The sequence below is a fragment of the Nicotiana sylvestris genome, chromosome 1 (assembly GCF_000393655.2).
Source record: "Nicotiana sylvestris chromosome 1, ASM39365v2, whole genome shotgun sequence".
In the NCBI taxonomy this organism is placed as follows: Eukaryota; Viridiplantae; Streptophyta; class Magnoliopsida; order Solanales; family Solanaceae; genus Nicotiana; species Nicotiana sylvestris.
This window is the reverse complement of record NC_091057.1, coordinates 44,786,927-44,859,015: the sequence shown is the minus strand read 5'-3', so window position 1 is coordinate 44,859,015 and position 72,089 is coordinate 44,786,927. Positions and strand designations below refer to the sequence as shown.

At 38.5% G+C, this 72,089-nt stretch overlaps 1 protein-coding gene across 5 annotated transcripts; it reads left to right on the top strand.

Moving 5' to 3' along the window:
* The first annotated feature begins 52,336 nt into the window (after positions 1-52,336).
* Positions 52,337-63,560, top strand: LOC104233581 (ubiquitin-like-specific protease ESD4). Of its 5 annotated transcripts, XM_009787014.2 has the most exons (10): positions 52,337-53,126; positions 53,241-53,525; positions 53,800-53,882; positions 53,976-54,069; positions 54,165-54,263; positions 55,505-55,597; positions 55,676-55,795; positions 56,854-56,957; positions 62,140-62,212; positions 63,141-63,560. In XM_009787014.2, exons 1-10 carry the CDS (start codon positions 52,665-52,667, stop codon positions 63,201-63,203), a joined length of 1,476 nt encoding a protein of 491 aa, XP_009785316.1. In that variant the 5' UTR covers positions 52,337-52,664; the 3' UTR covers positions 63,204-63,560. The 5 variants fall into 5 exon arrangements, 3 of the variants coding, with proteins under 3 accessions (XP_009785316.1, XP_009785297.1, XP_009785312.1); XM_009786995.2 differs by having other exon boundaries at positions 52,337-53,525; XM_009787010.2 differs by lacking the exon at positions 62,140-62,212 and having other exon boundaries at positions 52,337-53,525.
* The last annotated feature ends 8,529 nt before the right edge of the window (positions 63,561-72,089 follow it).

Genomic DNA, 72,089 nt, shown 5'->3' with positions numbered 1-72,089 from the left:
CAGCCAAGGTAAGGGAATCAATCAGATTGAGTAGAAAAGTAGGGATCGAAGGTCTAAAGGAAAGTGTTCAAATTAGACCAAGAAACGGGGAAATCAGAATCAATCAAAGAGAAAGTCATGTATCAATATTTTGCATATAAATAAAGTAAGACACAGACGGTCAAGAGTCGACATACAAACCTAGCAAACATGAGAGTCAAATAATACCGATTCAATGAGAAAGAGGCAAGTTTCGAATAGTCAAGATGAACACAAGCACGTAGAATCAATGTAAGTTTTTTTTAGGCTAAGAAACTGAGTAGAAATAAATCAAGGCAAGATAGTCACGAAGAATCACAGAAACTCAAAAACAAGAACCGGCCAGTCATGCTGATATACAAAACCAAACAAAGAACCCCCTAAAATTAGGGCTTTCAACATAGGCGAGTTAAAGAGAAGATAGAAACCCAGAATCAGAAGAATCACACAAAGGGAACAAGAGATTTCAAAAAGAACTTTTGCACTTAACGAACAGTCTCAGACCCAAAACCATAAGATTTTCAACAATAGAAGGGTTTTAAAAAGAGGATAAATAGACAGATCGGACAAAACTCAGGCAAACAATCATTCATTTAATAAAAAGTTAAAAGAAATTAGGGGTTTTAACATGCAAACTCAGGCAGAAGGATAAACGAGCAAACACAGCAAAACATATCAGAAATTAAACAAAGGTTTCGAAATAACTTAACAGAACCTTAATCAGAAGGATAAGGAGTTTTGAAAGCGGAGTTTTAAAAGAAACATCGAGAAAAGTGCTTAAAAGTTTAGAGCAGACATAGATCTGCAGCAGATCTAAGAGAAATCGAGAGAACCTTAAAGGTTAGGGTTTCAGAAGAATCCCAAGTGGTGAGAAAGGCTTTAAAAACCATCGATCTAAGCAGGAGAGTCAAGAGTCAGACTCGAATAGCCATGGCTGGCCAAAGAAAGGTCAAAGAAGACCGGAGAACAGCTATAAAATGAAATCAACCAAGGTCTGGACCAAGCTCTTTCAAGATCTAGCCTTGAAACCATAACAATCGAACACGTAGAAGCCGTGGGAGGTGGATACAGGCCTCAGATGACCTTGGAGGCCATGGATTTGGGAGGTTTTAGGGTTATAGTTGAGGGCGGCGGCTAGGATTTGAGAGAGGATTGAGAGAGAAGGGGATTCAAAGGCGGTGGAATGTGAATAATAAAAGGGTTTGGGGGGTCTTTTGGGTTTAATTAGGAAAGGAGGGACGAGAGTCGTTGATCTATGTGATCAACGGCTGGGATTAAAGAGGTTAGGTGGGGATCCGGGTATGGGTTGGTTTAATTGGGTAAGAGGGTCGGGTATGAATGGAAACGGGCCGGGGTAATTGGGTTTGAATTGGGTCTAATTGGGGTCAGAATTTGGCTATAATTGAAACGAAATTGGGCTAACATTTAAATAGCCAATTTTCCCTATTCGATTTATAAAAAGTAATAAATTAATTTCTAAAAATATATTAAAGGTACAAAAATGATTTATAACACATAGTTAACTATTTAAAAATACCATACCTAATTTTTATGAATAAAAACATAATTAATCCTAAAAGAGGCTAAAATTGCAATTATATGCAATTTAGCTTTAAAATACCAAATAAATTTGTAAAAGTATGTAAAAATTATCCTAGATATATTTTAGCATAAATATGAGAATCCAATAAATGAATCAGCAAAATGATAATTTTGGGAATAATTTTTTGATTTTTTATGGATAAAATAGGGCAATAAATTAATTTAAAAATCTTTAAAAATTAAGGAAAAATAATAAAATATTTGTACATACTTATATATGTATACATATGTTATTTTGAATGTATTTTGCATATAAAAATATACAGGGAAAAATGGGTACCAACAGTTGCCCCTCTTTACCCGGGAAGTATGAAAGAGTTGTCAGGTAAAGATATGATGGCCAATTTTGATCGAGCGAACGGTTCGAAAAGGTTTAGGCCATGTGATGGCTTCTGAACCACCTACATATCCCTGGTTTTACAGGAATCTGACCATATGTAGTTCAGGATCCGTCGGCGGAGTATGCCGATAGAGACTTTTCAAGAACGGACGCAATATTCAGGACGGGGTGAGTGGGCGGCTTGTGAGAATGGTTAAGGCTTGATATGGCTGCGAGAACTAGGGCGGGCTTGCTCCTGTCGAGATGGTCGTTGCTTGCCAGTGTACCTACAATTAGAAACAATACAAGCGTATATTGTGCATAAATTTAAACATGATGCAAATTCCCGTCGAACCATCAATGTTGTCTTCGGACGGTTAGGATGACGTCCTTTAGACCATGACGTCCTGGGCTATGAAGCGTACAATAAAGGATTCGCAGGCCATGAAATGATTCTCTTGGTCTATGAGGATGGTGCCTCCGAACCATGATACCTGAATAATGATATGCAAAAGATTAAAAGGAATCCTCAGGCCATGACATGGTGTTCTCGGGCTATAAAGATGGTGCCTCCGAACGATGACGCCTTTGGACAATTTGGCGATCTTTCAGCCTATGAGAATGTAGTATGAGGCGATCTTTCAGCCCATGCAGATGAAGTATGAGGCGATCTTTCAGCCCATGCAGATGTAGTATGTGGCGATCTTTCAGCCATGCAGATGTAGATAAGGTGGTGATCTTTCAGCCATACAAATGTAAACAAGGTGGTGATCTTTCAGCCATGCAAATGTAGATGTGGCGATCTTTCAGCCATGCAATGCAGTATGTGGCGATCTTTCAGCTATGTAGAATGTAAATAAGGTGGCGATCTTTCAGTCATGCAAATGTAGATAAGGTGGAGATCTTTCAGCCATCCAAATGTAAATAAGGTGGTGATCTTTTAGCCATGCAATGCATAGGTGGCGATCTTTTAGCCATACAAATGTGGAGGTGGCGATCTTTCAGTCATGCAATGCAGTAGGTGGCGATCTTTCAGCTATGCAGAATGTAAATAATGTGGCGATCTTTTAGCCATGCAAATGTAGATAAGGTGGCGATCTTTCAGCCATGCAAATATAAATAAGGTGGCGATCTTTCAGCCATGCAATGCAGAGGTGGCAATCTTTCAGCCATGCATATGTGGATATGGTGATCTTTCAGCCATGTAATGCAGTAGGTGGCGATCTTTCAGCCATGCAAATGTAGATGAAGTGGCAATCTTTCAGCTATGCAGATGCAGATAGAGGTTACGTTTAAACTCGAAAGGCAGAATGGAAGCCTTATGCAATGCAGAAATGCAGATGGAGACAGTGTTTAGTCTCGGAAAGCAGAATGGTAGCCTTATGCAATGTAAAAATGCAGAGGGAGACAACGTTTAGTCTCGGAAGGCAGAATGGTAGCCTTATGCAATGTAGAAATGCAGATGGAGACAACGTTTAGTCTTGAAAGGCAGAATGGTAGCCTTATGCAATGCAGAAATGCAGAGAGAGACAGTGTTTAGTCTCGGAAGGCAGAATGGTAGCCTTATGCAAGAAACAAAAATAGTAATAGAGCTTTCTTAGCTTATAGCAGATTGCGATATTGTGACTGCTGGGGACATTGTGCCATACGGAATATCACCGGTGTGTGCGGATAGCAAATGTTGGTAAGTGCGATAGTTCCAAGAATTGTATTCCTGAACAGTGTTTGTCTCGTGAGTGTATAGCATGTAATTTCGGTACCTGTATTCAAAGAAAAATCGTGAGTTTTGTAGGGGCGAGGTTAGTTTGTATCCCCACTGGCTTTGTTTGACCTGTTCGGCTTTGATCCGGTGATACTGTATGTATCATTGGGGTAGCGTTGCTAAACAAAGTAATTTCAGTAGTAAACATGAATGATTTCGTAAAATTATGACATAATAATAATAATAATAATAATAATAATAATTTTTTTTAGATGAACCGATAACTGTGACATGGTTCAGAACATTGCAACCTCTCTTGCTACAGAATTTTGAGGGTCCACCTCAAAATTCTGCCCCAGTTTAATGGGTTGATGCTTCTAACTGTTGCCTGCGATGATCGGCTGAAATTACTTTGGAATTTTGAGGTCCTCCTCAAAATTCTGCCCTAGTTTCCAATTGCGGGGAAAATGAAAATTTTATCAAATTGTGACCGAACTCATAGGGCTACCTACATATCCCCTCTTAAACAGGAATCAGGTCAGGCGTAGTTCAAATTACATCATATAAGGAAAGCATAAAGATCATACATAGTAACGCTTGACTGCATCTGAATTGATCGGCTTTGGTAAGACTTCTCCGTCCATTTCTGCAAGTATGAGGGCTCCTCCTATCAGAACCCGGTGAACAATGTATGGACCTTGCCAGTTGGGAGAGATCTTCCCTTTGGCTTCTTCCTGATGTGGAAAAAAAATTCTTTAATACCAGCTGCCCTAGTGTGAACTGTCTCGGCTTGACTCTTTTGTTGAAAGTTCTGGACATTCTGTTCTGATAAAGTTGACCATGGAAACTGCATTCACTCACTTTCCATCTATAAGAGCTAGCTGCTTGTAACGACTCTTCACCCATTCTGCATCGTCGAGCTCAGCTTCCTATATGATCCTTAAGGAAGGAATTTCCACTTCGGCGGGAATGACGGCTTCTGTACCATAAACCAGCATATAGGGGGTTGCCCCAGTTGATGTGCGGACTGTGGTGCGATACCCCAAATAAAGCAAATGATAGCTTCTCATGCCACTGCTTATGCTTCTCTATCATTTTCCTTAGTATCTTCTTGATATTCTTATTGGCGGCTTCTACGGCTCCATTCATCTGAGGTCTGTAGGTTGTAGAATTCTTGTGTCTGATCTTGAAAGTTTCACACATAGCTTTCATCAAGTCACTGTTGAGGTTGGAGCCATTATCAGTAATGATTGATTCTGGAATCCTAAATCGACAAATGATGCGGTTACGGACAAAGTCTGCCACGACTTTCTTAGTTACTGCTCTGAAAGATGCTGCTTCGACCCATTTGGTGAAATAGTTGATTACTACTAGGATAAACCTGTGTCCGTTGGAAGCAGCAGGCTCGATTGGTCCAATGACATCCATTCCCCCAAGCGGCGAACCGCCACGGCGAGCTTGTTGCATTAAGCTCATTTGGAGGTACCTTTATTATGTCTGCATGTATCTGGCAGCGATGGCATTTCCGGACATACTGGATGCAGTCTGTCTCCATAGTCATCCAAAAGTAACCAGCTTAGAGTATCTTCTTTGCTAAGACAAAACCATTCATATATGGACCATAGGTCTGAGTGTGAATTTCTTCTAGTAGCCTAGATGCTTCCTTTGCCTTGACACACCTTAATAGTCCCAAATCAGGAGTCCTCCTATACAGGATTCCTTCGCTGTGAAAGAAATTATTGGACAACCTCCGAAGTGTGCGTGTCTGAGTAGGATTTGCAAGTTCTGGGTATTCGCCTTTTGCCTAATATTCTTTGATATCATGAAACCAAGGTTTTCCATCTGTTTCTTCTTCAACATGGGCGCAATAAGCTGGTTGATCATGGATCTTTACTGGAATGGGATCAATGAAGTTTTTGTCTGGATGTTGTATCATGTATGATAGGGTAGCCAATGCATCGGCAAACTCATTCTGGACTCTGGGAACATGTTGGAACTCCATCTTCGTGAACCTCTTTCTCAATTCCTGTACATGATGCAAATACGGGAGTATCTTAGAGTTCTTGGTCGCCCATTCTTCTCGAACCTGATGTCTGAATCTCCGATCACTAGCAACTCTTGAATGTTCATGTCAATGGCCATCTTGAGCCCTAAGATGTAGGCTTCGTACTGGGCCATGTTGTTGGTGCACGGGAACCTGAGTTTGGCAGACACCGGATAATGCTGACCGGTTTCTGATACTAGGACTTCTCCTATGCCAACTCTTTTGAAATTTGCTGCTCCATCGAAAAACATTCTCCAACCGTCATAGGATTCTGCAATGTCTTCTCCTATGAATGATACCTCTTCGTCAAGAAAATACATTTTTAGGGGTTCGTATTCTCCATCCACGTGATTCTCAGCAAGGTGATCCGCTAGTGCCTGTCCCTTTATTGCCTTCTGGGTTACGTAGACAATGTCAAATTCACTCAACAAGATTTGCCACTTAGCTTTCCAATGGGCATGGGCTTCTGAAAGATATACTTCAGAGGATCCATCCTTGATATGAGATATGCAGTATAAGCATAGAAGTAGTGCCTCAACTTCTAAGCTACCTAAGTTAAAGCACAGCAGGTGCACTCCAACAGAGAATACTGGCCTCGTACGGGGTGAACTTCTTACTGAGGTAATAAATAGCCTGCTCTTTCCTCCCCGTTTCGTCATGTTGCCCCAGAACACAACCGAAAGCTCCAAGCAATACTGCAAGGTAGAGTAATAAGGGTCTACTTGGCTCTGGCGGGGCTAAGACGGGTGGTGTTGACAGGTATTCCTGAATTCTGTCGAAAGCTTTTTGACAGTCATTAATCCATTCGGTAGCGGCGTCCTTCTTCAACATCTTAAAGATTGGCTCACAGATAACTGTAGATTGTGCTATGAACCGGTTGATGTAGTTAAGCCTCCCCAAGAAACTCATCACATCCTTCTTGTTCTTTGGCAGTGGCAATTCTTGAATAGCTTTGACTTTTGATGGATCAAGTTCTATTTCTCAGCGACTCACAATAAACCCAAGTAATTTTCTAGCAGGAACACCGAATGCACACTTTGCAGGATTCAATTTCAGGTTGTACCTTCGCAGTCTATTGAAGAACTTCCTCAAATCTTCCATGTGATCAATGGCCTTCTTGGACTTAATGATAACATCATCTACGTACACCTCTATCTCCTTGTGTATTATATCGTGGAAAATGGTGGTCATGGCCCTCATGTAGGTGGCCCCAGCATTCTTCAGGCCGAACGACATCATCTTGTAACTGTACATTCCCCACGGCGTAATGAAAGCCATTTTCTCAGCATTGTCTTCATCCATCCAAATCTGATGATAATCGGCAAAACAATCCACAAATGACTGCAACTTATGCTTAGCGCAATTGTCGATCAGGATGTGTATATTTGGCGAAGGGAAGTCATCTTTCGGACTGGCCCGATTGAGATCTCGATAGTCGACATAGACTCGAACCTTCCCGTCCTTCTTTGGTACTGGCACGATATTGGCTAACCACGTCGGGTATTCTACTACCCTGAGAACCTTAGCTTTGACCTGCTTAGTGACTTCTTCCTTGATTTTCAGACTCATATCAAGCTTGAACTTTCTGAGCTTTTGCTTTACCGGCGGACATGTTGGATCAGTTGCCAGTTTGTGAGCCACAATAGACGTACTCAGGCCAGCCATGTCCTTATATGACCAGGCAAATATGTCCTCATACTCTCTTAGGAATTCTGTGTATTCCTTCTTTTCTGATGGCGATAAATGGACACTGATCCGCGTTTCTTTGACATTTTCTGCATCTCCCAGGTGAACAACCTCGTTATCGTCCAGGTTGGACTTGGTTTAAAATTCTCAACTTCTTTAACAATCTCCTCTGGTATGTCATCTTCCTCTGAATCTATCTCCGTTTGTTGTGTTGTCTCATTGCATGTCACAGTCATTGGTTCATCAAGATAAGTAATAGTAATGATGTATAAGTAAAGTAATGAGAGAAAAATAATAATGAGCATCGAATCATAAGAAAAGTTAAAATGCTTGGATAAATTGCATAATTGTTTTGGAACATTAGAGCTCTTATTGTCGGAATTAAAATGCAAAAGAAAATCATTTAATAAATAAAAACAGTGCATGATGCTTGTTTTAGCCTTGCTACCTCGAGGCTCATCGAGCTCTGGTTGTCCTGATAGTCCAGTTATTGAGGCGTGCTCCTCTTCTTACAGCCTGTATGGAAGGGCCTTCCTCCCCCTCCTCCTCGAGAACAACACAACAGTCCATGTCATTGTCTTCTAGGAACAAGTTCTTCACTGTTGCGAGTGCTTCCTCTTCATCTGACCCATAAATAATATCGGTCGATTGGAAAGTCTACTCCAAATGTGGTATTGGCTGCTCTAGCAGATAGTAAGGACCGCGCCATGATGGCGACTAGTTGTTGAATTCTTCCCAGGTGTACTCATATCCCAAACTGAAAGTGGTGCCATGTTTCTTGAGTTTTATGGGCTTGGTGATTCCTTGGAGGTTCTTGCCGAGCCTTTTGCTAGGCTCGTACCCATTCCAATTCAGTATGCTCTCGATCTTGTTATTCCACCATTTGTTTTTGTCAACATCATTTACACATTCGATGTGATGGTAAGTCTCTCCTCCTAGCTTCTTTCTCCCCTCGATTGATGGAATGGTCTGGCTACTGTATATAGGGTTGCTACCATCGCCGTGAATGATCATTTCCTAGTGGTTCCACTTGAACTTTACTACCTAATGCAGTGTTGATGCTACGGCTCCAGCAGCATGGATCCATGGCCGTCCCAATAGCAGATTGTAAGATGTTGGCACGTCTATCACTTAGAAATCGACATCGAACTAAGTTGGCCCCATTTACAAACATAGACTAATCTCCCCAATGGTGGACCTTTGGGAACCGTCGAAGGCTTTCACGTTGATGGCTCCATCCTTTATTTCATGCAATCCCTTGCCCAATTTCTTGAGTGGTACTAGTGGACAAATGTTGAGACTGCAACCCCCATCAATCAAGATCCTGGTGATGAAGTAGTCTTCGCATTGCACAGTGATATGCAGTGCTTTGTTGTGTCCCAACCCTTCAGGCGGTAGCTCATCCTTATGAAAAGTAATTTTGTGACTTTCCAATACCTTTCCTACCATGTTGGCCATTTCCCCACCAGTGATGTTGTTTGGCATGTATGCTTCACTCAACACCTTCAATAGAGCGTTCTTGTGTGCCTCAGAATTTTGTAGCAAAGCAAGGATGGAAATTTGTGCTGGTGTTTTGTTCAACTGGTCGATGATCATGTATTCCTTGGCCTGTTTCTCCAAAGATCGTCTGGACCTGTCTTAATGATGGGTGACCAATTGGAGGCATGCTTGCTTGACTCAGCTAGGTGTTCTGGGGTATAGACCCTACCAGTTCTCGTCATACCCTGTGCGACGACAGTTTCCTCGAATCTAACCTTGTCTTTTCTCCTTGCCTCGGCTATATAGTCCTATCGTATAGCCTTTGTATGGTATGGCGTCATGGTCGACATCGCCACTGGGATCGGCGTGTCTATCTTTACTCCGAACGGAGCATGTGCCTTAGGTGGTAGAACTGCAACTTCAAACGGTGGGAGTGTATTTGCTGGAGACACAAATTCGACCTCAATTGGTGCTGGTGTCTTTGCAGATGACGTTGCTTCAAACTCAAGTGGCATGGACATATTTACCTCGGCATCCCTAGAGGGCTGAATCTGGACCACGATCGGATTAAGAGTAACTATTGGTTTCTTTGGGTCATCACCTTCTGCGATCAAACCGATTGATCCCTCGGGATCCCAATCATTATCTACCTCAATCATGTGAACGCCTCCACCCTTATGGTCTAGCAGAGGGTTATTACGGACATTTGGAGTAGGTTCCTTTGCCACAATAATCTTATTGTCAATTAAAGTCTGGATCTTGTCTTTCAGAGAACGACATTCGTCGATGGTGTGTCCCTTCATGTCGGAATAGTATGCATAGGATTTGTTTGGGTTAACCCACTGAGAAGGGTTCTCAAGGGTTGTAGGGGGGATGGGGGTGATGTAACCAGCAACATTGAGTCTTTCGTACAATTGGTCAATGGGTTTAGCAATAGCTGTGTATTGTTTCGGAGGTCTACAGTCAAAATTTGGTCGAGGTCTAGGGAAGTTTTGGCGTGCATGGCGGGATTGATAGTGGGATGGTTGAGCATTGTAGGCTTGGTAAACATGTGCGGGTTGGGAATATCTAGGTGAAGTATGCTGATATGTGGGAGGTGGAGGTGATTTGATAAGCGGGTGGCGGAGTTTGGTAAGAGGGTGAGGGTGTTTGGTAGTTCAGGGTAGGCTGATATGTTAGTGGAGGCACTGGGTAGATTCGATATTTGATGGGAGATTTGGTTCTTTGTGCAACCATTACGGCTCCTACGTCCTTTTTCTTGGACACGCCACCAGAATGCAAAGCCTTATTTGTAGCTTGCAAGGCCTTGAAGTTCATAAACCATACTGCTCTTGATACCTTCTTCGATCCTTTCACCCAGCTTGATAATGTCAGAAAATTTATGGCTCTCAATCAATATTAGTCATTCATAATACTGCGGGTCTTGAGCCCGAACAAAGAATTTGTTCATCTGTTCCTTCTCTAAGGAAGGTCTGACCTTAGCAGCTTTGGACCTCCAACGAGTAGCATGCTCGCGAAATGTTTCTGTGGGTTTCTTCTTTAGATTCTGAATGTAAAACACATCCAGTGCATTCTCTGTGTTGAACCTGAACCTGTCCATGAAGTCAAACGCCATGCCTACCCAGTTACGAAATTTCTTCGGATCTTGGATAATGTACCAAGACAAAGCATCTCCCTTCAAACTCCTTATGAATAGCTTCATGCGGATTCTCTCGTCTTTCCCTACTCCAACCAGCTTGTCACAGTAAGTTCTCAAATAGACCCTTGGATCCCCTGTACCATCAAACATTTTGAACTTTGGAGGTTTGTACCCCTCGGGCAGTTCGACATCGGGTTGTATGCAAAGATCTTCATAGTTCAGCCCTTCAATTCCCTTACTTCCTTCAACGCCTTGAACTCGGCTAGTCAATTTCTTAAGTTCTTCATCCAGGTTCCTGATGAGCGAGTCTTTATCATCAGACTCAGGTGTGCTTGAGATGGGTTGGGTGGAGTGTGGCATAGTCTCCACATAGATGGGGGTGTTATGGTGGGTGCGGAAGTGGTCATTTGTGGAGTTTTGGAGTTCTGGGATGAGCAGCGGGGTGTTGTTTGAGGTATGGTAGGTGTTGCAGTGATGGTGAGGAGCGGGATGGTTTTGTTTCTTTGGGATATTTTGTGGAGGTGTAGGGTTCTAAGAATTTGGGAAATTGATATCTGGAGTGGTGAGGGAAAATGACAGATTTGCCAGATTCCGAACCTGATCAAGTTCTTCCTGGAATTTCAGCAGCTTTGTTCGAGTTGGGATGCATTTTCTTTGGAAACCTGAATACCGTGACCATGAGTGACCTCTACCCGTTCAGTTGAGTTCTCTTTTCTAACATTATTCAAATCTTCCATCTTCCCTTTGTTCTTGTTTTTGACAGGACTAAGAGGAGGAGTGGGTGGAGGGCCTCTGGATCTCTTGGAATAAGATGATGTTTCCAGAGTGCTCGAACTAACCTATGGGGAGGGGAATAATAAAACAAAAGTAAAAACAAAAATTTAACAAGTTAGTGAGGATTATAAAAGGCGTTGTGATATTTAAACACATAGTGCAGAATGTAAAATGTGTCCTAATTGGGAACCTCTTTGAGCCCGAGGTAAGTCTAGCGACAAATTAATTTGGAAAACTTAGAATGCTAAATGCCTCATTTTGTTGATAGAAAATAAGACGAATCCCAAATCGACACTAAATAAACAGGAAATAAATGTCACTACTGGCTATCGGCCTTATTATATTTTATAAGGCAAAAAGAAGACTCTTATATATTTGGTCCCAGAAGGACCTTCCCCAGATTCAGCATCCTTGGTTCCGTCAAACTGATTTCCTAATTTACGAAGTCCTAGCAATAGGTAGGCTCTGGCTAGATGTCCGCCCTCGTTCCCTTCAGCATTTTGGCAATCCTCGATTCTTTTGAGGAATTTCCTTTCTAGCTCCACTATGCCCTGCTCCAAGTATTCCAATTGCTTGTTGGCACTGACAGCCATGTCTTTCCGCTCCTCAATCAGCTTTTGGTTGGCTTCTTGTATCTCACTGTGCTCGCTTTTGCATTCCCGGATCCTCTTGAGCAATTGATTGTATTTGACCTGTGCCTCGGCCCTTTCATCTATGATCTTGTGGCCCCTAGCAAACCCTGGCTAGCCCAGACCATCGTGATTATCTTCCAACCAGCCTGAATAGTAGGGAGCACAACCGGCGTGGTATCTGTTTGGCTCGATGGTATCTCTCCCCATGACAATCTTGCAGTGCCACATATGCTGAGCTTGGCACTTATAAGGACTATCATCAGCCTGGAAGTCAGCTCGAAAATGACTCATCTTGTCGATCTTAGGTATAACCTGCTTCCTACCAGTTTGCCTCATAACCCGGAGAAGGACGTAAGGGTATGTTCCTCTCAGACCGATCAATATCAGAAATGTTGCATCCCTGGATCGGGCGATGAATTCTTCAGTCGGAAACCACTCGAACATCCATTGGACCCGTTCCTCAGTCAGATTATCAAATAGCTCAACCATCCTTTAGCATCCTCCGGTTGAGCGAACATATTGGGGATGTAATTCATTTGCTTTGGATGATAGAAAGCGATGTGATCATCCCAGTCCCTTCGCCGAATCTCTTGTCGGTATTCGCCCCTTTGGAGGTGCTCCATGAGCCAGAGTTGAAGTAATAAATTGCAACCTTCGAAGTGTTTTGCTCCTCGTTGACACTTCTCCAAGGCTCGATATATGTCTGCAAGGATCATGGGCACGATGCTGAATGGATTCCCACCAATCCCTTCTATTAGGGTCTTAGTTACCATAGCCAGCCTAGTGTGGATTATTGCTTTCTTCATCAGAAACACGATCAGCCCCAGGAAACAAAACATGAAAACGAAGACCCTTCGATGTATGTGCCCCAAAGATGTAATGGCAAACTCGTCAGGGTAGGTACGGTAGGATTTGCTGTGACCGTACCTCTCATACAAATAATCAAAGGGATTATAGGATTCTTTTAGACATGTTAGTTCTGGATTCTTCTTCAAACCCATCATTTTGAGGAAGCCCCTGCCTTTGCGATTCTCAAGCATCAACAAACCCAGAGTTTCCCATGCTATATCGGCCTATCCTCCTATTCTAGTATGGGTGTCATTTCAATGCCCCCGAAGTGGAATACAGACCTATCATAATCCCATAACAGAGTAGTAGCTTCTATGATATTGTTGTTGGGTTGGATTTCCAGGAGAGAAGGTAGGTTTCCCAAATATTTCCGGACAAGAGTTTGATCGCTAGAGTGAAGATCCTCCCACCAACTTAGCAATTTTGGGTGGATGTTGGTGACTATGTTGAATCTGGGGACTTCGTGCCTCATATTTCTGCAAGACAAATAAGGTTAGGCCCTTACCCCCACCAGACTCGACTATTTAATATCAACAATCGGCATAAAGCTTTTAGCTCTCCAAATAAATGCACAGAACGTGGTAATGTCCGTTTGGGTTTAGGGAAACCCAGTGGACTTTGGACAGGGCTATCTTAAAGAGCCATTATGCGGACAACATAACTGACTCGTCTAGGTTTGACCATGATGCACAGTTTAAACAGAGTAAGGTTTCTATGGGGTTTTAGTTTGGTACCCTTGACGGACAATTCAAGGGGGAAAGGCACAAAACCGTCGACTACACCGTTGATCGACTGGGTTTACCGCAAATATGCCTTTTTGGATTTAGGGGGTGATAATATCGGAAGAGCGCAACCACTCATTATAAGCGTTGCTATGAGATTTGTTTGGCACGAGTGGAATATGATGTTGAACATGATTACGCAATAATTAAAAACATGTTGTCACGTATTTGCATGTTTAAGAAAGTAGTAAATACAACAGTTTGATAATTTAAAGCAGTAGTAAAGGAAAGTAGTAAAGGAAAACAAAAAGACAAGTCAGTTTTTTCAGTTGAAAAGGGAATTGAATGCTTAAAGGAATTAAACAAGTAATTGCACACCAAGAGGTATAATCACAGTAATAGTATGAAATGGTAAAAGCCTAAAAATCCCCAGCGGAGTCGCCATGCTGTCGTGCCCCCCTTTTTTCTCGCGAAATCGGGTTTAGGACATTTGGTGTGGGACAACTCGTTCCTTTTGGGAACTGGGTTTTGCAATTGAAGAGTCGCCACCTAATGATTAAGGTGCATTAGGACACCACTAGAAATTCAATTCTAATTTTGTTTGAACAACCAGAGATTGGGTAAGGGCTTGAAATTATCCCAAGGGGAAGGTGTTAGGCACCCCTCAGGATCCACTAGCTTGGTTCCCGGCTAGACAGTTATTGTGAATTTGGGGTGCAATTAACATATAAGAAGATAAGGCTCAAAAAAGGAGGGGATTTCAATACACAATGGTCGGAAAGGAAACCAAGTTTGAAAGAGCAATTACAAGAGTTGATTTTAAATAAGGAGTTACAAGGCCTAAAAAAGAAGGGAGAAATAAAGAAAGGGGGTCCTAGGTTTGATAAAAATATGAATCACATCAATGCGATACCCGGTAATCACTCCTCAAAAGAGGGGTTACACGTGGTATTAGCACACCGGTCATCATATTCATATCTACCCTTTCCCACCCCGTTTAAGGTACTAAAGCGCGGATTGATCTCCAACACTATTGCATGCTATTACTCGTCCCGTTCTTATCAGTCCCGGAGGAACTTAGGACTACAAATCCTAAAGGGGAGGGATATTAGGCTGACTTGAAGTTTCAAAGGTAAAAATCTAAGGCGACATACAAAACATATAAAAGACTGCACATTAAAGGAGAAACACATAAACACATAAGGTTCAAGTATACCTCCTCAAACAAAACACATAACTAGCATGACTTGCACATACTTTTTGGGTCTGATTAAAGCACATAAAGACGAGGGAAGTTGATTATTGAGGCAGATTAGTTTATTACATAACTCAGATAAGAAGTCCGAATCGGGCCTGCCCGCTGGTTGTAGCATTTAACAAAAAACGGATTCAATTTTACAGTTATTACTCTAAGGTTTGCCTAAGTGTTTAGACGAGGTCCTATAGGCATGATATCTACTTAATTTAGAATGAGGCGAAACAATACTAAATCAAAACAAATTTTTTGAGATCCTATAGGCATGTTTGCTAAACTTCGTTAAATAAAGACAGAAAGTTGTTTAAAACTAGTTCAGAATCGAACTAATTTTAAATCGAACTAGTTTCAGATTCTATAAGCGGTGGTATCTAATATTGCTGATTTTAATCCCTATAGCCATGATATCTAACATTGAATGTGAATAGAAACGAACCAGGATTTTACTTGGGAATCCCTATAGGCATGATTTCTATATGTTACTGATTTGAGACCTTTATAGACATGATACCTAAACAGTGACAAATGTGTAGAATTTCAGACAATCCCTATAGGCATGTTATCTGGATGTGAATTGAACAAGCGAGTCCTATAGACATGGTTTCTAAATGTAGTGTGAATATGCAGAATTAGAGCAGTCATATAGGCATGTCTTCTAAATGTGAATTGAAGAAGTAGAGAATGCAGCCATATAGGCATGTTTTCTACCCTTGAGCATGCATAATTTCCCAACCCTTTTCACTAACCAAAGCCCCAATGTTTATTACAAATTATTACAAACCGAATAATGAATTACATCAGAAAAGTGTAAAAGAAGAGGTTACAACTAGAGGAAGCCTGATTCTTGACTTCCTCTCTGAGCCTTTCTCAGCCTTGAGTGTGTCAGAGTTCCCTAAGGGCCTCAATAGGACCCCGGGCAGTGCTCACACCTAAGTTTCATAACCAGAATAGGGACAAGTGCAATGTGAAAATGCCAGCTCTCATGTGTCCAATTTCAGAGGGATCTCATGGGTCCCAAGGCAAGGCTCGCATGAGGGGGCAGAACTTAAGTCTAAGAAGAGAGTGAGAAGTGCAGAAACTGAGTTCTAAGAACTGAAGGAATAAAGGAGAGGGAAAGGGTGATAGGAGTCAGCCATTAACACTTCACAGAATTGATAAATTCACACAAAGGGGCAGGGGATTGGGAATCCATTGCAAGGAGCCTATATACTTAGGCAAGAGTTAATTCTGGGCATGCACATCAACAGGGAGTGTTGTCATGCTTGTAAATCAACCAGAGCACACAACATATAAGGGAAACATGGGGGTTATGATCCTAGGAGGATTAAGATTTGGTCATGCTCAGTAATGTTCAATGTTGTCATGCTCCAAACTGACCACAAGTATTAATCACATTGGGGTAGGGATTTGGGATTCATAATACATTGATTCAGAACAAGAGAAAGGAAATTACAGCATATTGAGTATTAGTACTGAATTAAATACAAGCAGTGGGCAGACAAGAATGCAAAATCAGTAAGTAAGCATGTTGTTGTTGGTGCTGAAAAACTTAATTAGAACATACCAGTCAAAGAAGCAAAGTGCAGTAAAGAAAAGTAGCAGGACTTCAAAATATAGCATTGGCTTTCAGCCGGTTGAACAGGCCACAATACAAGTAATAAAGAAAGAGAGAGTGCTTTGAGTGTAAGTGTGAGTTCAGAACTAAAGTGTTCGTGTGTTTGTGTTAATGAGAGAATATGTATATATAGTAGTTCGAAACCATGTAAAATAAGGCAAGAATTACAATTGTATAGTAATTATGAAACTCAGAACCAAGTTGAACCAAAATCAGTACAAGTACTTCCTTAATTTAAGGGAATCAATTTAAACAGTAAGAACGAGTAACAAATAAGGAAAGAAATCAATGTGTAGACAAGGAAATAATTCGAACATATTAGGCATAGAGTAAACTATTAGGGCTAGGTTAAAAAAACTCTAATTAGGGAAATAGACAGTAAGAATCAAGCAGCCAAGGTAAGGGAATCAATCAGATTGAGTAGAAAAGTAGGGATCAAAGGTCTAAAGGAAAGTGTTCAAATTAGACCAAGAAAAAGGGAAATCAAAATCAATCAAAGAGAAAGTCATGTGTTAATATTTTGCATATAAATAAAGTAAGACATAGACGGTCAAGAGTCGACATACAAACCTAGCAAACATGAGAGTCAAATAATACAGATTCGATGAGAAAGAGGCAAGTTTCGAACAGTCAAGATGAACACAAGCACGTAGAATCAGTGTAAGTTTTTTTTAGGCTAAGAAACTGAGTAGAAACAAATCAAGGCAAGAAAGTCACGCATAATCACAAAAACTCAAAAATGAGAACCGGCCAGTCATACTGATACACAAAACCAAACAAAGAACCCCCTAAAAATTAGGGCTTTCAACATAGGCGAGTTAAAGAGAAGATAGAGACCCAGAATCAGAAGAATCACACAAAGGGAACAAGAGATTTCGAAAAGAACTTTTGCACTTAAACGAATAGTCTCAAACCCAAAACCATAATATTTTCAACAATAGAAGGGTTTTAAAAAGAGGATAAATAGACAGATCGGACAAAACTCAGGCAAACAATCATTCATTTAATAAACAGTTAAAATAAATTAGGAGTTTTAACATACAAACTCAGGCAGAAGGATAATACGAGCAAACACAGCAAAACATATCAAAAATCAAAGAAAAGTTTCGAAATAACTTAACAGAACCTTAATCAGAAGGATAAGGAATTTTAAAATCGGAGTTTTAAAAGAAACTTCGAGAAAAGTGCTTAAAAGTTCAGAGTAGATATAGATATGCAACAAATCTAAGAGAAATCGAGAGAACCTTAAAGGTTAGGGTTTCAGAAGAACCCCAAGTGGTGAGAAAGGCTTTGAAAACCATCGATCTAAGCAAGAGAGTCAAGAGTCAGACTCGAACAGCCATGGCTGGCCGGAGAAAGGTCAGAGACGACCAGAGAACAGCCATAAACTGAAATCAACCAAGGTCTGGACCAAGCTCTTTCAAGATCTAGCCTTGAAACTATAACAATCGAACACGTAGAAGCCATGGGAGGTGGATACATGCCTCAGATGACCTTGGAGGCCATGGATTTGGGAGGTTTTAGGGTTGTAGTTGAGGGCGGCGGCTAGGGTTTGAGAGAGGATTGAGAGAGAAGGGGATTCAGAGGCAGTGGAATGTGAATAATGAAAGGGTTTGGGGGGTCTTTTGGGTTTAATTAGGAAAGAAGGGACGGGAGCCGTTGATCTAAGTGATCAACGGCTGGGATTAAAGAGGTTAGGTAGGGATCCGGGTATGGGTTGGTTTAATTGGGTAAGAGGGTCGGGTATGAATGGAAACGGGCCGAGGTAATTGGGTTTGAATTGGGTCTAATTGGGGTCAGAATTTGGCTATAATTGAAATAAAATTGGGCTAACATTTAAATAGCCAATTTTCCCTATTCGATTTATAAAAAGTAATAAATTAATTTTTAAAAATAAATTAAAGGTACCAAAATGATTTATAACACATAGTTAACTATTTAAAAATACCAGACCTAATTATTTATGAATATAAACTTAATTAATCCTAAAAGAGGCTAAAATTGCAATTATATGCACTTTAGCTTTAAAAATATCAAATTAATTTGTAAAAGTATGCAAAAATTATCATAGCTATATTTTAGTATAAATATGAGAATCCAATAAATGAATCATTTTGGGAATAATTATTGGGGGTTTTTATGGATAAAATAGGGCAATAAATTGATTTTAAATCTTTAAAAATTAAGGAAAAATAATAAAACATTTGGACATACTTATATATGTATACATATGCTATTTTGAAAGTATTTTGCATATAAAAATATACAGGAAAAAATTGGGTATCAACAGTACCCCGCACAGCAGCTAGGGCAGCACCTGCAGATCCACCAACCGCCCCAGTTCAGGATCAGGTCCCAGTTGTGGATGATCCGGCAGCAATAGCTGTGCCCATTGTGATTCCGGGTCTTCAGGAGGCCCTGGCTCAGATTCTATCAGTATGCATTGGCCTAGCTCAGACGGTCTTAGTTACTACAGCCGCAGCTACTTCTCAGGCTGGGGGAGGTACTCAGACTCACGCCGCTCGCACACCTTAGCAGGTCATGCAGGGACTTCAGACACCGGGAGCACATCCAGCCCAGCCGGTTGCAGCTGCTTAGGACTATGTAGCTCCTGCCATTCCAGATGACGAGCATCGCAGGTTGGAGAGGTTTGGTAGACTTTAGCCTCCGACTTTCAGTGGTGCAGAGGGCAAGGATGCCCAGAGTTTCTTGGACAAGTGTTAGAGGATTCTTCATACAATGGGTATTCTGGAGACCAGCGGGGTCGTTTTCACTACTTTTCAGTTTTCGGTAGCTGCCTTCACTTGGTGGGAGGCTTATGAGAGGCGTAGGCCTATTGGTGCAGCACCCCTTACCTGGCAGCAGTTCTCCGTTCTCGTTTTGGAGAAGTATGTGCCACAGTCTCACAGAGAGGAGATGCGTAGGCAGTTCGAGTGGTTGCGTCAGGGAGAGATGACTGTGATGCAGTATGAGGTGAGGTTCTCGGAGTTAGCCCATCATGCTGTGTGGTTGGTTCCTACGGAGATAGAGAGGATTAAGAGGTTCGTTGATGGCCTCACATATCAGCTTCATATTCTCATGACCAGGGAGAGGGTGTCTGGTGCTACTTTTGAGGAGGTTTTAGACATTGCTCGTGAGATTAAGTTAGTTCGTCGCTAGGAGCGAGATGAGAGGGAGTCCAAAAGGCCTCAAGGATCTGGTAGTTATGGTGGTGCTCCTTCGAGGGGTCAGTTCCAGCAAGGCAGAGGCCATCCATTCAGACATGCTCAGCCAGCCCACCCAGGTTATCGTGGGGCATTATCGGGTCATGGTTCTCACAGTTCTCATCAGGGTCAATCATCACTCAGTGCCCTTCCAGCTCAGAGTTCGTCCCGTGCTCCATCAGTTCAAGGCTCTTCTATTCCAGGTGCATCTGCTAGTCATTCTGGTGCTAGAGGTTCCCTTCAGTCCCCGTCTCCAGCACCCGAGAGTTGCTATGAGTGTGGAGAGATGTGTCATATGTGGAGGCAGTGTCCTCGTCGTCTTGGGGGTTCATCTCAGCAGAGGATTCAGCCATCGGCTTCAGCGCTAGTTACTTCACCACTACCCACCCAGCCAACTAGGGGTGGAGGTCAGTCAGCTAGGGGTCGCCCTAGAGGGGGAGGTCGATCAGGTGGCGGTCAGGCTCGTTTCTATGCACTTCCAGCTAAGCTCGATACTATTACTTCAGACACTATAATCACATGTATTTTCTCAATCTGCCACAGAGATGCCTCTGTATTATTTGATCCCGGTTCCACTTATTCTTATATGTCATCATACTTTGCTCGTTATTTGGATATGCCCCGTGAGTCTCTTGTTTTATCTGTTCATGTATCTACTTTGGTGGGCGATACTGTTATTGTAGACCATGTGTACCGGTCATGTATGGTGACTATTGGGGTTCTGAGACTGCATTATTGGTGAAGGAGAATGAAGAAGGACATTGTGGGATTCATAGCTCGGTGTCTCAATTGTCAGCGGGTGAAATATGAGCCTCAGAGACCGGGTGGCTTGCTTCAGCGAAGCAGATGGACATTCCAGAGTGGAAATGGGAGCGGATCACCATGGACTTTGTAGTTTGGCTCCCACGGACTTTGAAGAAGTTTGATGCTATTTGGGTGATTGTGGATCGGCTGACCAAGTCCGCGCACTTCATTCCTGTGTGTACTACCTATTCGTCAGAGCGGTTGGCAGAGATCTTTATCCTGGAGATTGTTCGTTTGCATGGTGTCCCAGTTTTCATCATTTCAGATAGGGACACTCAGTTTACTTTGTAGTTTTGGAGGTCTATGCAGCGAGAGTTGGGTACTCAGGTTGAGTTGAGCACAGCTTTTCACCCTAAGATGGACCGGCAGTCCGAGCGCACTATTCAGATCTAGTTCGAGCGAGATTGAGTTTGCTTAGTATATGTCTTGAAGAGAGTTGAAATTGAAGAATTTGAGATCTTAAAAAATTTCATTTGAAATTCGTATATTTTGAAAAGAATTGAAGGAATATTATAATAGCTTAAGAAATCTATGTGTACCCGTGTCGCATGTATGTTTCGCGAACAGGGTAATTTTCTTAAAAGCTACAAGCTGAATTTCCCTTGTTTTGAAAAGAATCAAGAAAGAGATATGATTTTAAATGTTAAATTTATATTTTACCACGTCGTACGTATAATACGCGAGCGGGGTATTTCCTTCTACTACTCTTATGGGATCGGGCCGTTCGCCTCGGCAAGTTAATAGATGCATCGATGGTTCGCGTTGTTCGACCCTCGGCAGTGCACATTTTACTTTTATGTTGGATCGGGTTGTACGCCTTGGCATTTCATATATATACACACACACATCATTCATATGGAACTCGTGCGCAACATTTGGCTAAAAGCCCGTGTATCTGAGGATCTTTCCCTAATTTAAATTATGACAACCATTTTATGATAGCCATTATACCTTTATATATATATGCCCCGGTTACGGAGGGAACATGCTAGTTGAGAGATTGAGTATAACTATAAAGAAGAAAATTGTACCACGTATTTTATACATGTTTATTTCATATGTTTACTCTGCTTCATATTTATTCACTTCTTTACTGTATTTGATATCATTGGACCACTAGTAAGTGTCGAAGTCAACCTATCGTTACTACTTCTTCGAGGTTAGATTGGATACTTACTAAGTACGCGTTGTTTTCGTACTCATACTACACTTGCTGTGCATTTTGTTGCACAAGTACATGTATGTCTAGTGGCCTAGTTGGGCACAACAGCATGATTGATATGGAGACTTACGTGAGTTGCATCTCTCGAGATGACCTGGAGCCAACAGAGTCTCCTTTAGAGTATGGTATTTTCTTTTCTGTCCGACTTATATTTCGGACAATTATTGTACTACGTTTTGTTTTTTTTCCTAGAAATTGTTCATGCACTTGTGACACCGGGCTCTGGGATGACTATGAGATCATTCAATATTTAAATCTGTTAAAGACATCATTATTTACGCGGTAAAGTTCATTATTTATTGTTTAATGTAAAGAAAAGAAATAATTTCTGTGAGCACGTGATTTTTGCCTCATACGAATTACTCCAAAAGAATTCCCAAAATTAGGTCTTTTCTTTAATTATGTGTTATTTTTAGGAATTATTATGCTATTTTCCTGATTGTTTGCATATGTTTGTGTACATGTTTAATTTTATTAACGTATTAAAAATACAAAAATATAGTATCTGCATTTAGGATTTGATTTTTTACATTTTTTGAATTAATTAATAATTAGGTGTTTTACAAAAATGAAAATTCAAAAAAATATAACACATTTTTGTATTTCTAGTCAAATTGTGTGATTTTATTTTAATTTGGCATTTAATTATTTGTGATAATTATTAGTTAGAGTTAATTAGTATTTTAAAGTTAATTTGGTGTTTTTATAATTTAATTTAGGATTTTAGTTTTAATTTTTGAGAAAAAAGGGAAGAAAAGAAAAGGAAAAGAATTAAATAAAAGAGAAGGAAATCGGAATTGGGCCAATTCAATTTAATCCCCAAGCCCAAATCAAACACACCTAATACCCAACCAAAACCAGCCCAAACCCATGCCATACCTGGTCCATTCAATTCAGACCTCAAAGACGACTCAAACGACGTCGTTTCAGTGTCAACCAATCTCAACCGTCCATTCCCCACATCCAACGGCCAGGACTTAACCCATTACCCGTTTAACCCGACCCTGAACCGTTTCCCCCTGAACCCGATCTAGCCTCTAACCCTAACAAACGACACCGTTCAAATTAATCAAATAATCCAAGCCGTTGATCTCGTTTGATCGAACGACCTGGATTTAATGTCACCCCCAGTATATATTTGTCCAAACAGACCCCACCCCCTCAGAACACCCCCCTCCTCTCACTCATCTCACGTCGTCTCTTCAGAGACGAGTAACCCTAGTAGCCTCCACCCTTCCCCACTACCTTCCGGTGGCGGCGCCGGCTCCGTTCACCTCCAAAATCACACCCCAGAACCACCCCAACCCCCTCTTTCCAAATCCCCGATCTGTTTCCCTCGAATCTTGCCAGAACCTCTCGAATATCAAATCTAAGATCGAGCCCTAAAAGTTTAAAATCAGTTTCCCATGAACCTAATAACATGCATCGATCCAGACCTCTAATCTTCGTCATTAGAAGGATTGATTCACTGCAAAACCGATGCTGCTCATTTGTTCTTGACAAAGAACAAATGATTGGCATCAGTTTCGGATGAATCAGAGTATCGAGTGTAATTTCAAGTTTAGCCGGTAAGTTCCCTTCATTATTTCTGTTCATTTAGTATTTGTTTCATCTCTTCTTTTTTTCTACTTTGTGCATCTTTAGCTTTTATTTTAATTCCTAAAACAAGAGGATTGTGCCCTAATTTTGGTTTATCCATTCTGTCTAGTTTTAGGTTTATATCCAGCTTCTATTTTAGTTGTTTAAGTAGGTTTCCAGTTTTCAATTCATGTTTATATTATTCTAATAGGCAGCATGTTAGTATCCTCGTGATGTTTTGATTCCTTGCTAAAATGATTATGTTAAATGTGTCAAAGGTCGAATCTTAAATAGGCTCTTCATTGTGCTTTTCTTGCTAATGTCAGTTCAGATTATTCATATGAAGGGTTATTGCTGACTCTGTTTCAAGGCTAAACCTATTTAGGTTTCAGAAACTGATGCCCTTTGGTTCTGGTTGCCTAGCAATTCTGTAAATGTTTAGAACTTTCAGAGATTCTAATTGAATAATTAGGAACTTAAGGGGTAGTCTGGAAATTATTTAATAAAGGGGATTGTTTACCTAACTTAGGAAGCTTCTCAATAGTGGTAGGGTAGAAATTGCATTACTGAATTAATTAAAAGCAGTAAGTGAGTGGATGATTAAAGAAATGAAAAGTTGAATTGATAGTGATAAATGCACTAAGTTGAATGCCTATATATAGATACCAAGTTCATACAAAGGGGGGGCAGAACATTCTGAGGATACAAGAGATATAGAAGAGAGAGTCTGGTACTCTGAAACACATAGGAGAACATTCTGAGAGAGAGGAAGGATACAGAGAGGATCGAAGAGATATAGAGCTTAAGAGATAGAAGAGGCAGGTTGGTACTCTGAAACAGATAGAAGAGAGAACATTCTGGGACACAGAAAATACACTGAGTTCATATAGAGTTATAGAGTAAGAAGAGAGGGGGAGGAGAGAAATTTAGGTTGAAGGTTTTCATTAAATATTTCTTTCAACATTTCAGGCCTTGAATCTTGGGTTTGAAGAAGAGTTGATAGAGATTTTGTTGTTGCTGCTGTATTGACTCTACAACTTTCAGATTTTATTCATTTGAATTTACTCTCTTGTAGGTATGTAATTCAAGCTCTTGAGGTAAAAAATGTTGGAGCATCTTTATTGAAGCAGAAGTAAATTGATTTGGTTCTTTTGATAAAGTTTCTTTCGTATTGGATCTGTTCGCATGAATGATGTTTCTTTGATTGAGTGAATTGAGATTTGCAAATGTTAACGTTATTTTAGTACGTTCATGACTCTGTCTCGTTTTTGTTTTTTTTTTCTTTATTTTATTTTTTTTACTTTTTTTATTTTTCTTGGCTCGTGACTTGTAACTAGCAGGTATTGTTTTGTTTATATTTAGATTTCAAGATCATGTAGCACCATGTTCATATTTTGAAATTTAAAGAAGTATGTGAAGTTGAACAATTTGTCAACGTTAAGATGTAAAAAAATAGATTGCGTTAGTGGAATGATCTAATCTTCAATTTATGTTATTGGCTGCATATTTTCTTAAATTAACCATGTGAAGATTCAACTTCTTCTTCTTCAAAATGGTACAGTAGAAGTTATAGTGGTGATACTACAACTTTCTCTTTAGCATAGTGTTAAATAAATTAATTACTTTACGTGTTCTTTGTTACAATCAAGTTTAAATTGCATTTTTGTATGTCCTTGTTTGTTTTGTTCCTTCTGGTTCATCCGAATAGTTCTTAGTATGATTTCTTTTTCTTTTTGTGCTCATATGGTCATTTAAGATTCATTATTTTGCTATAAAATTTTGTTAGTTTCTTTCTAGAATTTGAAATCGAAAGTCGGTCTTTTGAAGATGATATGGATATGAACCCAAAGCTGGCACCTGTCTTTTGTTATTTTCACATAAATGCCAACTCCAACTTTCTGAATTGTAGTATGTTATAACAAAAGGCTCCAGTGATATACGTGTAGCTAACCCATTTCTTTAGGTCTCTTGTACTTATCAATTGTACTACTCCAACCACAATAAAACCTCAAAACGGATGGCCCTCATTTAATAAATTTTAAATCCATAGAATTCGAGGCATGCTATTTAGCGTATTTTCTATGGCCCTCGCAAAGTTGAAATATGCGTAGTTGCTTTAGGCGCGTAATTTTAAATTACCTTCCTAAACTCGGGTGTGCATTTCATGTGACCCAAATCCAAATCCCAACAACGTTAAATAAAATGTGTCGTGGACCGCGATTGCATTTATGTGACGTGGTTTAAGACATATTTTAAATGACGTTGCAATCTTCCTAAAAATGAATAAGAGCGGTTAATAAGTTAAAATTTAACCATAGGCTAAAACATGTATTAAAATTAGATAATAGGCCAATTATAACAGTTGAGCGACCGTGATAGAACCACGGAACCGGGGAATTCCTAACACCTTCTCCCGGGTTAACAGAATTCCTTACCTGGGTTTTTATGTTCGCGGACTGTAAAACTGAGTCAATCTTTTCCTCGATTCGGGATTTGAATCGGTGAATTGGGACACCATAAATTATCCCAAGTGGCGACTCTGAATTTTTAATAATAAATGAATCCCGTTTCGATTGTCACTTTAAGTTGGAAAAAACTCCCTTATACCCTTTCCGGGGTGTAGGAAAAAAGGAGGTGTGACAGCTCTGGCGACTCTGTTGGGGAAAAGAACCCAGAATCTCTGGTTCAGGGTTCAGAATTCGAGCTTAGAATAATTGTTATTATTTGGCTTTATTTATTATCTGATTTTATTACATGTTTGGGTCTAATGTTCTAAATGTTGCTTTTACCGCTTTGATATTATCTGAACTGTATATAAACTGCTACGAAACCCTTCTCTTCTCATCTTCGGGGATGTGCTCGCTGGTCGAGACTCCCTATTCTGTTAGTGTCATATCTTGAAATAAGAAAGAGGCTCGGATAAGTTACTAAGTCGGATGGTCTTTTGCTGGCATTTGAATACTGCGATACAGGAGCTTATTGATACCAATAAAATTGAAGTTCAAGCTCCCGAAGCACCCAATATCAACAGGAATTCGATGTCAGCCCATCAGGAGGCAAATATGATTGAAACAGTGCATGCGGAGGTAGTCAAATTTGAATGGGATAGACAAGAAATAGTTGTGCATGGGGAAGACAGTTTATGTGCTCGCAGCAATGCCATTGTACCAGTCATTGAAGTGGAAGACGACCAGGGACCATGGGTCTACAAGGTTTGTGACACGGTGTTGGTAGAGAAAATTCCGGAGGGGAAATCCATTCCAAATCCAAAGATAACCGTCGCATCAGTCATGGTAGCCTATGAGATGTTGAAGAATGGTTTTGTACTCGGTAAATGTTTGGGCTCGTCTTTGCAAGGCATCATACAACCGGTGTCTCTTCCTGAAAACTTGGGAACATTTGGTTTGGGATTGAAGCACACGGCCGCAGACATAAGAAAGGCCAGAAAGCTCAAATAGAAGGCATGGGTCCTTCCAAAGCCAGTCCCACATCTTTCCAAATCATTTGTCAAGTCTGGTACCAGAAGTCGCCCAGTAACAACAATTCCTAATTCTATGATTAATCCTGACGAGGAGTTAATTGAAAGATTTGAAAAGTTGTTTGACGGTGTGAACATGGTGGAAAGTGGTGAAGGTCCTAGCAACGCAGAAATTCAATTCGTTAGGCCAGAAACAAAGCTTAATAATTGGAAAGCCACTCATCTCCCCATTCGAAAGGAATCTTGGTAGTTTATTTTGATTTTCCTTCAGTTTGTCTGGATCATTCCAGGGTTGTAATCCAGATTTTCATCTTTCAGTCTGTTTGAAGTGTGCAAACCTTGTTATCTTTCATCATTCAATGAAATGCAGTTTCCCCTTATTTATCATTCTTGATAGCTTTTCTTTTGTTTTTCTTTTCTTTTATGTACAGTTCTTTTTACGTTGGCTCTAGTGATATGGCATGCATAAGGAATCCTCAGCCTAGTCTTAAAAATCAATCTGATTCCGAAATAATAGTTCAAGAAGTAGATTGTGATTACGAATCAAAATACGATGAGGATGAGGCCTTCGAAGAGATTAGTAAGGAGTTAATTCACTTCGAAGAAAAACCCAAACCCAACCTGAATGATACAGAAGTCGTCAATTTAGGAGACACGGATAATATCCGAGAGACTAAAATCAGTGTCCACCTCGAGCCAAAGATCCGGGAAGAGTTAATCAAAGCACTCATCGAAATCAAAGATGTTTTTGCATGGTTGTATGCCGACATGTCGGGTTTGAGCACTGATTTAGTGATCCACAAATTGCCCACCAATCCAGTGTTTCCTCCCGACAAGCAAAAGTTGAGGAAATTCAAAACTGATATGAGTGTAAAGATTAAAGAAGAATCACCAAGCAGTTGGATGCAAAGGTCATTCGGGTCACTCGATATCCTGTTTGGTTGGCTAATATCGTACATGTGCCAAAGAAGGATGGCAAGATCAGAGTATGCGTCGATTACCGCAATCTCAACAAAGCAAGTCCGAAGGATAACTTCCCACTACCCAATATCCACATTTTGATCGATAATTGTGCCAAGCATGAGATAGGATCTTTTGTGGATTGATATACCGGGTATCATCAGATTCTAATGGATGAAGAAGATGCAGAAAAGACGGCATTCATCACGCCATGGGGAACTTATTGCTACCGGGTAATGCCATTTGGTTTGAAGAACGCCGGGGCAACTTACATGAGAGCAATGACTACGGTGTTTCATGATATAATACATAAGGAGATTGAGGTATACGTGGATGATGTGATCATAAAGTCAAAGCGCCAAGCCGACCATGTTGGGGATTTGAGGAAATTCTTCCTGAGACTTCGCAAGTACAACCTCAAGCTTAACCCTGCCAAGTGCGCATTTGGTGTTCCATCCGGAAAGCTGTTGGGATTCATAGTCAGCCGACGAGGCATCGAGTTGGACCCATCAAAGATCAAAGCCATCCAAGAATTTCCACCTCCGAGGAACAAGACTGAAGTGATGAGTCTGTTAGGGAGGTTGAACTACATCAGCAGGTTTATTGCTCAGCTCACGACAACTTGTGAGCCTATTTTCAAATTGCTGAAGAAGGATGATGCGGTCAAATGGAATAATGAGTGTCAAGAAGCATTTGATAAGATAAAAGGATACTTGTCAAACCCACCTGTGCTGGTTCCGCCAGAACTAGGGAGACCTTTGATTCTTCACTTGACAGCCTTGGAAAATTCATTTGGTTGTGTACTGGGGCATCATGACATTACCGGCAGAAAGGAACAAGCTATCTACTATCTTAGCAAGAAGTTCACGGTTTATGAGGTTAAGTACACTCATCTGGAGAGGACATGTTGTGCCCTAACTTGGGTGGCTCAGAAATTGAAACATTATTTGTCATCCTACACTACTTACCTTATTTCGCGCTTGGATCTGTTGAAGTATATCTTTCAAAAGCCTATGCTGACAGGGAGACTTGCGAAGTGGCAGATATTGCTCACAGAGTTTGACATCATCTATGTGACTCGGACTGCGATGAAAGCCCAAGCATTGGCCGATCATTTAGCCGAAAACCCGATCGATGAAGATTACGAGCCATTGAGAACTTATTTTCCCGATGAAGAAGTGATGCATATCGATGAACTGGAGCAAAATGAAAAACCAGGCTGGAAACTTTTCTTTGATGGGGCTGCCAACATGAAAGGAGTCGGAATAGGATCTGTGCTTATTTTTGAAACAGGGAATCACTATCCTGTTACGGCTCAGCTTCGGTTTTATTGCACCAACAATATGGCTGAGTATGAAGCCTGTATTTTGGGTCTAAGGCTAGCTGCAGACATAGATATCCAGGAAGTTTTGATCTTGGGAGACTCGGATCTTCTGGTACATCAAATTCAAGGAGAATAGGAAACGCGAGATTTGAAGCTCATACCGTACCGACAATGCTTGCATGATCTTTGTCAACGGTTTTGATCAGTGAAGTTCAGGCATATTCCAAGGGTCCATAATGAGGTCGTCGATGCTTTGGCTACCCTGGCATCAATGTTGCACCATCCGGACAAAGCTTATGTCGATCCTCTGCATATTCAAGTCTGAGATCAGCATGCTTATTGTAACATGATTGAAGAAGAACTTGATGGCGAACCATGGTTCCACGATATCAAGAAGTACATCAGAATGGGGATATATCCAGTGCAAGCCACGGGGGATCAAAAGAGAACAATTCGACGGTTGGCAAATGGATTCTTCTTAAGTGGAGGAATTTTGTATAAGAGAACACCAGACCTTGGATTATTAAGATGCATAGATGCTAGACAAGCTACGGCTGTCATGTCCGAAGTACATTCGGGAGTCTGCGGATCACATATGAGCGGATATGTGTTGGCAAAGAAAATTCTCCGAACAAGCTATTATTGGCTTACCATGGAGCGAGATTGTATCAATTTTGTGCGCAAATGTCATCAGTGCCAGATACACGGAGATTTGATTCATTCTCCACCATCGGAATTGCACACAATGTCGGCACCATGGCCTTTCGTTGCTTGGGGCATGGATGTCATTGGACCAATTGAGCCAGCAGCATCCAACGGGCACAGGTTCATTCTGGTAGCCATTGATTATTTCACCAAGTGGGTTGAGGCCAAAACTTTCAAATCGGTGACCAAGAAAGCAGTGGTCGATTTTGTTCACTCAAATATCATCTGTCGATTCGGAATCCCAAAGGTGATCATCAAAGATAATGGTGATAATCTTAACAGTAACTTGATGGAAGAGGTATGTCAACAGTTTAAGATTACACATCGCAATTCTACCCCTTATTTTTTCGTCCCAAGGTGAATGGAGTAGTCGAGGCAGCCAACAAAAACATAAAGAAGATACTTCGGAAAATGGTAGAAGGTTCGAGGCAATGGCACGAAAAATTACCATTTGCGTTGTTGAGATATCGCACTACTGTTCGTACTTCGTTAGGTGCAACTTCTTATTTGTTGGTATATGGCACTGAAGCAGTAATACCTGCAAAAGTTGAAATCCCTTCCCTTCAGATTGTCGCAGAGGCTGAGATTGATGATGATGAGTGGGTCAAAACCCGTTTGGAGCAGTTGAACTTGATTGATGAAAAAGGATTGGCAGCAGTATGTCATGGCCAGTTATATCAAAAGAGGATGGCAAGAGCATACAACAAAAGGGTGTGTCCCCGAAAGTTTGAAGTGGGTCAACAAGTGCTGAAACGTATCCTTCCACATCAGGTTGAAGCAAAAGGCAAGTTCACCCCGAATTAGCAAGGGCCATTTATTGTAACCAGAGTATTGTCCAATGGTGCTCTATGTTTAACAGTTATCGAAGGAAAATGCATAGACATGGCCATCAATTCCGATGCAGTCAAGAGATATTATGTATGACTTCTTTGTTATAATTGTTGATTGTTTGTACTTGGCATTGTTTTGAAGAATGAAATAACGAAGGCAATTTGTTCCGCTATCTAAACACTCTACCCTCTGTTCCCCCTTTTGAGCCACATTTGTTTCTTCCATACCCCTCTTTTGGAATCAATAACGAAAAGAGAGAGAAGAAAGAAAAAGAGAAAAGAGAAAAGAAAAGAAGTGAAAAGAGAAAGTATAACAACAAGGAAATTCAACTGTGAACTACGTTTGACCTGATTCCTGTTAAGGATACGTAGGCAGCCTCATGGCTCGGTCATAGTAAAATAAAATATCAAAAGATCCCCAAGCAAGAAACTGGGGCAGAAGTTGTACTTGTAATAAGAAATGTGATTCCAAGAGTTGTAATTTTAAACCCATGTCAAATTGTTTTGAGCCTTTGATACCCTTTCTTTCTAACCCCATCCAAAAGCCCACATTACGGTCCAAAGAAAGATCTTCCGATCAGTCTTCGAGAGATGCCAAGTTGAGCAAATAGAGGTGAGTCATATTAGGATAACACTCTGGTCCAAGCAGGAAAAGTAATGAAAATGGGAAAAAAATCGGTGAAAACCTTCACGGGCACCATAAGGTGACGAAAGCTGAGAGAAAGTAAAAATAAGAGAGTCTTATCGGTGAAAACCTTCACGGGCACCATAAGGCGACAAGGAAAAGGCAAATTTGGATTTCTGAGAAATACTGGAAAAAAATAGATTTTTACTGTTCTATTAAAATTTCCGAGATTTTGAGGCTTTTCATTTGTGAAACAATTCCTGAATAATCATAGGTTAAAATGATTTGAATGTGCTGGTTTTCAAGTGTTTCGTTTAAGTTCTGACTATATTTTGATTACTAAGTATCAGTTGATCCTTCTACTAGGCTGAATTTGGCTAAAAAACTGGTTTCCTTTGGTTTATTTTTACTGCTGAGTCATGTTGATGCTACTGCTGCACCTTACCCCTCTTTACTCTCATTTCCAGAATTCAAGCAGTTAGTACACCTAAGCACACTGGCAACCCACCCCTACCAAACCAGATCCAAAGGAGAAATAATCATGTCAATCCCAGATGTAGACACCAGTGTCATGGAAGGAGAAGAGTTGGACGTTAACGCCATAAAAGAAGAGATGTACAAATTAAAACAACAAATGGCCGAAATGTATCAGGCCTGGGCTAAAGGACAACCGCCATCCGCCTACTCGGTTAACCCTACCTTCACTCCACCACCAGCTCAAACTCAGGGTCATCCTACCACCGATCTATCCCCGAGCTTTCCCATTTACCAACACTACCGGGGCACCACTTCTCATACACCACAATCTCCACCCCCTAAACTAATTCCATACCCTCCTCCACTAGTAACTTCTGTCTTCGTAGCATCTCCACCAGCTACACTCCACAAATCTCCTAGAGAGCCTATGTTCCAGGCCTAGGACAACCAATACTACCCCTCGGAGCCCACTTTCAAAGCTCCAGAAACCCTTTCCTATACTCCTCACTTTGAACTCCCGATAGAAACTGATAAACCAGTCAAAAATACCGAACAGGAGGAGATGTTCAGGAAAGTTAAAAGCTTAGAACAATCATTCAGAGACATGCGGGGGTTGGGAGGGCAAGTCAGCGTGGCCTACAAGGACCTATGTCTGTTCCCGAATGCGCAACTACCGGCAGGTTTCAAGATGCCCAAGTTCGATCTATACAACGGGCACGGCGATCCAGTAGCCCACTTGAGGGGCTTTTGCAGCAAAATGAGAGGAGCTGGAGGAAAAGATGAATTGTTAATGGCTTAATTCAGTCAGAGTTTGAGTGGATCAGCATTGGAATGGTATACCCGCCAAGACCATGGGAGATGGTACACATGGGATGATCTGGTGCAAGCATTTGCTTGTCACTTCCAATACAATCTTGAGATCATTCCAGATCGACTGTCCTTGACTAAACTTGAGAAGAAGCACAGTGAAAGCTTCAGAGAATATGGTTTCAGATGGAGGGAGCAAGCAGCAAGAGTAGATCACCCAAAGAAGGAAAGTGAGATGGTAGATTACTTCCTACAGGCTTTGGAACCTACTTACTATGGCCATTTGGTCTCAGTGGTGGGAAAGTCATTCAACAAAGTAGTAAAGATGGGGGCATGGTAGAAAAAGGCCTCAAGTTAAATAAAATCATGAGTTATTCGGCTATCAAAGCGACTACTCAGGCTATTCAGGGCGGCATAGGAGGGATTGGGAAGAAGAAAAGAGAGGAAGCAGCAATGGTTGATTCAGGAACTTGGTCCGGATCCATAGGTTCACCTTACCACTACAATCAACCTCGACCCCACCAACAAACTTATCACCACAATTCACCCCAACACTACTATCCCCCACCAGAACCTCATTTTTCTGTCCACCATGCACAGGCATACAACCAACCTCCTGCCCACACTCAATGGCGTGCTCTTGTCCTACCAAATACTTATCCACATCCACGAGCCTACCAAAACACTCCCGGACCAAGTTTCAGGCCTAGTCAAGCATTCAAGGGTGAAAGGTTGCAGAAAAAGAAAACCTTTACTCCGTTGGGAGAATCATACACTAGTCTGTTCCACAAGCTTAAACAGCTAGATATGCTAAGGCCGATACAGTCCAAACTGCCAAATCCTCCTCCAAAGAATCTTGACTAGACTGTCAGTTGTGAGTATTGTTATAGTACTCTGGGTCATGATACAGAAAAATGCTGGCATTTGAAAATTGCGATACAGGAGCTTATTGATACCAATATAATTGAAGTTCAATCTCCCGAAGCACCCAATATCAACAGGAATCCGATGCCAGCCCATCAGGAGGCAAATATGATCGAAACAGTGCATGCGGAGGGAGAACCCAAGAAGCCATCACAGACCATCATGATGATTCGGTCTAGTAGAGTCAAGACATATGAACAATCAGCAGATGAGAAGTTGGTGCTCAAGCATAGCAAAAAGAGTGTTGAGCCATCTGTGGCAGTTGAGAAGGGGCCTTTAAGCAAAGTTGCAACGAAACAGGAAGGGGTGAAGATGATTGTACCGGGAGCTGCCAACAAACCCATCATAATCATGGAAGGAGCCCGTGCAGATCGGGTTATCATCAAGCCGGTAACCCAGTTACCAATAATCAACAGCAAGGCTATTCCATGGAATTACGAACGGGTAACAGTGATGTACAAAGGGAAGGAAGTCAAAGAAGAAATCTGTGAAGTACAGGGTTTGACTTGCTTGGGAAGGTGTTTCGCTCCCGAGAAGTTAAGAAGAGCTAAAAATAATCCAGCGCTAGTAAAAAAAGCTGTAACTGAAGAAGAAGCAGAAGAATTCTTGAGGAAGATGAAGCTACATGACTACTCTATCGTGGAACAATTAAGAAAGACGCCTGCTCAAATTTCCCTATTATCATTATTGATCCATTCGGATGAGCACCGTCGAGCTTTAATGAAGATCTTGAATGAGGCACACGTTCCCGATAAGATCTCCGTGAATCACTTAGAAAAAATAGCCAACAAAATCTTCGAAGTAAACAGAGTCACATTCTTCGATGATGAATTGCCTGTAGAAGGTACTGAGCACAACAAAGCTCTTTACCTCACATTAAAATGTGAGAACTCTGTGATGACCCCGGTATTGGTCGACAACGGGTCAAGCGCAAACATCTGTCCTCTCTCCACTCTAAACAAGTTGAAAATAGAAGATGAGAGGATCCATAAGAACAATATTTGTGTGCGGGGATTTGACGGCAGAGGTAAAGATTCAGTTGGGGACATAGTGCTAGAACTGATGATAGGGCCAATTGAGTTCATGATGGAGTTTCAGGTGCTGGATATAGTTGTTTCCTATAATTTACTGTTGGGTCGACCATGGATCCACGCCACTAAAGCAGTCCCATCGACACTACACCAGGTAGTCAAATTTGAATGGGATAGACAAGAAATAGTTGTGCATGGGGAAGACAGTTTATGTGCTCGCAGCAATGCCATTGTACCAGTCATTGAAGTGGAAGACGACCAGGGACCTGGGTCTACTAGGTTTGTGACACGGTGTTGGTAGAGAAAGTTCTAGAGGGAAATTCCATTCCAAATCCAAAGATAACCGCCGCATCAGTCATGGTAGCCTATGAGATGTTGAAGAATGGTTTTGTACTCGGTAAAAGTTTGGGCTCGTCTTTGCAAGGCATCATACAACCGGTGTCTCTTCCCGAAAACTTGGGAATATTTGGTTTGGGATTCAAGCCCACTGCCGCAGACATAAGAAAGGCCAGAAAGCTAAAACAGAAGGCATGGGTCCTTCCAAAGCCAGTCCCACGTCTTTCCAAATCATTTGTCAAGTCCGGTACCAGAAGTCGCCCAGTAACAACAATTCCTAATTCTATGATTAATCCTGACGAGGAGTTAATTGACAGATTTGAAAAGTTGTTTGACGGCGTGAACATGGTGGAAAGTCGTGAAGGTCCTAGCAACGCAGAAATTCAATTCGTTGGGCCAGAAACAAAGCTTAATAATTGGAAAGCTACTCCTCTCCCCATTCGAAAGGAGACTTGGTAGTTTATTTTGATTTTCCTTCAGTTTGTCTGGATCATTCCAGGGTTGTAATCCAGATTTTCATCTTTCAGTCTGTTTGAAGTGTGCAAACCTTGTTATCTTTCATCATTCAATGAAATGCAGTTTCCCCTTCTTTATCATTCCTGATAGTTTTTCTTTTGTTTTTCTTTTCTTTTCTGTATAGTTTTTTTACGCTGTCTCTAGTGATATGGCATGCATAAGGAATCCTCAGCCCCGTCTTAAAAATCAATCTGATTTCGAAATAATAGTTCAAGAAGTAGATTGTGATTACGAATCAGAATACGATGAGGATGAGGCCTTCGAAGAGATTAGTAAGGAGTTAATTCACTTCAAAGAAAAACCCAAACCCAACCTGAATGATACAGAAGCCGTCAATTTAGGAGACACTGATAATATCCGAGAGACTAAAATCAGTGTCCACCTCGAGCCAAAGATCCGGGAAGAGTTAATCAAAGCACTCATCGAATTCAAAGATGTTTTTGCATGGTTGTATGCCGACATGACGGGTTTGAGCACTGATTTAGTGGTTCACAAATTGCCCACCGATCCGGTGTTTCCTCCCGTCAAGCAAAAGTTGAGGAAATTCAAAACTGATATGAGTGTGAAGATTAAAGAAGAAATCACCAAGAAGTTGGATGCAAAGGTCATTCGGGTCACTCGATATCCTATTTGGTTGGCTAATGTCGTACCTGTGCCAAAGAAGGACGGCAAGATCAGAGTATGCGTCGATTATCGCAATCTCAACAAAGCAAGTCCGAAGGATAACTTCCCACTACCCAATATCCACATTTTGATCGATAATTGTGCCAAGCATGAGATAGGATCTTTTGTGGATTGCTATACCGGGTATCATCAGATTCTAATGGATGAAGAAGATGCAGAAAAGACGGCATTCATCACGCCATGGGGAACTTATTGCTTCCGGGTAATGCCATTAGGTTTGAAGAATGTCGGGGCAACTTACATGAGAGCAATGACTACGGTGTTTCATGATATGATACATAAGGAGATTGAGGTATACGTGGATGATGTGATCATAAAGTCAAAGCGTCAAGCCGACCACATTGGGGATTTGAGGAAATTCTTCCTGAGACTTCGCAGGTACAACCTCAAGCTTAACCCTGCCAAGTGCGCATTTGATGTTCTATCCAGAAAGCTGTTGGGATTCATAGTCAGCCGGCGAGGCATTGAGTTGGACCCATCAAAGATCAAAGCCATCCAAGAATTGCCACCTCCGCGGAACAAGACTGAAGTGATGAGTCTGTTAGGGAGGTTGAACTACATCAGCAGGTTTATTGCTCAGCTCACGACAACTTGTGAGCCTATTTTCAAATTGCTGAAGAAGGATGATGTGGTCAAATGGAATAATGAGTGTCAAGAAGCATTTGATAAGATAAAAGGATACTTGTCAAACCCACTTGTGCTGGTTCTGCCAGAACTAGGGAGACCTTTGATTCTTCACTTGACAGCCTTGGAAAATTTATTTGGGTGTGTACTGGGGCAGCATGACATTACCGGCAGAAAGGAACAAGCTATCTACTATCATAGCAAGAAGTTAATGGTTTATGAGGTTAAGTACACTCATCTGGAAAGGACATGTTGCGCCCTAACTTGGGTGGCTCAGAAATTGAAACATTATTTGTCATCCTACACTACTTACCTCATTTCGCACTTGGATCCGATGAAGTATATCTTTCAAAAGCCTATGCCGACAGGGAGACTTGCAAAGTGGCAGATATTGCTCACAGAGTTTGACATCATCTATGTGACTCGGACTGCGATAAAAGCCCAAGCATTGGCCGATCATTTAGCCGAAAACCCGGTCGATGAAGATTACGAACCATTGAGAACTTATTTTCCCGATGAAGAAGTGATGCATATCGATGAACTGGAGCAAATTGAAAAACCAGGCTGGAAACTTTTCTTTGATGGGGTTGCCAACATGAAAGGAGTCGGAATAGGAGCTGTGCTTATTTTTGAAACAGGACATCACTATCCTATTACGGCTCAGCTTCGGTTTTATTGCACCAACAATATGGCTGAGTATGAAGCCTGTATTTTGGGTCTAAGGCTAGCTGCAGACATAGATATCCAGGAAGTCTTGGTCTTGGGAGACTCGGATCTTCTGGTACATCAAATTCAAGGAGAATGGGAAACGCGAGATTTGAAGCTCATACCGTACCGACAATGCTTGCATGATCTTTGTCAACGGTTTCGATCAGTGGAGTTCAGGAATATTCCAAGGGTCCATAATGAGGTCGTCGATGCTTTGGCTACCCTGGCATCAATGTTGCACTATCCAGACAAAGCTTATGTCGATCCTCTGCATATTCAAGTCCGAGATCAGCATGCTTACTGTAACATGATTGAAGAAGAACTTGATGGCAAACTGTGGTTCCACGATATCAAGAAGTACATCAGAATGGGGATATATCCAGTGCAAGCCACGGGGGATCAAAAGAGAACAATTCGACGGTTGGCAAATGGATTCTTCTTAAGTGGAGGAATTTTGTATAAGAGAACACCAGACCTTGGATTATTAAGATGCATAGATGCTAGACAAGCTACGGCTGTCATGTCCGAAGTACATTCGGGAGTCTGCGGATCACATATGAGTGGATATGTGTTGGCAAAGAAAATTCTCCGAACAAGCTATTATTGGCTTACCATGGAGCGAGATTGTATCAATTTTGTGCGCAAATGTCATCAGTTCCAGATACACGGAGATTTGATTCATTCTCCACCATCGGAATTGCACACAATGTCGGCACCATGGCCCTTTGTTGCTTGGGGCATGGATGTCATTGGACCAATTGAGCCAGCAGCATCCAACGGGCACATGTTCATTCTGGTAGCCATTGATTATTTCACCAAGTGGGTTGAGGCCAAAACTTTCAAATCGGTGACCAAGAAAGCAGTGGTCAATTTTGTTCACTCAAATATCATCTGTCGATTCGGAATCCCAAAGGTGATCATCTCAGATTATGGTGCTAATCTTAACAGTAACTTGATGGAAGAGGTATGTCAGCAGTTTAAGATTACACATCGCAATTCTACCCCATATTTTTTCGTCCCAAGGCGAATGGAGCAGTCGAGGCAGCCAACAAAAACATAAAGAAGATACTTCGGAAAATGGTAGAAGGTTCGAGGCAATGGCACGAAAATTACCATTTGCGTTGTTGGGATATCGCACTACTGTTCGTACTTCGGTAGGTGCAACTCCTTATTTGTTGGTATATGGCACTGAAGCAGTAATACCTGCAGAAGTTGAAATCCCTTCCCTTCGGATTGTCGCTGAGGCTGAGATTGATGATGATGAGTGGGTCAAAACCCGTTTGGAGCAGTTGAACTTGATTGATGAAAAAAGATTGGCAGCAGTATGTCATGGCCAGTTATATCAAAAGAGGATGGCAAGAGCATACAACAAAATGGTGTGTCCCTGAAAGTTTGAAGTGGGTCAGCAAGTGCTGAAACGTATCCTTCCACATCAGGTTGAAGCAAAAGGCAAGTTCACCCCGAATTGGCAAGGGCCATTTATTGTAACCAGAGTATTGTCCAATGGTGCTCTATGTTTAACAGTTATCGAAGGAAAATACATAGACATGGCCATCAATTCCGATGCAGTCAAGAGATATTATGTATGACTTCTTTGTTATAATTGTTGATTGTTTGTACTTGGCATTGTTTTGAAGAATGAAATAACGAAGGCAATTTGTTCCGCTATCTAAACACTCTACCCTCTGTTCCCCCTTTTGAGCCGCATTTGTTTCTTCCATACCCCTCTTTTGGAATCAATAACGAAAAGAGAGAGAAGAAAGAAAAAGAGAAAAGAGAAAAGAAAAGAAGTGAAAAGAGAAAGTATAACAACAAGGAAATTCAACTGTGAACTACGTTTGACCTGATTCCTGTTAAGGATACATAGGCAGTCTCACGGCTCGGTCATAGTAAAATAAAATATCAAAAGATCCCCAAGCAAGAAACTGGGGCAGAAGTTGTACTTGTAATAAGAAATGTGATTCTAAGAGTTGTAATTTTAAACCCTTGTCAAATTGTTTTGAGCCTTTGATACCCTTTCTTTCTAACCCCATCCAAAAGCCCACATTACGGTCCAAAGAAAGACCTTCTGATCAGTCTTCGAGAGATGCCAAGTTGAGCAAATAGAGGTGAGTCATATCAGGATAACACTCTGGTCCAAGCAGGAAAAGTAATGAAAATGAGAAAATCGTATCGGTGAAAACTTTCACGGGCACCATAAGGCGACGAAAACTAAGAGAAAGTAAAAATAAGAGAATCTTATCGGTGAAAACCTTCGACGGTTGGCAAATGGATTCTTCTTAAGTGGAGGAGTTTTGTATAAGAGAACAGCAGACCTTGGATTATTAAGATGCATAGATGCTAGACAAGCTACGGCTGTCATGTCCGAAGTACATTCGGGAGTTTGCGGACCACATATGAGTGGATATGTGTTGGCAAAGAAAATTCTCCGAACAGGCTATTATTGGCTTACCATGGAGCGAGATTGTATCAATTTTATGCGCAAATGTCATCAGTGGCAGATACACGGAGATTTGATTCATTCTCCACCATCGGAATTGCACACAATGTCGGCACCATGGCCCTTCGTTGCTTGGGGCATGGATGTCATTTGACCAATTGAGCCAGCAGCATCCAACGGGCACAAGTTCATTTTGGTAGCTATTGATTATTTCACCAAGTGGGTTGAGGCCAAAACTTTCAAATCGGTGACCAAGAAAGCAGTGGTCGATTTTGTTCACTCAAATATCATCTGTCGATTCGAAATCCCAAAGGTGATCATCACAGATAATGGTGCTAATCTTAACAGTAACTTGATGGAAGAGGTATGTCAACAGTTTAAGATTACACATCGCAATTCTACCCCATATTTTTTCGTCCCAAGGTGAATGGAGCAGTCGAGGCAGCCAACAAAAACATAAAGAAGATACTTCGGAAAATGGTAGAAGGTTAGAGGCAATGGCACGAAAAATTACCAGTTACGTTATTGGGATATCGCACTACTGTTCGTACTTCGGTAGGTGCAACTCCTTATTTGGTTGTATATGGCACTGAAGCAGTAATACCTGTAGAAGTTGAAATCCCTTCCCTTCAGATTGTCGCTGAGGCTGAGATTGATGATGATGAGTGGGTCAAAACCCGTTTGGAGTAGTTGAACTTGATTGATGAAAAAGGATTGGCAGCAGTATGTCATGTCCAGTTATATCAAAAGAGGATGGCAAGAGCATACAATAAAAGGGTGTGTCCCCGAAAGTTTGAAGTGGGTCAGCAAGTGCTGAAACGTATCCTTCCACATCAGGTTGAAGCAAAAGGCAAGTTCGCCCCGAATTGGCAAGGGCCATTTATTGTAACCAGAGTATTGTCCAATGGTGCTCTATGTTTAACAGTTATCGAAGGAAAATGCATAGACATGGCCATCAATTCTGATGCAGTCAAGAGATATTATGTATGACTTCTTTGTTATAATTGTTGATTGTTCGTACTTGGCATTGTTTTGAAGAATGAAATGACGAAGGCAATTTGTTCCGCTATCTAAACACTCTACCCTCTGTTCCCCCTTTTGAGCCGCATTTGTTTCTTTCATACCCCTCTTTTGGAATCAATAACGAAAAGAGAGAGAAGAAAGAAAAAGAGAAAAGATAAAAGAAAAGAAGTGAAAAGAGAAAGTATAACAACAAGGAAATTCAACTGTGAACTACGTTTGACCTGATTCCTGTTAAGGATACGTAGGCAGCCTCACGGCTCGGTCACAGTAAAATAAATATCAAAAGATCCCCAAGCAAGAAACTGGGGCAGAAGTTGTACTTGTAATAAGAAATGTGATTCCAAGAGTTGTAATTTTAAACCCTTGTCAAATTGTTGTGAGCCTTTGATACCCTTTCTTTCTAACCCCATCCAAAAGCCCACATTACGGTCCAAAGAAAGACCTTCCAATCAGTCTTCGAGAGATGCCAAGTTGAACAAATAGAGGTGAGTCATATCAGGATAACACTCTGGTCCAAGCAGGAAAAGTAATGAAAATAAGAAAATCTTATCGGTGAAAACCTTCACGGGCACCATAAGGCGACGAAAGCTGAGAGAAAGTAAAAATGAGAGAGTCTTATCGGTGAAAACCTTCATGGGCACCATGAGGTGACAAAAGCTGAGAGAAAGTAAAAATAAGAGAGTCTTATCGGTGAAAACCTTCGCGGGCACCATAAGGCAACAAGGAATTGAGGAACAAACGAATGAGAGAGGTTTGTCGATGAAAATCCTTCAGGGCACTGCAAGTCGAACAAGGTCCGTAAGTTGGCAGAAAGTAAAATTGGGTTGTGGAAATCTTGTAGAACAAAGTAAAACAATTGGAAAGGATATTGGTTAAATAGACTGGGCTGATTAATCCAAAATGCTTACCATGATCATTGGTGTCAGTGACTCCACTCAGATAAGTTCCTTTTTCCTATCTCCAACAGTCATCCAAATTTGGATTTTCTTCTTTATTCTTAATTCTCAAAATTGTCGCATTTTATTGCTGTTAATTTTTACTCCTCTAAAGCTCTTCCAAGGTTAGCCTTGTTCCAACAAATAAGAAGGAATGTCAAAGTGTACTACCAGATTCAAAATTGCACAAAGCAAAATACGGCTAGGACATGCTGGAGATAGTATGATGAAAAGTGGGACCTAGGGTGTAAGCAAAGGTTAAATTAGTGAAATGGTTCAGTAATGTCATGAGAGATGTATGGTTACGAATAAAAGGGTTAGAAGTGAAAAACAACAGTTGGAGATCCTACAGTTAAGGATCAGTCATGAGGTCAAAACAATCCTTTCGACCAGTTCAAGGCAGTCTGTTGAAGCAAAGCATGGCAAAGAGAAAACCCTCCCTAGCAAGAATTCCACAACTAACCACCACGTTTTAAACTGACAAGATTTTCTTTGATTTGAAACAGGGCCAAAGATGGCATTTATTTCAGGAAGCACCCTGTGAGGAAAGCAAGTACCATGCAGGTTTGATCGTATAAATTCTCAGGACCCTCTTGGAAAATGGGACCTAGTTTAAAATTCAAAACAATCATGAGTAGCAAGATCTAGTATAAATGTACCCCAAAAGAATATAAGTTGGCTTTAAAGCTTTTATTGTTAGGATAGGATTTAATTTGAAGTTTTCAGGACCCTCTTGGAAAATGGGACCTAGGTTAAACCCTAAAACAATTATAAGTAGTAAATATAGGACAAATGTGCACCAAAAGGAATATAAGCTGGCTTCAAAGTTCGAATAAGAGTTGTCACGACCCTCCTGGATAATGGGGAGTAGTTTAAGATCTTCTTAGATAACAAGATTTAGCAGAAGTCATACCTTTAAAAGATATAGCTTAGATTTAAAACTAACGTTTAGTTAAGAGTTGCCAGGACCCCCCTGAATAATGGGACCTAGCTTTCAAATTCTTAGTAATATTTGGTAATATGCTTCAGTTTAACACTCACAGATGCGCCCAGCTACCAAACTGGGGCAGAAAATTTTCTTTTATTTTGTCTATTTTTGTTGAAGTTAGGTGCCCATCTGAAGAACAGGGAGAACAACACAGATAAGAGCATGACCAAGTACTATCAATCAGGCGTCCACCTGGAGAACAAGGAACAACAGTTGAAGTATCAGCAATCAGGTGTCCACCTGGAGAACAAGGAAAAGCAGTTTAAGATTCAGTAATCAGGCGCCTACCTGGAGAGCAAGGGAATACAATTCAAGTTTCAGCAATCAGGCACCCACCTGGAGAGCAAGGGAGTACAATTCAAGTTTCAGCTTTCAAGTTCTTATTGATATTTGGTAACATGATTTAGTTTACACTCACATATGTGCCCAGCCACCAAATTGGGGCAGAAAATTTTCTTTGTTTTGTCTATTTTTGTTAAAATCAGGAGCCCACTTGGAGAACAAGGAAATACATTTCAAGTTTCAGCAGTCAGGAGCCCACCTGAAGAACAAGGGAATGCAATTCAAGCTTCAGCAATTAGGCGCCCACCTGGAGAGCAAGGGAATACACTTCAAGTTTCGGCAATCAGGCGCCCACCTGTAGAGCAAGGGAATACAATTCAGATTTCATGTAATCAGGAGCCCGCCTGGAGAACAGAGGAAAGGAAACAATAGTCAAATGAAGACATTTAAAAGGTTCAGCAATCAGGTACCCGCCTGGAGAAAAGGAAAAGCATCTCAAAATATAATTCAAGTCAACAACAAAGGAACTTCTAAGGAAAATACAAGTCAACGAGGCAACATCAGTCACAAGATCAAGTTTGAAAATAAATCTTTGTAAAGCATAGATTATAGCTTAGTCTAGCTTCTTCATTTTTTGTCATAGTGTAATAAGGAGGTCAGTAAGCAGTATCAGCAGCAGCAGCAACAGCAGTAACAGTGGAACCACAGTTCATGGTAGTCCCAGCTGTCGAAACTTCCCGAACTATATTGTCCTGATTCTTTTATAGCCAAGGATATGTAGGAAACCTTTGAATCAGAGGTTCGGTCAAATCTTTCAAAAATGCTTCCCACGGAGTATTCAAACAGGTAAAAATCGCCCGTATCCGCTCACTTTATCTTTGCACGAAAACTCTTCGTGTTTTCGTACAAAGAGGGGCAGCTGTGAGCACGTGATTTTTGCCTCATACGAATTACTCCAAAAGAATTCCCAAAATTAGGTCTTTTCTTTAATTATGTGTTATTTTTAGGAATTATTATGTTATTTTCCTGATTGTTTGCATATGTTTGTGTACATGTTTAATTTTATTAACGTATTAAAAATACAAAAATATAGTATCTGCATTTAGGATTTGATTTTTTACATTTTTTGAATTAATTAATAATTAGGTGTTTTACAAAAATGAAAATTCAAAAAAATATAACATATTTTTGTATTTTTAGTCAAATTGATAATTATTAGTTAGAGTTAATTAGTATTTTTAAGTTAATTTGGTGTTTTTATAATTTAATTTAGGATTTTAGTTTTAATTTTTGAGAAAAAAGGGAAGAAAAGAAAAGGAAAAGAATTAGATAAAAGAGAAGGAAATCGGAATTGGGCTAATTCAATTTAATCCCCAAGCTCAAATCAAACACACCTAATACCCAACCAAAACCAGCCCAAACCCATGTCATACCCGGTCCATTCAATTCAGACCTCAAAGACAACTCAAACGACGTCGTTTCAGTTCCAACCAATCTCAACCGTCCATTCCCCACATCCAACGGCCAGGACTTAACCCATTACCCGTTTAACCTGACCCTGAACCGTTTCCTCCTAAACCCGATCCAGCCTCTAACCCTAACAAACGACACCGTTCAAATTAATCAAATAATCCAAGCCGTTGATCTCGTTTGATCGAACGGCCTGGATTTAACGTCACCCCCAGTATATATTTGTCCAAACAGACCCCACCCCCCTCCTCTTACTCGTCTCATGTCGTCTCTTCAGAGACGAGTAACCCTAGTAGCCGCCACCCTTCCCCACCACCTTCCGGTGGCGGCGCCGGCTCCATTCACCTCCAAAATCACACCCCAGAACCACCCCAACCCCCTCTTTCCAAATCCCCAATCTATTTCCCTCGAATCTTGCCAGAACCTCTCGAATCTCAAATCTAAGATCGAGCCCTAAAAGTTTAAAATCTGTTTCCCATGAACCTAATAACATGCATCGATTCAGACCTCTAATCTTCGTCATTAGAAGGATTGATTCACTACAAAACCGATGCTGCTCATTTGTTCTTGACAAAGAACAAATGATTGGCATCAGTTTCGGATGAATCAGAGTATCGAGTGTAATTTCAAGTTTAGCCGATAAGTTCCCTTCATTATTTCTGTTCATTTAGTGTTTGTTTCATCTCTTCTTTTTTTCTATTTTGTGCATCTTTAGCTTTTATTTTAATTCCTAAAAAAAGAGGATTGTGCCCTAATTTTGGTTTATCCGTTCTGTCTAGTTTTAGGTTTATATCCAGCTTCTGTTTTAGTTGTTTAAGTAGGTCTCCAGTTTTCAATTCATGTTTATATTATTCTAATAGGCAGCATGTTAGTATCCTCGTAATGTTTTGATTCCTTGCTAAAATGATTATGTTAAATGTGTCAAAGGTCGAATCTCAAATAGGCTCTTCATTGTGCTTTTCTTGCTAATGTCAGTTCAGATTGTTCATATGAAGGGTTATTGCTGACTCTGTTTCAAGGCTAAACCTATTTAGGTTTCAGAAACTGATGCCCTTTGGTTCTGGTTGCCTAGCAATTCTGTAAATGTTTAGAACTTTCAGAGATTCTAATTGAATAATTAGGAACTTAAGGGGTAGTCTGGGAATTATTTAATAAAGGGGATTGTTTACCTAACTTAGGAAGCTTCTCAATAGTGGTAGGGTAGAAATTGCATTACTGAATTAATTAAAAGCACTAAGTGAGTGGATGATTAAAGAAATGAAAAGTTGAATTGATAGTGGTAAATGCACTAAGTTGAATGCCTATATATAGATACCAAGTTCATACAAAAGGGAGGCAGATCATTCTGAGGATACAAGAGATATAGAAGAGAGAGCCTGGTACTCTGAAACACATAGGAGAACATTCTGAGAGAGAGAGGAAGGATACAAAGAGGATCGAAGAGATATAGAGCTTAAGAGATAGAAGAGGCAGGCTGGTACTCTGAAACAGATAGAAGAGAGAACATTCTGGGACACAGAAAATACACTGAGTTCATAGAGAGTTATATAGTAAGAAGAGAGAGGGAGGAGAGAATTTTAGGTTGAAGGTTTTCATTAAATATTTCTTTCAACATTTCGGGCCTTGAATCTTGGGTTTGAAGAAGAGTTGATAGAGATTTTGTTGTTGCTGCTGTATTGACTCTACAACTTTCAGATTTTATTCATTTGAATTCACTCTCTTGTAGGTATGTAATTCAAGCTCTTGAGTTAAAAAATGTCGGAGCATCTTTATTGAAGCAGAAGTAAATTGATTTGGTTCTTTTGATAAAGTTTCTTTCGTATTGGATCTGTTCGCATGAATGATGTTTCTTTGATTGAGTGAATTGAGATTTGCAAATGTTAACGTTATTTTAGTACGTTCATGACTCTGTCTCGTTTTTGTTTTTTTTTTCTTTATTTTATTTTTTTTACTTTTTTTATTTTTCTTGGCTCGTGACTTGTAACTAGCAGGTATTGTTTTGTTTATATTTAGATTTCAAGATCATGTAGCACCATGTTCATATTTTGAAATTTAAAGAAGTATGTGAAGTTGAACAATTTGTCAACGTTAAGATGTAAAAAAATAGATTGCGTTAGTGGAATGATCTAATCTTCAATTTATGTTATTGGCTGCATATTTTCTTAAATTAACCATGTGAAGATTCAACTTCTTCTTCTTCAAAATGGTATTGTAGAAGTTATAGTGGTGATACTACAACTTTCTCTTTAGCATCGTGTTAAATAAATTAATTACTTTACGTGTTCTTTGTTACAATCAAGTTTAAAATGTATTTTTGTATGTCCATGTTTGTTTTGTATCTTCTGGTTCATCCGAATAGTTCTCAGTATGATTTCTTTTTCTTTTTGTGCTCATATGGTCATTTAAGATTCATTATTTTGCTATAAAATTTTGTTAGTTTCTTTCTAGAATTTGAAATCGAAAGTCGGTCTTTTGAAGATGATATGGAGATGAACCCAAAGCTGGCACCTGTCTTTTGTTATTTTCACATAAATGTCAACTCCACCTTTCTGAATTGTAGTATGCTATAACAAAAGGCTTCAGTGATATACATGTAGCTAACCCATTTCTTTAGGTCTCTTGTACTTATCAATTATACCACTCCATCCACAATAAAACCTCAAAACGCATGGCCCTTATTTAATTAATTTTAAATTCATAGAATTCGAGGCATGCTATTTAGCGTATTTTCTATGGCCCTCGCAAAGTTGAAAAATGCATAGTTTCTTTAGGCGTGTAATTTAAAATTACCTTCCTAAACTCGGGTGTGCATTTCATGTGACCCAAATCCAAATCCCAACAACGTTAAATAAAATGTGTCGTGGACCGCGGGTGCCTTTATGTGACATGGTTCAAGACATATTTTAAATGACGTTGCAATCTTCCTAAAAATGAATAAGAGCGGTTAATAAGTTAAAATTTAACCATAGGCTAAAACATGTATTAAAATCAGATAATAGGTCAATTATAACAGTTGAGCGACCGTGCTAGAACCACGGAATCGGGGAATGCCTAACACCTTCTCCCGGGTTAACAGAATTCCTTACCCGGATTTTTGTGTTCGCGGACTGTAAAATAGAGTCAATCTTTTCCTCGATTCGGGATTTGAACCGGTGACTTGGGACACCATAAATTATCCCAAGTGGCGACTCTGAATTTTTAATAATAAATGAATCCCGTTTCGATTGTCACTTTAAGTTGGAAAAAACTCTCTTATACCCTTTCCGGGGTGTAGGAAAAAAGGAGGTGTGACAATTTCGAAAATGCTAAAATGAGAATTTAATTAACTTCTTGGTGTTGACTTGCCTGACAGTGGTGTCCAGTACCATCACGACCTTTAATGGATTTTGGGTCGTGACAACTATGCTTAAAAAGACATAAATATCAAAGAAAAAGGTTCTAATATTAGACTCAAACCCGAGAAAAGAAAAAAGAAACTAAATCCTTTATCTTATAATAGTAGCTTAACTTTATTTTCTTTAACATATAATATTTATTTTAGAATCTTGATAAATTAAAATTAGATTTAAACATTTTATTCTCCAGAAAAATAAAAAACGACTTGATTCGTTTAATAGTTCATATAAAATTTATACTATATTTTATATCTACTAAAAGAGTGTGCAATAAAACAAAATTATATTATAATATTATGAATATAGAGTTTTTAAAGAGATATTAGGTGAGATACAATAACATAATATATTTGTATTTTACATAATAAAATATCTATTAACCACAAAATATTATACAACTAATTCAACTAAATTCATCATCTTTGTATGTTCAGAAGATATTAAATTCATAATTATTGTGTCAATTTAAAAATTCTTGTTTTTATGATTTAAATTGATATTTGATTTATCAATTATTATTTTCAACAATTTCTTCCTCTTGTATAAATTTATACTAATTAACGTCATGCACACGTGCAAAACAAGTACACTAAAACTAGTACTATTAAAATACATTGTCTGCAGTTTATCATAGGGATAATTTCACATAAATACAACTCACACACCTGACTTGCAACATAATAGCCTAGATACCACTTTGCAAATCTATAGCCCAAAAATAATAGGCTAATTCCCAAAAGACAGTTTATTTCACACAATCAACTACGGTTATTGCTCCCTCTTTATACAACCAGTTGTTTTCATTCTCTTGATTTCCTTTGATTATTAAGCATTTGATAAAAAATGCAAATCAGCCACAACGCAACTCAAAAATCCTGAATAATACATATTATCTGAAGGTAAGAAATTCAAACACTTTTATGTGCAATTGCTGAAGCAATCCAACAAGATAAAAGAAAAATAAAAACTTGGTAAATGAATTGTAGAATCCCTCCAACACTCATACAACACATACACAAAAAAGAAGAAGAGAAGAAAGTGTCAAACTTCTGTAGAGGCCTCTTACACACTAACAATGTATATATATATATATATATATATATATATATATATATATATATATATATATATATATATATATATATATATATATATATATATATATATATCCTTATAAACTAAAAATATATATAATTATATAACATTATACATAAATATACATATTTATACATAATTATATAATAATGTATAACTTGTATAAACATGTATAATAGTGTATAAGAGGTGTTTGTATATCCATATACACAATTATACACTAGTATACAATATTGATACAAATTGCTACATAATTATGATTTTTATCCAAACCCAATTTCAGATCTGTGTGTATTTTCATTTTTCTTTCAAAAATCTTCAATATTCTTCTGCTTGCCACCATGGACGATGGAGTAGAAGCCCGAGCCTTCTTCGAGCCATTGATGGCAGAACTGCGTAGGGGGTAGATGAGGGGGAATACCGGGGTCTAGGTTAAGAGAGGATGAAGGATCTATGTGGGTTAGAAAGAAAGAAGCGAGAGGCAGCGAGAGAGAATTTGGTGTGCTGGGAATGAAGAAGGAAGAAAATAATAAAAACCTTAAAAGTGTGTCTTTAATAATGGGCTAAATGCTGAAAAGTTTCTTTCAAGTTATGTACAACATGGGCTAAATAGGGTAAGAGCTTCAAATCTGGGTCATTTTCGGTTGGGCTGTTAGGCCAAGTGACAAGGGCCGTAATTCTTTCTTTATCATATGATATAGTAAAAATTGCACGGGGCGCCCTATTTGGTCCCCCCTCCCCTTTTAACTTATACCCATTTGTTTTAAAGTTTTAACTTGTACCCACTTTTTAAACAAATTCAGCCCCCTTTCTCCTCCTTCGTTTTCTTATTCTTCTTCTTCTTCTTCTTCTTCTTCTTCTTCTTCTTATTATTATTATTATTATTATTATTATTATTATTATTATTATTATTATTATTATTATTATTATTATTATTATTATTATTATTCCTCTATTGATGTTGGTGCTGCTATGAATATACAGTAATACAGATATTCATAGATACAGTAATTGGCTATTCACCGAGTTGCTTTTCTTGCTTTTCTCCTTTTGTCTGGTAAAGTCTTAATTCTCTTTTATGCCAAATTATTGCCTTTTTTTTCTTGTAGTGCTCAAAAAATTAAAGTTTTTTATGTCCAGTTAATTTATGCAAAAGTGAAGCATTAACTCCTAATAGAATTAATATGATTGAATTAATTGCAGGAGCGATTCTACTAGGAAGTAAAGTGGAATGTGCAGATGACAAGGCTTGTACTCGGAATTGCGATCCACATATAGCTTACATGGTTTGCCCATCTACTGGACAAAGGATTACTAAACCATGTGTCGACTGTTGCTCAGTAAGGAAAGGTTGCAAACTTTTCCGCAGCAATGGCTTGAGAATTTGACGGTGTTATCTTTAAAACTTTCACTTTTTATAAAAATCTCAACACTAAATAAGCTGAAGTTTTTACAAATGAACTAAATAACTTCAGCATCTCTACTGAAGTTTTTGAAAAAGCTTATCCAGGACAAAAAAACTTCAGTTTATTTAGTGCTGAACTTTTTATAAAGACAAAATTACAGAATAATGCACTCCATAAGTTGACTTTGCACTATTTTAGCCCAGTTATAAGTTTGCAAATGTGTAGCCAAATATCAATAAGATCTTTTCTTTTCTCATTTTCTCTAATTATAACAACCTCATTTATTCTTACCTACCCCTATTGTAGCTCTCTCCTCATTTTTCACCCATAAATATTTACTTTAATTAATGAAAAAGAATCATATGCAAACAAAACTGAAAAGAAAAATTAGTTCCCCATTCAGTCAACACTCATTCGTACCTTCTTCCATAACCAATACTTCTCTTTTTTTTTTATTTAAAATTTTGTATATCTTCAGGTTTATACATATCTATCATAACTGCAAAACGCAAATACAGACGCGAGAAACCTAAAATCTCATCTTCTTTAATGCTAATTTTGTTAAATTTCGATTATGATTTTGTGAGAAATTTGGAGTAGGTATTGTTTGAACTTATTAGAAATAGTCTAAGTAGGTTGTATACAAAGTTTGAAGTTATTTGCTGGAGATTTGGACTAGTTTTATACAAGAATTGCAAGTGAAAATCGTACAAAAATTTCGTGAGTGATGCTTATATACTTTTATACAATATTATACACTTTTATACAAAGAGGTACAATATGTATATAGTTGTATAAAAGTGTATAAAGATGTATAATCACAACGTGAAAATATTCTTGATACACTACGTATATAGGTGTATAAGAAGAATGAGAAGAAGAAGAAAATGCGAGAAATTCACCAAATACCTGTAAATAATGTATCAACCTTGGATATAATAGTGTATAAGTTGTGTTTATACACTATTATATACTATTTATACAATATTATACATTATTATACAAATAAATCCTATCAACGGAGCTTCACGTGTTCTTCTTCCTCCTTGGGCATCCTCTGAAATTTAACTCAAATATAGCCTAAAGCTACTCCAAATCACTTGAAATTTAAGTTTTGAACTCATCTTGATGATACCAATCAATTGAGACAACACCCATTCCAAACAACTAACAAATTGGAAAACTCAATTTCTGAAATTTTAACTCAAATATAGCCTAAATATACTCCAAATCACTTGAAATTTAAGTTTTGAACTCATCTTGATGATTCCAATCAATTGAGACAACACCCATTCCAAACAACTAACAAATCGGAAAACTCAATTTCTGAAATCAAATCTTCGAACCACTTGTAATGGTGACTTTTATTTTTCAAATCCTTAGTTAACCATTGGAATCCGAAAAAGAATTGAAGGAGAATAACAATAGTAGAGAAATTTTGTGGTGCAAAGGCTGACATGTTAATGAGAAGAAGAACAAAAAAAAGGGAACGAAGGAATAAGGGGTGTGCTAACTGGTGAAAATTAGTTTTCAGATTATGTACAACCTGGGTTATACTGGGTAAGGGCTTCAAACATGTGCCATTTTCTGATGGGTTGTTGGGCCAAGTGACAAGGGATGTAATTCTGCCCTTTATAAATGAACTAAATAACTTCAGCATCTTCTGCTGAAATTTTTGAAAAAACTTAATGACAAAACTAATGAATCCAGGACAAAAAACTTCAGCTTATTTAGTGTAATTACGAACAAAAACTTCAGCAAATAGAGAACAAAACTTCAGCTACTATGCTTAAGTTCAGCAATTACAAACAAAAATTTCAGCAAATAGAGAACAAAACTTCAGCTACTATGCTTAAGTTCAACAATTACAAACAAAAACTTCAGCACACTTGGTTTAGCACACTTGCTACTTCATGCCCGTCTACTAAACTGCTGAAGTTTGAAGTGATTGTCTTTGCTACTTCAGTCCCGTATACTAAAGTTACGCAAAAAAATAGGTACGTTTGTAATTTTTTTCTAAAGCGGGCACAAGTAAAAATGTGACAAAAAACAAATATAGATGCAATACACATATAAAGTTCTTTTGTTTTTTGAGTAGAAAATCCCCTAAAACTGAAGTGTAACATAATTTGTTGGAGCTCTAGAAAAGGTCTTAAAAGGGAAAGATCCAAATCAGCAAAAAGGTTTTCTCCAATTTCCCACCCAATCGCGAAATCCCCAAGAACCCTTTCCCCATACAATTAATTTCGTGTGATTTCGTCGAAATTCACCCCGCCTTTTCATATTCTTGTTCCCTTTTCCTCTCTGAATCTGTAGTAGTATCATGTTTTGTTTATTGAACTTTCGCCGTTTGTATTTTGGCATGTCTCTCTGTTTTCCTTTTTTCCAATTCAACATTGTGATAATCCATTCCATGCATACATGATTTGCCAAAACTTGTCAACTTTCTACTACTTCAATGGGGGCTTTAACGAGTTATCGAAAACGGGGTGACGATTTTTTCACCTTGAATTACAAAACTCCAGTTTCAAACGTTGACCCTCACATTTCCAAAAAACCCAGGCTTTCTATGAACCAAACAACACAAGATCACAGCAAAACATCAACAGTCACAAGGCTTTTCACCAAATACCCATCTTCCATCACTCCCATTAAAAGAGAAATTCATGCTCCTTGTAGAAGACCATCTTCTTCGAGATTTGGAGGTGGGTCCCACTCAATAATGGGGAATTTCCTAGTTCGGCAGTTATATAGAGCTAAAAGAAGCGCTTTTAAAACCTTCAGGTACGTGAAGAAAAAAGATAAAGAAGTGGTCATAAACATTGATGATGATGATGATGGGGATTCGAATGTTGAGGAATTGGGAACTGGGGTTGTTCCAAAAACGGGTCTTTTTGACGGGTCGGGTCAGAGACGGAAGGTGAGTAATGCCAAAACGGGTCTTTCTAACGGGTCAGGTGGGAGATGGAAGGAGAGTGATGATATTATTGAAATATTGGATAATTCTGATGATGGTGTTGTTACGGATGTGCAGCTTCAGAGTTCTTCAGTTGTAACAGTGTCCGATGACGATGTGAATTTGTTGAAGGTGGAGAATGCAGAAAAGATGATGGATTCGTTATCTTTGAGTAGTAGCAAGTTTGATGATTCATCTTCATCAGCATCCTTTGTTCCTTCGTATAAGAAATTGTTGGATTCAGCTGAGAAAAGAAATAATAGTTTAAAGAGCCTGCAGTTTCACATTGAGTATACTGAGAAAATTCTTGAAACATATAAGTTGTTGAGGCCTCAAAAGAAAGATGAACAATATGTTAAGGAGGTAATATTGCTGCAGCCTTTTTCTTGGTAATGTCGTTTGCATGCATTCAGGGCTTGTTTCTTTTGCGATATAACAACAGTAATCCAGGCATAAAACACATGCATTATTAGTACAACATTTGGTTCAGTATAAATCTTTGCGTAACTAAATATGCATTACTGAACAGTGTTAGATTTTCGTGTAAAACTCTGCATTACTGGATCCTTGTATACAATGTCATTGGTACGCATTAGCGCTTCTGTCCTTATGTTGTGTATGGTTTGATTACTTGCAGGATGTGATTACAGAACCCTTTGTGCAAATTGATAAGGAGGAAGAGGCTGAAGTTTCTCATGCTTTATCTAATTATAGCAGCAGGTATAACTTATTTAAACTTCAATTTTCTTTTTAAAAGGCTCCAATTTTCAAATTAAAACTTCTTCATATGTTTCTCGTGGACTTATTTTTCAGGAGGAAGGTTTTGGTAACCCATGAAAACTCCAATATAGATATTACTGGAGAGATATTGCAGTGTTTGAGACCTGGGGCATGGTTGAATGATGAGGTATTACTTTATGCCAGTTACCTAGCTTTGGTGGTTATAGAAAATACTGTAATGGAAATGGAGTAAGGGAATGACGAGGTTTTCATCTTTTGCAGGTGATTAATGTGTATCTTGAGTTGTTAAAAGAGAGAGAGAAAAGGGAGCCCCAAAAGTTCTTGAGATGTCATTTCTTTAACACATTCTTTTACAAGAAGGTCGCTGCTTTGCCTTTAAGCTCAAAATTTTGAGTTTCAAAGTTATTCAGTTGCTTGCTAGGTTGCATTCTATGCTTATCAGCTTTCTAGGTTTATATCACTTGCCTTCTTTTCATACCATGAATGTTTTTCATGGCAAGGGGTCATCTTATTTCCTTCATCTTTTTCTTTTTTCTTCTCATTTTGCATTTCTTTGAATTGGAGTTTGTTTGGCAAGTTGTTGAAAGTATCATCCTAGTATGGATTTACATAAGACACACACATAGAAGTTACTAACCATGTTTTCACCCATTCTGCTCTTCAATTCACTCGGAGAAGAAAAATTGCACTTTAATCGTGGATACCCGAACCATAGATTGGCATGTTCGATCATTAATCATTTCTGTCCTTAGTTGAAAAATGATTTTCTTAATTCTTTCCTTTTCTCTCCTTACAACTCTTGGAATGTACATATTTAGCATCTTCTTTGTCCTGTCGCTAATACTAACTTAGAAATAATGAGGATGCTGATTGGAATGTACTAACTAGTGCCTGCTCTGACATGAAATCTCGCCCGAGTATCAATGACCATGTTTCCTCTTGTTTCTCTTTCATCTTGCCCTCGATGAGAAGGAAAGTTCATGTTTTCTCTTCTTTATCACAGACTCCTATCTCTCTCTCTCTTTTACTTTTTTGGTAACCGTGGTGTCCGGACCAGCTTGCGCGCACCTTGACTAATTCCATTGTATACCGGCTACCTCTCATAGCAACAGGTACCAGGTACCTTTATCCACCAAGTCTTGGACATATTGAAAGAAATCACATAATCTTTTAGTCTCTGCAGTGAAGGAATCTGCAAGGATCATGATTTGCTATTATTTCATCACCAACTTTTTCTTGCCACAATTTGTTAATAAGTATTTGTTAGTTGCTATGCTGATCTCTGTAGAGAACCTTGTTTCCAATCTGAGTAATGCGTGTTCTATGGTGAATGATACCGATGGTTGACACTGGCTGGTTTCTCCCTCAAGTTGGTCTTGTAATTTTCTTGTTAATAGCCTCTATAAGATGTCTAGCATGTGCCCTGGATTATCCATTTATTGAATATCATCACATCTTGCTCACTGGACGAGGTTGCTATGTCAGATAGTGTTATCACCTCCTAAGTGACATCTGTGTGTATGAAATTCTTATATTAAGTTTCCTACATGGAGAAGGTTATATCTGCTAATTGTTCTTGTGGACATTTTCTGCAATTTCAGTTAATCAGTGGCAAGGGAGGCTATAACTATCAATCTGTGAAAAGATGGACATCCCAAAGGAAGCTGGGGTACAGCCTCTTTGAATGTGATAAAGTAAGAATTATCATCAATCGTTCATACTTTAGTTTTGTTGTCTATTGTATATTGATTGATATGTCCTAATCTACTTAGATTTTTGTTCCTATCCACCAAGAAGTACATTGGTGTTTAGCTGTCATCAACAAGAAGGATGAAAAGTTCCAGTATCTTGATTCACTTGGAGGAAGAGATAATCAAGTACTGAGAGTGCTGGTATGTTTTGCTCTGCTTACCAGGAAATGGTTTTTCAAATGAATGCATATGTGACATTCTATTTTCAAATCTTATTCTATTTAATTTTTTCCTGACTGTACTGTGTCAATGTAGGTTCTATGCAGTCTGCAACATACTACTATTATTTCTATAATTGGAGACTTAGGCATAAACACATTAGTACATGCATTAAGCCTTTTAATAAGTTAGTAGTGATGAGGCCTGTACACCACTGTTATTAAAAAAGGAGAAGTTAGTACTGATGATGATAGAATTTTCTGGTTAATAGTGGATGGAATTAGATGGGAGATTTTAATCTTATTTATGTTGCCTCCTAAGCAGATGGTATTGCGGTTTGTGTTGAATTGCTATTCATATCCATTGGGATCATATGATCCAATTGGTTAGGCTTTTAACATGACTGGTTAGGTGTAGATAAGGTCATCCTCTTCCCATTATTTCGTTTCAATTTGTTGATTCTTGTTTTACTGCTTCCATTTGTTGTATTTTCCTTTGTTTCCTTCCTGTCTTAATCTCTTCCCAGTTTTGGATGTAATATATGTGTGATCTTATACCTAATTCCTGATGGAATTTGGTAGTGGGTAAGGAGTTTCTTGAAAAGAAAATGAGAGATAGTGAAAAGGGTTGAGGGGTGGGCCCATTATCCATCGGTTTCCGAACCTTGCACCACTATCTCTTGGGGATTTCGTGGTGATCTAAAAAAATAAAATACAGATAGGCTATTGGTCGCTTCAGAATACACATTTAGTCTCTAGTGAAATCTTACCATAGTCTAGTGGACTAAAATGCAGGGAGGATACTGTAACTTTCTTACTATGATATCATGGCATTATGTAGTGCTCACTCCTGTAGCAACTAGCAGCACTACTTGCAGGAAAACCAATTGAATGAAAAATAAAAAATAAAACATAAAACAAGAGCACCTTCTAACACTGGTTGCTGCAATTTGTTTTTGGAAGAGACGCTCATGTTTATTGAAATTTTATTTTAAATAGAAGGATGTCCTGATCTGCGGAAATTGAAAACTAAATGTGCAGACTAGGTACTTTATTGACGAGGTGAAGGACAAGAATGGGAAAGATATTGATGTTAGCTCGTGGAAGCAAGAATTTGTTGAGGACCTCCCAGAGCAAGAGAATTGGTGCGTAATACCTGAATCTTTTTATTGATAAAGGCATGGTACTTTAATCTTATTGGTCTAACAGTTTGTTCCCACATGTTGGAACCTCATTTATATATGTTATTCTTCCTATGTGCTTATCCAAAAAAAGACACAAATCTTTCTATGTGAAGTGCAACCTCATTAGCTAATTGGGCTGCTTGGAGTTTGCTCAAGAATTTTCATAAAACATAAAGATATTTTCATTTAAAAATATCAATGAGAAAAGTATTCCTGTGGTTTGACCTTGAATTTGCGTTTCCCTTTCTATGACTAGTTGTCTTTAAGTACCTGAGGAGATCACTTTTTCTTGGGACCTCGTCAGAATTGCTTGTTGAATTGACTTTCTGTTGATAGTTGTATAAGTGATGAATAGTTCTCATTCTGCTAATACTTTGTGAACCATTTATCCCATCTAAGCATAGTAATCATCTACGTTTACGGATGTCTAAATACATAGGCGGCCCTTTAAACTTGCCAAAAAGTTTCATTTGGACACTTTAATTAAAGATGTTACCTATTGAACACCTGACAACAATAACAACATAAAAAGGGCAGCCCGATGCACTAAGCTCCTACTATGGGCGGGGTCTGGGGAAGGGTCGGACCACAACGGTCTATTGTATTCAACCTTACCCTACATTTCTGCAAGATGCTATTTTCACGGCTCGAACTCGTGACCTCCTGGTCACATGGCAACAACTTTACCAGTTACGCTAAGGCTCCCTTTCAACAATAACAATAACATACTAGTGTAATTCCAGAAGCGGGGTTTGGGGAGGGTAGTGTATAGGCCGAACTTACCCCTACCTTGTAAAGGTAAAGAGGTTATTTCCGATAGACCCTCGGCTTGAGTAAAACATTTCAAAGCAATTTTGAAAAAGAAAACTGGTAGTGAAGAAGGTATGGGAAAATAGTAAGGAAAGCATAGCAAAGCATTTGAAAAAAAGGGAGCAGTAACAACAAAATAATAAGATAACCGAAGCACATGAAACAATAGGTAGTAATAGGAATTGAAGAATAAGACAATACGAAAATAGTACTAGTACTACTGGTATGAAAGGAGAAGCAAAAGATGAGCTCCAAACTAGCACCAAGCCTCTCCCACTGTAAAGTGAGACAACGCTCGACTACCTACTAACCTTATACCCTAATTCGCGAAGTCCATCTCCTCCTATCTAAGGTCATTTACTCAGTAAGCTGGAGATGCACCATGTCCTGCCTAATCACCTCTCCCCTATACTTCGGCCTACCTCTACCTCCCGGTAGACCCACCATTGTCAACCTCTCACACCTCCTCACTGGTGCATTTGTGCTTCTCCTCTTTCACATGCCCGGATCATCTTAGTCTCGCTTCCCGTATCTTGTCCACCACGGAGGCCACTCCCACTTTGTCCCAGATATCTTCATTCCTAATCATATCTCTCCTAGTATGCCCACACATCCATCTCAACATTCTCATTTCTGCAACTTTCATCTTCTGAACATGAGAGTTCTTGACTGGACAACACTCCGTCCCACACAACATAGGTCTAACAACCACTCTGTAAAACTTACCTTTAAGTCTTGGTGGCACATTCTTATCACACAAGACACCGGATGCGAGCCTCTACTTCACCCACCTGCTCCAGTACGATGTGTAACATCATCGTCAATCTCTCCACTTCCTTGAAATAGACCCAAGATACTGGAAACTTCCTCTCTTGGGGATAACTCGTGTATCAAGCCTCACTTACACATCAGCCTCATGTATTATGTTACTGAACTTGCACTCGAAATATTTTGCTTTAGTCCTGCACAACCTAAACCCTTTAGACTCCAGAGTTTGTCTTCCACCTCCCCGTGAGTCTCGTCAACCAGTACAATATCATCTGCGAATAGCATACACTATGTCACATCCCCTTAGATATGACGTGTCAATTCATCCATCACTAAGGCAAATAGAAACTGGCTAGGCTAAGAGCTGATTTAGTTGGGCTTATCTAGCCCCTTAGATTCTACTGATAGCTATTTGAACTTTGTTAGCTCCCTAGTACTAAGCTGATTTTTTTGCCTTTTTGTATTGGAGCTGGCAATTTTCATTACTTTTGTAACTATTTTGCATCTTCTTGATGCCATCAATGAAACCAATTACTTCATCAAAAAAAGAGCTGATTCCTGGTGCAACCCCATTACGACTGAAAAGCGTTCCGAGTCTTCTCCCACTGTTCTTACTCGGGTCTTGGCTCCATTGTACATTTCCTTAATCGTCCTAATGTATGCCACCTGACATATGTTGAAAATGTGCTTATTGAACACATGCTTGGCAGTCAATCAAAATACTTAAACCTACGAGTTTCACACATTTGACATAAAAAATGTAGCCAATATGAAATAGACATGTTGGAAAAAGGAGTGATGTGTCAACTGAGTCCCATTCTACCCCATCCCCTTCTGTTCTCGTTCCATCCCACCGTCATTTTCTTCTCCCCGTCTCTTTCTCTCTCTCCAGACACTCCAATTGCTCATCTTCTCCGATCCTTCAATCTTTTTTCCCTTTTCACATTTGTCTCTGGAAAACCATAAGCTTCGTGGGAGGAGGGTTATCGGAAGTTGGTAGGGAAACTAAGTGACAGAAAGTTAAAAGAACTTGATCGGGAAAATTCAACTCACAGGCGGAATCTCTTTTACAAAGAGAAACTTTAGGATTGTTTTGATTCTTTTATTGCGCTTGATGGCGTGAAAGATTGCGAGTACTCCGAGGCGGGCATGATTTTGTGTCTTTGGATGAAATGGGTGATCGCAATTTTGTGGTGGTGGTAGTGAAGGAAGCTGTGGTGATGTTGGTGATGGTGGATTGCAGCAATTATTCATTAGTTCTACTTTTTTTTGGCCTTTATGGACGTCTGTTGGCCATGGAGAACAGCAGTGTTTTGAGTGCAATAACAATTGTGGTCGTGGTGGTGGATTCTATTCTATTAACCGCAGATGATAAACTTTTGAGCTAATTGAGTTTAGTTCCTTTCGGCACTTCAATCGGCCCTTTTCTCTATCTACATAGGTGAGCCAGGCGTTTTAATTCTATAGCCCAGACTTGAGACCTATGAGATGTTGACCCGACAAAAATTGCAAAAAGTTCTTTTATCTTTGCAATGTGCACACTCAATTTTATCATCTATGGATCTTGCATGTAGATTGAGTTTCGGCCATATTTCTGGCAAGATAACTCTTTTCTATTTCCGGTCAAAATTGTCTCTCCATATTTAGGTTTTCAGTAGTGATATTTTTTTGTTCCTATATAGAGGCTCATTTGAAGGCGACGGGGGATGATGTTGTGGAGGTGGTGCGGTGGTAGTAGGAGGATGGAGTTGCAGCGGGAGAGTTGAGAGGTTGATTTGTGTGGAAACATGAAATTTCTCATTCGTTCTCAAGCTCGATTTTGGAAGTGAAACAAGCTCTATGCCATGTCAGCACTACATGTTTAATATGCACATTTTCAACATAGGTCAGGTGTTCAATAGGTCACACCTTTAGTTGACGTGTCTAAATATAATTTCTTGGCAAGTTCAAGGGGCCATCAAAGTGTTCAGCCTTTAAGTAAAGATGGTCCTTGTATTTCTATTAGAATAACATGTTATTTATGGCAGATTGGTTTTATTTTTTATGCTATTGAGTGGACTTCCTATTGATAGCCCGTAGCCGTATTTGTGATGTCTCTTTTAAAGTCATGAATAGTTCTCGTTCTGCTAATACTTCTTTTTTTGGGGATGAAATCTCATTCGGCTAATACTTTGCGACTCCTTTATCCCAAGTAAGCATCACAATGATGCCCGTCTAAGTAAAGATGGTCATTTGGCTTAAGCCTGCTTTAGATGAAACTTAACTTGTCCAAAGTATGAATAGTTTGTGCTACAAAGGTGCTTCTTTGTAGCAGTAGCTGTATTCTACACTTAAGACACTTGGATGAGAAATGTACCATGTCTTGTCTGGTGTAAATATACATAAGAAGTTCTATGCTATAACACTAGTGGTTCTTCTGGCGTAATTAGTTTTAGTGGATTTGATGCACTTTAGAGTGCATGACTTTAAATAAAATTTTCTTCATTTGCTCATTATTTTTCATATAGATCAGATACACCATTTTATTCTGTGCCCTATATTTTATTAACAGTTCCTTATTTATTGAAGTCGAACATATTTCTTTTCTTAGCTCATGTTCCAAACAGTTCCCAGTTAATAGTATACAGACTTAACCCGAGTGGTTCCTTTAATTTTTTTTCTCTATGGCATGATGTGGTTTGAGATGACCACAATATCTTTGCTGCTAGTACAAATTGTTGCTTCTTGCCCTGTTCTGCTTTGTGCAGTAATCCTCTTTGAATCTCGTTATGCTAACTGAGTTGCTTTTTCTTGTGCATAATTTTGCAACCAACCAGAAAATATTTCGAAGTATCTGAATTTAAATTTTAGGGTCAATTACCTAGACATCTTTAACAATATTCGATGGACCTCCCTTTTCCAGTTTGAGAATTAACTAACACCGTCCTCCTTAATGGATAAGTTGATGGTGTCAAATTGTTAGTAATTTGACCAAAATATGCTCCTTAAAAATGTTAATGCACCAACAAAAAAGAAAAAGGAAAAAGAAAAGGAAAATAAGGAGAGGAGCAGGCCTATGGGGCTGTGGGATGTATATTTAGCCTTTACATAAACCATATCTCTCACGACGAGTGTTCTTTCTGATGTGTGTCTATCAGCAAAGCTAGGGAAGGGAGAGGCTACGCTCGAAGGGGAACGAGCATGGCCATGAAAAACTCTCTCTCTCTCTCTCTAATATAGCTCTATGTTTTTTGTTAAATACGCTACTGTTAGAGGGCAAATGGTTGAGAACTTAAATTTTTGTGCTTTTAATGTTCTAATAGCAGAGGCTAATGGAAAGAGAAAGGATCTAATGAAACATCAAACTAGAGGGGTAGATGTATTAAGTTTTGTTAAACTAGTGTGAAGGTCTAATTAACTGACTCTAAATTTCATTTCCATGGTTTTGCCAAACTAGTTTTCAGCTGGTTCGGGTTACCAGAAATATGAATCAACTTTTGATTTCTATCAGTGCTTAATTTATTACTGCTTTCTGTTCATTAAGTTTGTTTTCTGGTCATACTGATAAAAACTGCACTATGAACAGGTTTGATTGTGGTATGTTCATGATCAAATATGCTGATTTCTACAGCAGAGATATAGGACTCCGTTTTAGTCAGGTAAACTGATGTGCTGCAATACTCATGGCAGCTTTGGATGAAATTATGAAAAGTGACGAGGCCAACCGGTTTCTGAGTAGGAAGGGAATATAATATTATCATTATGTATACGCACACACACAGAGAAAAACACATTATGTGTGTGCAGAGGCGGAGCTAGAATTTCAAGCTTATGGGTTCAATATTCTAAGCCTTTTAAGTTACTGAGTTCTAAATTATTAATTTATAACTAATTAATGAATTTTTCAAGACAAATACAGGGCTTGAACCAAAGCTACTGGGCTCGCCGAATCCGGAGCCCCAATGCTGGCTCCGCCCCTGTGTGTGTGAGTATTGGGGGTTGTTATACTAAAACTTGTCACTTAGGGTTTCATGATAGAAAAAATGTGACTTTTGATCTTCCTGTGCTATCTGTGTTAGAATGCAAAAAACTCTCCAGGAACTGTGTATTGTTCACTGCTTCTCTTCTCTATCTCTTTTATCCCCCTGAAAACCTTCTATGTTTGTTTCCATGTTTTTGAAGTTCACCAATTTCTTGGCCATGAACAACTCTGTAGCTTGCCTATTCCGTCCTACATGTTAGTACTTCTTTTCGGTTATAAAGAATTCCATCTCTACCATTCAGATGAAGGGGGCTGTATTTTTTTCCTGGCAAGTGTTTGCAAAAAGCAGTTGGAATGTCCTAGTTTTTTGAAGCTTAGTTTTCTTACTTTTGGAATCTGATATCTTTGTTTTTCTAGTATTTATTTGAAAGATATCTGGGGACCTGGATTGTTACCTTTCTCAACAAAAAAAAAAGATTCCACCTGGGTGTTGTTGCGGGTGGGGGTGGGGGTGGGGGAGTTTAATATACTAGCTATTGTGACACATTTTCTGCAAGAAAACATGCACGTTGAAACTGTAAACAAATCTTGTCCTTTTCTTGTAGGAACATATGCCGTATTTTAGGTTAAGGACTGCCAAGGAGATCTTAAGGTTGAAAGCAGAGTAAAAAGTCCTGAACATGCTCTTTGCTGCAATGTTAAATATCCTGTGTCAGCAAAGGACGACTACGTAATTCGTTGGATTGATTGATGCATTGCTAACAATTCCTTGAAGGCCTTGTCCGATTTGTTTATTTGGTGGTTTGAGATCCTAGCAAGCTAGTTACTGTCTGATGAAGGCGCGATTTTGTAGGTTGAGGTTGAAAGTGCTTTAGTTTTTTTTTCCCCTTTCCTTTTTGTGTAGGTCTTTACAGTTCTCACATATAGTATCTGAAATCAACTTTCTTTTGGAGAAGTCTCAGAAGTTGTAATCATGAGATTTTATCTATTTTCATTAAAGAAATGAAAATTCAAGATTTCGTTTTCATCTGTTATTTAGGTATGTATAGGCATGTCCAGCACGCGTTTGGTTTGCATTGTATTTGCTCTGACAAAAAATTCTTGTCATCTGAAATCAACTGGTGTTAATTTGCATGTCCAGCACGAGGCTGACCAGACTTGCTGCTTTGCGAGATAGCATAAAGCTCAGTTGTGTCACATAATTGTCGATTAGAGTACCAGGTTGATCAACTTCAGCTAACAGTTTCATTTCCTATAACAAAAGGTAAAATACGTTAATCATCTCAAGCACATAGCTAACAGTCTCTGTTTTTGCTTTCCCAGGTCTAAACATTTTCTTTTTTTGATTGTTTTTGTCAATAGGTAATTCAGGAGGGCATAATAGAACATTCATAAAGTATAACTATCTCCTCTGAAAATATCACTCCCAGACAAAGAGAGAGAAGAAAAAGTTAAGATGGATGAGAATTTGAGAATATGGACATTCAAGATCAATGTTAAAGAATCTCTGAATTTCTATTTGCGACAAGTAGAACTAAAAAGATGAACTAATAAGTGAAATATTCCTACTACTATCTTCTTCATATGCACTAATAAAGCATAGCACAAAAAAAACATGGGAAGTTTGTAGTAATACTCAGAAAAATGGGCGAGAAAGGATTTTAACATTTCAACCAAGCACGGAATTCATATAGACATGGGTGTGTTCTGTGTTGTTTCACAGAAGCATCAAACTCTTAGCTAAATGGGTATTGCCATGTAAGGGAATTACCAAAGGAGATTCTCCATTGTATCTTCAATTTCATTTCTATGGGCAGCTATCAGAGTCTCTTCTTCCTTCACACAGAATGAGAGAGTTTCTTTTCTGTTGGATTGGGCCGTCGACCTCGGCATAATGTGCACATTATATCTATGTGAAATCTTATTCATGACTTGCTTTGTTAAATGTATTGAAATGTAAATGGCTAAATGTGATGTTATTAAAGACATGACTTATTACTTCTTGCTACAAACTGTTATTTATTTGTGACTTCCATGCTTAGCATAACACTTTATTATATTATTTGATTCTAGTAAGTATCAAGTCGACCTCTCGTCTCTACTTCTTCGAGATTAGACAGGATACTTACTAGGTACATATTGTTTATGTACTCATACTACGCTTCTGTACTTAATTGTACAGGATCTGAGATAGGTACATCTGGCTATCAGTCTGGTGCGCATCCCTAATCATAGTCCGAGACTTCCACGGTGAGCTGCTCCCTTCCCGTGTCGTTCTGCAGCTTGATGGAATCTCTCTCTATTTTTGGTTGTCTATTCTATTTCGGACAGTAGGATAGATTTATTCTTTTGTATATTCTACTAGTTGCCCACAACTTGTGACACCGGGTCTTGGCATACATATTAGTAGATTATTCTTTTGGGAACTGTATAATTATTTTGGGTACATTACTGATTATCACTTGTTTTAACTTCAAGTTTAGAAATTGTAGTACTTATTTTGGTAAAGTAAAATGAATACTTATTTATATTTCCGCGTTGGCTTGCCTGACAATGGTGTTGTGCGACATCATAACCTACAATGGAAATGGATCGTGACAATTCCCTTCATTAGTAGTCTTATAATATGATTTGTATCAACTTAAAAAATAGTTTTACTTCTCTGATAAATTTTAAAAAAAATTAAATGTATCTGTGAGTTATTCAATTCAAATATTTAATTATTTGTTCTTAGTATTTAAACAAAATAATTTATTATTTGTTGATTTAAATTCTTAATATTCACTTATACCAAATTTTAAACATGTAAATAAAATTTACTTTTATTCAATAAAAAATTTATGTTTTTAAAGAATTGAAATTTGTATTTTATTTTTGTAGAAGCTATCAATTTGGTTGAGAGACAATGTAACACTCTTTGACTATTAATATGATTATATCACGGAAGCTAAAGCCCTCGATGGGAACTATCTTACTACTATTAGTTTATCCGTATCTTGGATGCAAAATAAGACACAAGAGAGTAAGATTTATATTAGGTAGATTCTTTATGATTCCAAAATTTTAAGTATTAGGAGTTTCATATACTTAAAACAAGGAAATATTTAATAATTAAAATTTTAATCGATTTCAAACTCCTAAATAATAGAACTATAATTAAATGACTATCATGTCCTCTATTTTTAAAGGTAGAATTGGGATTCGCCCGGAGCTCGCTCCGAGGTGGAGCACTCGTAAACGCCATTGGGCTTATGTGTGAGGCTTATATCCGTGAGACTTATGCCTCGGACATGCCTAATAGAACTTTATGCAATTCTATGTAACTAACCTTTTAAATCCTCAAATTTTCTTAATAAATCGTTGACTATTCAAATTACTTTTTTCTTAATCATAAATCATTAAGTTGAGAGTATTTTATGTTATAATTAAAATAAAAATCATTGCACGTTATCCACTAAGACTGCTATGATCGTTGTTTTTAAATAAATCTTTCATTTAAAAGATATTTATTTATTAACTTTTGTTATGTCTTTATTATATAATAGTCCATAATTTTTTATAATTATTTTTTTTAAATATTTTTTTCACATTTACGAGATACAATATTTATTAATTTAATAGCTCAATATTAGCGAGTTTAAATATTTATGAATAATTAGTTATCATGGTATTGTATGGTACATTATGTATCATTTTATTAACTTGTTGAAACTTAAAAATAAATGATGCTAGAGAATCATATTTAAATTGTGAATACGTTTTTATATAAACTCTCTTTCAAATAGAAAGCATATTAAATAAAAGGAGTATTTTAAGAAAAATATCAAATTATAATATCGAAATTCTTTCAAAATTCATTACTCCTTAAGAGATACATATAAGATTTCGTATCGAATACATTACTTTTGATGTTTGAGTTGTAACGACGTTGCAACTAATTTGCATATTATGATATATGACATACTTTTCGTATTATTCATAGTTGAATTATAATTTATAAATATTTTAAATAGATTATTTATTATAATTTTGTGATTTTAATGTAATTTTTTATAATTATTTTTTTATTTTATACTATCTTAAAATTCTTGAAATTAGTAAAATTTAAAGATCTGTGGGACTTACGCCCCATGTCTCAGGGCTTACGCACCATGTCTCAGGGCTTACACCTTGCCTCGTCAGAGATAAAACGCTTCGCCTCACGCTCCTGCCTTTTAAAACATTTATCATGTCTAATGTGAACTCTATTTTCAAAAGATAAAAAAGGCGGACAATATTTCGCTAAGAAGCTTCATGCGTTTAATATAGTATAGATAATAGATTAGATAATAAAGTATGATGGAAAATATTTTTTAGTTTAATAATTTGACAATGACATGCATTTAGCAAGTAACAAGATTAAGCTCTCAGAGAAATTGATTGTCAAAATGTAGTTACAAACACCTATTTATCTTTTTGATTTACCATTTTTTCATACATAAATAGAAGTTGTGTAATCATTTGAGTTTTGTCCTAATGGATCAATATTACATCTTAACTAGCATTAGGCTCCAGGGAAATGATATCAAAGTTGTAAACATGTAATTTTTGACCCGCGCATTAGAATTATCTTTAATAGTTCTAGTATTTTTAGAATATTACTTGAGCTTATTTCTATATGATTTCACTTTGTTATTAATTTTTATTCTATTTTTAAAGGCACAAAAATACAAAAATATTTTCATCTTTTTTATTTAATTCAGGTATTAGGTATTTTTAGAAAGATGATTACTTTTAACTTATTTTATTTTTAATATAATCATTAACAAATACAAAAAAATAGTTTTCACTTTGGTTTTTAGTTTTATTTTAATATAATAGTTTATTAAAATCAATTAAGAGTTATTTTATATATTTTATATATAGGTATTTTATATTACTTTAGAAGTAAATTAATTTTTCAATTTTTCTTAGCCTAATTTTTATAGAATTTTAAAGCCTAATTTAAATCTAGCCCAAAAATTAACAACCCAATTCCCTAGCCCAAATCGGACCACCCTTGAGCCCAATCCCACTAACCCATCATCCCTTTAAAATAAGGATTAAATCTCAGCCATTCACCTTCCTTAATCCAATGACCCAGATCTTTTTCCCTAACCAAATATAAACCATATTATAACTCCCAAAATCCTAAAGACTTAACTAACCAAACGCTCCCCCCCCCCCTTCACATCTGCCCGCCGCTAAGCCGCCCAAGACCCACCGGAAAAGTCATTTTTCCGGCCTTTCACGTCATCACTGGCCCCCTATGGTCCCCTCTTCTCTTCTCTCCTTCTTTCACGTCACACACTCCGTACAAAACCTCATTATTTTCACGCATTTTCTTGCTCTCCAAGTTCAAATCGAATCATTGGGGGTCGTAGATTTAATGAATGTCAATCTAGACCCTCCATTTGTTTGATTTCGAACTATAAAGGAGAGAAATCGGAGTATTTTCGGGAGAGAAAAAATCGGAAAAAAAGAGAGGATTTTCGGACAGGAATTTTAGGAAATTGAAAAATTTAATGAAAAAAAACTAGGGTTTGATTTTCAGAGATCTTCTTTTCCTTTTCTTGGTTTTCTTCTGTTTTTTTTTTTGCTTTCATTTCAAAAAGTCAAGAAAAAAATCAAAAAAAAAATTATAAAATATTTCTGTTGCTTTTTTCTGTTTCGATATTTTATTTCAATATGGAGTTCGATTGAGGTCTGATTGGGCTCAAGCTTTCTGGTGTCGTTTGTGTTTTCGGTGATGGTTCGCTGTCTTCTTTTGAGGCCCTGTATTTGCTTCATCCTTTTAACAATATACTGAAAAACATCTATTTCGGGTTTACTCCTTCTCTTTTACTCGATGTTTGGTGGTCGAAATATGATAAGAGCCGTAGGGAATTCACTTCTATAGTGGTAGATATTTGATCAAATTTTAGGAGAGTTTGTGTTTGAAATCGGCTTCTAGTTGCGGTTCATGCTCTAAAGAAATATTCGTTGATCTGTTCTAGTTGCCTGATGCGCTATCTTGTTGTTCAATGTGTTTGAATACGAGTAATTGAAAAATAAAACGTTTAGATTATATTTGAGTTTCCAGATTAGATCCGTTTGTCTTTGGCTTATTGACATGTGATCCATTCACATTTCTTCTTGATAATTTGTACTTTGCTTTAAAGTTGATTGACGACCGGTGGAATTTAGAGTTTAAATTTAAGCGTCGCGAATTCTGTTTCGGTCATTCTTTAAGTTCAACTTGGTTTTATTTTGCAGTCGTGAAATTTGTTCTGATCAAGTGGTTTAAAGCTCTCAAAATAGAATACCTAACTTGACATCTCTTTTCCTTAATCGTATTTTAAATGTTTCTTTTCTCATAATGATTAGTTGAAGAAATCCCCTGTTCCTTCAAATACATGTTAATCCTAGGTCGTATGTTTTGAAAGAATATTTCCGTTGTTAAATTTCAGCAAATGCATTATTCTTTCATGACTAATAATCTAGTGCGGTAATTATGTGAGTAAGAATCCAGCTTCTTTACGGTTAATCTACTGAATTGGTATGTCAAATATTTCTGATTTGCGGCAAGATTTTCCATGTTTTAAACTTTAATTAAATGGAATTAAAATTATTTAGTGTGTGACGGGGTACTTTGTTCATTTGAAAACTGATTTGTTGTTGTTTGTTTCTGAAGTCGATAGCTTCAGTTTGTCTTATTTTTCGTATTGTCGCCTCATTTGATTTATGTTTGTTCTATTTGCTTGGTTATCTATTTTACATGTTATGTGTGAATGATTGGATTGAATATTTTTGATGACTGAGTCGAGCCGCGTGGGTGGGGAAAAAGTCAAAGCCCATTAGTAATTAATTTATTTCCATGCTTTAGGTATATAGCTTGGTATAATAAAAATGAAAGGTTAGAAACAAAACATGAGTACGAATTAAATTGTTCTTTTATTTAGTTCTTTTCTTTATTTTCTTTATCGATCATATTATTCGTTAGGAGCATGTTTAGGCCGACCGTACTTGGGTAGGCAATATTAGGACGTTTTGTTAACTTTAGGTGAGAGGTTGCCCCCTTAAGTTAAATTCATCCGGGGAATACCTCATAAACTCTGTAAATATTTTTATCAGGGGAATACCCCGAAGTGAAAGTAAAAGAAGATCGTGGTATCATCATTGGAGTCGTAATATAGGATAGTTAAATTTATTTATTTTCATTTAGGTGGGGACGACCTCGAGCCTCTTTTGTGTTTATTTTTCTTTTATGTGTGTTTTTACCTCAACTTGAATATTTTAAAAGCCAACTAGATCGGGTACGCAAGCGTACTAGTTATGGAACTTGGGGAGTGCCTAATACTTTCTTCCCGAGTCAAATAAACCCTCTTACCCGAATCTCTGGTGCAGACTTAGTTTTAGAGTTCAAAGTGTTTTAAAAGGAAAAATTATTTTTTTAAAAACGGTGACTTAGCACACCGAAACCAATGTTAGGTGGCGACTCTGAATAAATCCTTTTGAACACAATTCTTTGTCACTTTTGAATTTGAAAACCCTTTTTGAACTTCAAAATCTTTTTGTTTATTTAAGAGGGTTCAGTGAGGTAAAAAAAAGAGGTGTGACAGTTTTGGCGACTCTGCTGGGGAGTTGCAGGTTCGACTTGTACTTGATCTTGTTAGCTTTTTAGAATATTCGGTTGATGTTTTATTTTCTTTGTTTGCTTTGTTTGATCTTTATTTTGTTTATTTGTTTTATTATTTGCTAGTTGTTTATGTTTCCCTTTATGTTTTACCGCTTTATAACTGTCATCATTTGCATAACCATGGGTCTTTTTTCTGCAACAAGTCTCGGAGTACGCATCACATACACGAACTCTTTGTAGAGTCATACTCATTTTAGGAGGGGGGCCGTCGGACGTATGGAGTGGGTGGAAAGCTTGAGCAGCCACTATCGACCATACGCTCCCCGAATTGCCTTGTTAGTGAACCCCAAGCTTAGGTCAGCCTTTAGGCCATTCTTATTTGCATCATGTCATTTAGACCTAGTAGGGCTCGGTCCCAGGTACCGTGTCCTTTTGTAGGAGGCCTATCCAAATTTTGTCAAAATGTGCCCGTGGCCTAAAAAGACATTCAATCATTCCTATGTGATACATGTTGCATCTTTGAGGGTAGAAAGATCATTTGGCAGACTGATGCTCGGGAAAGAGGGTGAAGTATAAAGAAGAAGCAAGTAGGGCCCAATTATATTTTTCTTTCACAACTTTTTCAACAAAAGACAAAAAAAATGAAAATAAAAAATCCAAAAAGATTTTGCACTTTCCCATCATTTTCCAGGAAAATTAAAAAAGAGAGAGAAAAAAGAAAATCCAAAAAGATTTTACATTTTCCATCATTTTTCAAAAAGACAAAAATACAGTTTTTCTAAAATTAGTTGCATTTTTTTAAAAGGCTTTCTCCCATGTCCAATCTGCCCGAACTACGCATACCTGATTCTCGTCTTTCGGGGCGTGATACGTAGGCAGCCCACATAGGGTCCGGTCTTCCTCCTCTTCCTAGTAAGTCTTAGGTTTTTGGATTCGCGGGGTCTTAGCCAAATCTTGCATATATAGCCACTTTTGGGCCACGCAGGCCGTTTTGCCAAAATAGCCTCAATCATGTCTTGCATCGCCCAATTGGAAGTATTATGATCTCACATGTGTCTTGAGTCACTAACTCTATTTGATCTTATTTTTCCCATGAAGGTATGGATCAATTTGCTAGAGTTTGAGCATGACAGATACCCCAGCACCATTCTAGTCAAGACCATTGCATACACGAGCTGCTTGAGGAAACTTTTTATTTTTTAGTCTATTTTATGTTATCTTTTAATTTTTAGTCTTATACAGTAGTATCGAGTCTGTCCATCTAGTTAAAATTGTCGAGTCTTTTGTTATAGTACTTCCTGTTTTATATCTGAAAAACCAAAAAAAAAGTTATAAATGGAAAATCCAAAAAGATTTGTTTTAGTTTATTTTGCCCATTATTTTTTCAGAACTACACTTGATCTGATTCATGAGGGACATGATACGTAGGCAACCTATATAGAGTTCGATTGAATTATTTTTAAATTAAAAGAAAAAAAGAAAAAAGAAAAGAAGAAGAAGATGAAATTATGGGATGTGAGAAATGAGAGGAAAGAAAAGAGTGATAATTAGAAAAAAAGAGGAAGGAAAATGAAGAGGAAAACGGCGCAAGAAGAGTGAAATTGGGATGATGCCACATGACCTTCGTACCCTCAAAGTCATTTTAGAATTGATAACTGTGACTGGATGCATTGCACATAAAGTGAGCTTATCTTATGTTAAATGCCCTAACGCTAACATGATGACTTCATTTTGTTCCTCTTTGTTATCTTCATTATAGCAGAAGGATGGTTGATTTGTGGTTCTTAAAATGGTAACTCTTCTTTACAATATAAAGTCGAAAGGCAATGGCAGACAACAACAGAATTGAGTTGGTTGACACTGGTGCCCAAAAGCAATTGGTTGAACAGGACAATGGGTTGGTTGAAGAGGTAAGGAT

Excerpts from the sequence above, each read along its gene's own strand:
- LOC104233581 (XM_009786995.2), top strand. The coding sequence starts at position 52,665 with ATGGGGGCTTTAACGAGTTATCGAAAACGGGGTGACGATTTTTTCACC. Across the intron at positions 54,264-55,504 it reads ACACATTCTTTTACAAGAAG|TTAATCAGTGGCAAGGGAGG; the intron begins GTCGCTGCTTTG and ends CTGCAATTTCAG. Across the intron at positions 62,213-63,140 it reads TAGGACTCCGTTTTAGTCAG|GAACATATGCCGTATTTTAG; the intron begins GTAAACTGATGT and ends CTTTTCTTGTAG.